General features: G+C 41.0%; 1 long non-coding RNA gene across 1 annotated transcript; it reads left to right on the top strand.

The window, feature by feature from the left end:
* Positions 1–25,152: 25,152 nt before the first annotated feature.
* On the top strand, positions 25,153–56,588 carry LOC131382180 (uncharacterized). Its single transcript, XR_009211432.1, has 3 exons — positions 25,153–25,467; positions 35,811–36,041; positions 56,456–56,588. It is a non-coding gene; the product is annotated as an uncharacterized LOC131382180 (long non-coding RNA).
* The last annotated feature ends 15,501 nt before the right edge of the window (positions 56,589–72,089 follow it).

Raw genomic sequence — 72,089 nt, forward strand, 5'->3', positions numbered from 1 at the left:
GTCAAGGTAAAGGAAACTAAAAGCAAAATCAAACAGAAACAAAGGTAGCAGTAAAGGAATGGTAAAGAGGATTAACGAGATGTGGGCATGGCACCTACAGTGTCTATAGAAAGTTGTGTAGAGCCCCATGTAACCCCTACCAAGTCAACTACCATTGCATCTAGGCCATGAGCATGTAGCTCAGTTTCTCCCCCCTTTCACTACCAATAATATCTGTCCCTTTCCTATGCAAATGGGTTCAATATAGCCAAATGTAACTCTTCTTCCTCATAAAGGAGCAAATGCTTTTAGTATAGTTGCATTGCTTTTACAGTTTCTTCTCTTTGAGTCTGGATATAATAACTTCTTTGCAACAATCCATCCTACATCTTATTTTTATCATATGATTATATGTTTGCATTGTGCAGAGACTGGGATGGACTTTTATGGAGAGGCCAGCTCACAGCACTGAACACACAGGTGCAAAACTAGCTGTCTGAGTGCCAATGGACTCTGTGCCACTTGCTTGCACCAAAGTGGATTTCTACAGGGATGAGTATTTCACTTTCCTCCAGTAGAAGTGCCATCTGTTAGTACTCCAAAAAAGTAGCATTGATATATGATTCATTAGCTTATGTATATTCTAATACAATTTGAGTGGTAAAATCACTTTTTTCAGACCTTTGTGGATCTTGTGACTCATTTTGGAATATTTTCCCCTTATTTCCATTTTATTATTTGACTCCAGAGTCAAAATTAAAATCTGCAATGAATATTTTATGGCCCACACTGTCTCTTGGTTCTCTCATGCATAATACGAAGTATTTGCAATTAAATGAAGGCAAATGAAAGATTTCAGAAAGTAATACTGTTGAAAACTAAAGAAGCTTGAAAAGGTTGAATTTCCAGTCCAGGACTTTTTATTCACATATAACTCATACTTTCCTTTAGAAGCAGGAATAGTATTCACTTCACTGGCTCTCATCCTGTCTAATATAGCAAGCCCTGCATAGAACAAGCCCCATACATATTTCTGGATGTGCCCCATGCTTGCTCGCAAACAAATATTGTTAGAAGTTAAGCGGCTGCCTCCATGTCCTTTTCCTTTCACTCCAAGCCTCCTCAGGGTAATTTCAAGTTTGAGGAGGCTCGAGAAAGATGTCGGTCTCATCTCTGGGATCCCCTTCATATACACTCCTGTTGTATATACTGTTGTGTCTTGGCTAATATTCAGGAATCCTCCCCAAAACCAAACTCAGGAGGCAGTGAGATAGTACCAGATATTCTGGGAGCCCTCAAGTAATATTAAATATTGGAGCTTTAGTATTCATCCCAGTGTGTGCTTATGAAACTTCTTTTTCCTAGGACAAAAACAGAGGCAAGAATCTGAATGTAAACCAGAAAAGATTTCATGAACGCGAAGAGACTTAGTGAAGATTTCACTAGGGAAGTAGGGAGTAAGTCTTCACTAAGTTCCAATACTTTTAGGGTTACTTTGGAGCCTTGATGGAGGAGACAAAGGAAGCAAAAGAGCATACTGCAATGTGCTACAGGGCACAAATAGGCCTCACAAAGAGAACCACACTATGTATGCACTTTCTGAGTAAGTGCATTAATGGAAATAAGAAAGCCTTCTTTGGCATATAGTATTAACACAGTTTTGGGGAAAAACAGCTATTGCAGTTTAGACTCAAGTGTTAAGTGCCATAAAAACTATAGATGCATCCCTTTGTGCAAAAATATATTGAAAATACCCCTTTCAATCAGCTTCTTCCCATCCACTGTGTGTTTCTCCAGCTCCCACACTGGCTTGGAGAATGTCAAAAGAAATTTATTTCAAACTGTCTGTCACAGTAATAAAATACTTTTGTTGCTGCTGGCTGTGTCATAATAAACTATGTTAATACAGGGTAAAAGGAGGCAGAAAACTTATTGAGGGATCATAAGATTGAATTAGCCAGGCGTGGTGGCTCACATCTGTAATCCCAGCACTTTGGGAGGCTGAGGCGGGTGGATCATGAGGTCAGGAGTTCAAGACCAGCCTGACCAACATGGTGAAACCCGTCTCTACTAAAAATACAAAAACTAGCCGGGCATGGTGGTGAGTGTCTGTAATCCCAGCTACTCAGAAGGCTGAGGCAGGAGAATCACTTGAACTTTGAACCTGGGAGGTGGAGGTTGCAGTGAGCCGAGATCGTGCCACTGCACTCCAGCCTGGGCAACAGAGTGAGACTCCATCTCAAAAAAAAAAAAAAAAAAAAAACGACAGAAACATTTGCTTCCATATTCAGTCAATGGCAAAGACAGAGTCTGACTCCTAGGAGGATAGAAAGAGAGATGAAGTCAAGGGAAGAAAAATGTTGAAAAGCCTTAGAATTCTTAAGTCAGGAAGAAAATCTTGGCAATCAGTCAGTGAGATAGTGTCAGAAAGTCTGAGACTATCATCAAAACAGAGGAAATGAAGTAGGAAACTAGATTAGTCAATGCCATAGCAGAAGCATCTCATGAATTTGACCATATTAGAAGTAGTAACAGCACTACCTAACATACCTCCTCAAAGCTCTGTCACTTAAAATAATAAGCATACGTTTAGTCCTTGAATCTGAGAGTTGAGAATTTGTGCTGGGCTCAGCTGGGTGGTTCTTCTGCTCTCAGCTTGGCTCTAAACGTGTGTGGGGGATGGCTTGCTGTGTAGAGGATGGCTTGCTGTTAGCTCATCAAAACTAGGTGACCTGGGTATGTTCCACATTTGCCATTCTCCAGCCAACTAATCCAGCTGTCTATGGCAATGATAGAGCTATAAGAGAGAATAAGACCATTTCATGCCTCTGCTTGCATCGTCTATGCCAACATCCTGTTGGGCAAACCAAGTCACATGGCTGAGCCTAGAGTCAAGGGGCAGAGCAGGTTTCCCACAATGGGAAATTATATTACAAAGTCATGTGGCAAAGGAGTGGGAACAAGGAGAGAAAAGTACTGGGTTATCTTTGTACTCTAGCCCATTAGTCATTCTGGGCTTATATTGATTTGTCATTTCTGTGTTATCAGAACTTCATGAGCAAAACCATTATCAGGTACAGTTTATGCTTAGAATAAAGCTGAGAAACCTATTGTATGAAAGGTATTTTTAACCAGCAGTGTACAGGAGAATAATAATTAAAGTGATGATAAATTCAAAACACGAATTCACCTCAATCTATTTTCTTGGGGGTACCCTTAAATAAAGCATTTCATGTTTGTTATTTAACAATTTCATATGTGCCATGAGTCTTACAGCAATATTTAGGAATTATCCTCACAACAGCATGGAGAGCGCAGTGCTATGATTATTTCAGTTTATTGTGGAGGTGGTTGAGATGGCAGATATGTACCAGCAATACCAAACTAACTAACTAAAATATGGAAAGTTTCAAGGGTCCCCTGAGTGTTCAGTTTATACAAGCAAATATATTTCTGGCTGAACTGACTGATTATTGGACTGAAGTAAATAAATTAAACAGATGTTTTAGCAACATGCTTTCACAGCTTCAAAGCATAGTAAGAATTTTTAAAACACCTATTTATTTGCTTCAGATTGCAACAGACGAGTCAGTATTACAACTCATGACTTATAGGCTGTAGACAAGGTGAATCACTTTGTGACCTAAAATATATAACCCCAGTGAGCTTGGGGTATTATACTGTTTTAAACCGAGTTCCTCCAAAAGCAGTCCTGAGACAGTAATTTCAGGAAATGTAATCCAATAGTACAAGCACAAAATGCAGCTACTGTCCAGGCTGAGGGAGAGAAGTGGCCAGTGAAGGAACCAAGAATTAGCAGAGGGATCCCTGTGTCCCCAAGGCAAAGATTGAGGCCACTTATAATACTGTAATTTTCAGTTATATATACATATACATGTACACACATATATACACACATACATGTGTTAGTCCACCTTTCCTGGTGTAGAGCTACTAAAACGCTTGGAATCTCTAGTGATAAGAGTGTCTTTTATATGTTAATGAAAAGACTGGTGGCTGGGGACCCCGAAGTAGATTTAGGATGGGGGCTGTTCACCGGAAAGACCTAGGCCAAATTAGAGGGTTGAGACTTCCGGGAGGGGAGGTTAAGTTTGAGTTTATCACCAGTGGCCACTGATTTAATTAGTCATGCATAGATAATGAAGCTTCCATAAAAACCTAAAAGGATTGATGTTGGGGAGCTCCTGGATAGCCGAGCACATGGAGATTCTTGGACAGTGGTGTGCCCAGGGAGGGCAGGGAAGCTCTGTGCCTCTTCCCACATAACCTCCCCCTATATATCTCTTCCTTCTGGCTGTTCATCTGTATTGTTTATTATACCGTTTATTTTTTTATTTTTATTTTTATTTATTTATTTTTTTGAGATGGAGTCTCGCTCTGTCGCCCAGGCTGGAGTGCAGTGGCACAATCTCGGCTCACTGCAAGCTCCGTCTCCCAGGTTCACGCCATTCTCCTGCCTCAGCCTCTCCGAGTAGCTGGGACTGCAGGCGCCCGACACCACGCCTGGCTAATTTTTTTTGTATTTTTAGTAGAGACGGGGTTTCACCATGGTCTCGATCTCCTGACCTCGTGATCTGCTCGCCTCGGCCTCCCAAAGTGCTGGGATTACAAGCGTGAGCCACCGCACTCGGCCTATACCATTTATTAATAAATGGGTAAATTTAAGTAAAGCGTTTCCCTGAGTTCAGTAAGTCACTATAGCAAATTAATCAAGCCTGAGCAGGGGGTTGTGGAAACCAAGTCACAGCCAGTCCACCAGAAGTTTAGGTAACAACCTATTACTTGCTATTATTAATAGTTACTGTGAGACACCTGCTCTGCCTCTTGACTCTGGGCTCAGCCATGTGACTTGGTTTGCCCAATAAGATGTTGACATACACGACGCAAGCAGAAGACTGAAATGGGCTTCTATATTGGAGCTTGCTCTCTCTTGCAGCTCCATCATTGCCATGGACATGTGGGTTAGTTGACTGAAGGATGGAAGATGTGGAGCACAGCCAGGTCACCCAGTTTTGATCAGCTAACAGCAAGCCATCCCCCACATGTGTTTAGGAATTATCCTCGCAACAATCATATGAAAAAAAAGCTCAACATCACTGATCATTAGGGTAATGCAAATCAAAACCACAATGAGATCTCATCTCACATCAGTCAGAATGGTTATTACTAAAAAGTAAAAAAAAACAGATGCTAGTGAGTGAGTTTGTGGAGGAAAAGGAACACTTATACACTGTTGATGGGAGTGTAAATTAGTTCACCCATTGTGAAAGACTGTGGTGATCCCTGAAAGATCTGAGGACAGAAATACCATTTAACCCAGCAATTCCATTACTGGGTATACACCCAAAGGAATATAAATCATTCCATTATAAAGACACACGCACACATATGTTCGTTGCAGCACTATTCACAATAGCAAAGATATGGAATCAACCTAAATGCCCATCAATAACAGACTGGATAAAGAAAATGTGGTACATATATGTTACGGGATCCTTGCGGTGTCACTTTTCTGGCTGGAAGCCTCTGTGGCCGGTGGCGCCTTTGCCTGAGTTTTGCTCGAGCCCACCTGGCCTGGCAGGCTGTGCTTGGCTCATGCCACTGGCCTGGATCCCACGCCTGCCAAGGGCCTGGATCCACACCTGCCAAGGGTGAGTCAGGTGTAGAGTGGTGAGCGGTGCGTGAGCAAGTGTGGGGTCCGACCACTGCACACAGTCAGCCATGCTGGCTGCTGCAGTGGGTCAGGCAGCTCCAGGTGCTGGCACAGACCCCAGCTCTCTGCGAGGCTGCGGCTGGACCAGGCACACTGCAAGCAGCTTCCACGGCTGGCACCTGGAAATGTGCGGCACGCGGAAGCTTGGAGACACCAGGAACCTTAGGGCCCCAAAGAGGGAGTCACAGCCCCGGCTCAGGGAGCTCCCAGGTCCAGGTTTCCCAAAGGTCCATAGAGCTTCTCTCCTTCTCTTTACCTGCAACGTAGTGAGCAATGAGCACGTCTCAGCCCCGTTCGTTTTACAGCTCTTTTAGCCTCGCCATTTAGTGGGTCTGGAGTTCTTGCCCTGCAACCAGGCAGAAGGAGGTGTGCAGACAAGTGATGGGCGAGCAAGATGAAGAAGAGCTTTGTTTAGCAATAGAACAACTCAGAGGAGACCCTCAGGGTGCAGCTCCTTTCTGCAGCCAGGGTGTCCCATCAAATGTTCAGCTCCTAGCAGAGAAGGTAGTTCCTGTCTGCAGGCAGGTTGTCCCGCCAAGTGTTTAGCACCCAGCAGAGAGGGTAGCTCCTCTCTGCAGCTAGTCATTCCATCTTCTGCTCAGCTCTGGCTGAGCCCTGGGCTTTTTATGGGCCTCAGAGGGGAGGACGTGTGTGAGGATTGGCCCATGGGCGGCCACGGGCGACCAGAAAAAGGCACCACAAGTTCCCACTCTGGTCTGCCGGACAGGCAGCCTGGCCCCCAGCCTTCAGGCCCTCCCTGGCTTGAAGGTGGGGGCTCACCGGGGACCCGCCCCTTTCCACCCAGGAGTCTTCCTGCCTCCTGCCGCTGTCCGTGGCGCCCAAGCTGCTAGCGCCAAGCGTCACCTGCAAGCCAGCAGGTAGCTGCCCTCAGTCCCACCTTGGCTTCCCCCTGTACTCATCAGCAACCAAAGTCTGGAGGGGGCCGAGGCGGCAGGGGGATGGTGTGTCAGCGCTGCCATGAACATGGGCAAACCCAGCCAGCCTGTGACAGCACCTGGGCTTGGCCCTAACCCTGCTCCAAGATTGAAGCGAGCGCCAGGAGCAGGAAGAGGCCAGGCAGCAGGAGCAGACACCTCCAAGCCTGCAGGGGTAGTGGGGGACTTCCTGGGCCCCCAGAGTGCATAGTGCAGAGACATCCAGGTCCTGCATTGGGAGGGTGGGGCACCTGCCCTCTCCCTGGAGTGTACAGGCAGCCCTGGCTGTGCTTCCTTGCAGCCTGGGGTAAGGGCTCCAGGTCCTCGCTGGGTTCCTCTCTGCCCGCCCATACCTGACCGCACTGCTCCCCAACTGGCTGATGGCTCGGCTGGGCTCCATCATGGCGGCCCCCAGGACAGCGGGATCTGGGAGAGTTCCCATTTGTCCCTGGCTCCCACCCGCTCCATGGAGCATGGCAGCGTCAGGGACCCAGCTCTGCCTTCCACCCTGCACCTTCCCCGAAGCAGCGGCGGGTGACAGTGATGACAGGGAGCCAGGGTCCAGAGTGGCAGAGGCTCCAGGCCTGGTGGCAGGTCCAACCTGGCTGTGTGAGGGTGATGGCGGTGTAGTCAGCTGCCTTGGGGATGCAAGGCTCAGGGGACCCATCGCTTCCACTGCTGCTCCCACAGCCGCTCCTGCCGCCACTGCTCACACCTCCCTGCTGCAGCCAGCACTGTTGCAGCAGCCACTCTGGACGCCGACCGCTGCCATTATATACACCATGGAATACTACGCAGTCATAAAAAGAGTGAAATCTTGTCCTTTGCAGGAACATGGGTGGAGCTAAAGAACATTATCCTTACAAAACTAACACAGGAACGGAAAACCAAATACTGCATGCTCTCACTTATAAGTGGGAGCTAAATGATGAGAACACATGGACACATAGAGAGGAACAACACACACTGGGGCCTATTGGAGAGTGGAGGGTGGGAGGAGGGAGAGGATCAGGAAAAATAACTAATGGGTGCTACGCTTAATACCTGGTTGATGAAATAATCGGTACAACAAATCTCCATGACACAAGTTTACCTATGTAACAAACATGAACTTGTACCCCTGAACTTAAAATAAAAGTTTATATATATTATATTAAAATCCAGCGCCTATTTCTTGTTACCTTTTCTTTAGTGTGGCTACTACAAAATTTAAAATTATATGGGTGACTCACATTTATAGCTCACACTGTATTTCTCCTGGATGGACGCTGCCTTAGAAAAGCCACATGTAACTGGATACTCAATAAATATTTGATGACTAAATTAATAAGGTGGGCATTTTTTTCTAGATTCTAAAATGTTTGAATTTCACTGTCTAGTATGTTGTTGTTTTTTTAATTTGGGGACTAATATGTGGTCATCAACTTTTTAATTTTACCTAAAGTAAATGTAAAACCAAAAAAGTCATCTACTATAAACATTATTTTGTAAAAAAGGAAACATTTCAACACTCAAAAGCAGGAAGTAAGTGACCACAAAGGTAACAGTGGTCAACATGCACAATTATTTTGAAACCAACAAAAGAGACAGACACATATTTAAATTTTCAGGTGCAGAACAAGTGCACAATAAAATTCTACTCTGAGTCATGACATTGTGTGTAATTGTTTTCTTGACACAGTTGTCAGTTTTAGGGTAGCTATGTTGTCAGTCAATTGGAAGTAAAACTGCTCTGTCCAGCTTGTTTTCGCTCTTTCTGTTAATTATTTTTGCTGAAAACTCACTTGGCAAAGGAACAGCAGTGAAAATGGAATGGACACAGTTAGTACTATTTCAGTCCCTTTGGAATATTCTGGGGTGACTGATTGCTGCCAGGGAATAACAAGATCAAATCTTCACACTCAAGCCACCCTCATTAGTCTTATCAAACATACTGATGTTTTCTCTACAGCCAGAAGAGACCACAGATACAAATTTTCAGGGCCACAGAAAGAGGCCACAGGACGGGCCAGTGAGTGGCACCTCAGATCAGACCGTGGTAGTTCAACATGGAAAAGGAGGAATTTATCTGAGAAGGATGATGTTCCCATGAACATCGCAGAGCTGGTGACTAACCTGATGAAAATCTTGCCTGGAGAGTCTTGGTGTTTCATCAATAAACTGACAAGATGACCCTTTTATCACCATCCATAAAAAGGAGATTTAGAACCTCACTTGTTTTCCTATCAATCCAAGGGTTAACATAATCACTGCCTTCGCAGCCCCTGAAGGTTTTTCTTTAATTTGGGAGCTAATTAAGTCGCCCCTCAGAGATATATGTACACCCCCGCCCCCACATTGTCATTTGCTCTTAGGGGCACCAGACGTGGAGAGAGGAAAGAAGAGACACAAGAGGCAGTTATTTGACTACAGCTCTTTGGGTTCCTCAGCTGTCAATTTCCATGAAGCATCATCACTAGCAAATTTAGAGGATCTCGAGCTGAGTTGAACAAACATTATCCTCCAGATGGGAAGCTGTGCTTTTTAATCAGAGTTTCTATTTGCTTCACATCTCTCCAGAACACAGAGACATTTTCTTAAAGCCTCATTCCAACGAAAGAAGACAAAAATAATGGAAAATTAAAAAATGTTTTAAAACCAATTTCCAGGAAAGTATTTGCAATTGATGCTGCCTTTTCTTACGAATTCTTCTGGAAATTTCCTTAATTATAAAGATCTGAAAATTAGAAAGTTGTTCTTCTTTAAGGGAGAAAAAAAAACGTATTTTTTTTTATCTCTGCACTGATCTTAGGAATCAGTGATGGAATCCAGTGATGGAATCTAGCAGTCTGACATTTGCAATCTATCGCAATGAGATCCATATTTACAACAATAGCCTCCCAAGCATTTGTCTCCTTTTATGCTCTGTGGGTGGACCTCCTGGAAAGGTAATGGTGGTGCCTGCCAGCTGCACTGGCCAACCCCAACCTGAAAGTATTTCGTAGGCAATAAAAGAGAAAACTGGAAGGAAGATGGCCTGCCATCTTGTCAACTTTGTATTTCCTTTAAGTATATAATTATTTATCAACATAATTAGCATCACATTTTAGTTATGTCTAATTGCTATGTATAAATACACAAATATAAACATTAGAATATAGTTAAGACCAACACTACAATTTGCTATCTTTCTCATACCAAACTTTACTTAGGTCCAATCACTCCAGGGCTCACCGTGATAAAAATTTTTGTACCATATTTGTTGTATACTAGAAGAATGAAGACCTAGAAACATGATTCCATTTCTCTATTGTCCCAGACAAACTCCAATTTAGCCTTCATCTGCTTTCACTTTCTTCATTAGAGAAGGGTTTCCTGCACACTTCCCATTAGCATTTTCTGCTGGCTATGCCAGAACTGTGTCTTTCTTCCTTTTCCGTCTTACTTTTATTTGTTTTTTAAAGAAAACCCCTTTGCCCCAAGTGATTTAGCCAGAGCCAAAAGAAAATCACCCCGGAATAAATAGGAGTCTTTGAGTTTTCTGTCCTTTGAAGCTTAAACAGATTAAATTTCTTTGCTCTGAATGCCAAAGATTAACCTTTAACCATGCCAGAATCCTACAGCCCATCCTAAACCTGTTCTGAAAAGATGTTTCTCTGGGATTTTTTTCTATTTTTAATATGTTCAAATGGTACAGGTTTCACACCGAGCTTGCTGGCTCTCTCACAAGCATTCATTCTGAGCTACTAAATGGGAGAAATTCACCTCTCTTTTGTAGATTTTTAAAACAGTCAACTTTCATGTCCTGCCTGATGGTAATCTGTTACACATTTGTGTAGCAGAATTCAGGCCAGACTTGGCTGTTTAGAAACCACTTTAATTTGCTACCATCCCTGAGAGTTTAAGTCTGTCAAAAATACTACAATTTTAGTTATGAGAAGGAAAAAGCAGACAGACGTCATGTGTGCCTCCCACAGTCTCTGGCTGAAAACCCACTCACACTCCAAAATAATTTTCTCCCACAGGATCTCACTGATTTGTACGAACACAAAGCAATCTACACCAAGTTATTACAAAGCTAAGAGTAGAATCAAGAAAATCATGAGTGCCCTTTACTCAAAATTCTGATATTTACCCAAAGAAGTACATCATACGGTACTTATAAAACAATGTATTAATACAAATGTCTGAGCTTCAGCTGATTGTTCCTCTTCTTTTGTGATTTTTTTTCCTCATCCCTACCCTTAATTCAAGGATTTTTTAAAAAGCCCTATGAACAGAAGGATGAATATCAACAAACATAGTATATACTTAGTCTTGAACAAAAGGCAGAAAAAATATTTTATAGTCCTAGACTTTATCTGCATAAGAGAAGAAAGAGATTAAAATACATAAATTTAGCTGAGTGAGGTGGCTCATGCCTGTAATCCCAGCACTTTGGGAGGCCAAAGCAGGTGGGTCACTTCAGGTCAGGGGTTCGAGATCAGCCTGGCCAACATGGTGAAACCCCATCTCTACTAAAACTACAAAACTAGCCGGGTGTGATGGCAGGCACCTGTAATCCCAGCTACTTGGGAAGCTGAGGCAGGAGAATCGCTGGAACCTCAGAGGTGAGGCTACAGTGAGCCAAGATTGCACCACTGTACTCCAGCCTGGGCGACGGAGCAAGACACTGTCTCAAAATAAATAAGTTAATTAAAATACATGAATTCCAAATTATATGTTTTAAAAAGAATGAATTGTTTTCACCCTATTAATGTATTCACCCAAATAATGATCTATATGGACAAACAGGCCACTTAAGAGGGTGATTTGGCATATGGATGGCTGACATATTAATAGTTAAATTTGAGAATGAGGAATTGACATGTAGGAGATAGCCAGAGACTCAAGTTGCAGTTTGAGGATGATAGCAGACTAGGTCAGTAGAGGTAGGCTAACAGGGTCAGGTGCTGAGGAAAATAATACAGTGAGAGATGTCAGAAATGACGGGGCATGGTGCATTCACAGATTTAGATAGCTGAAATACAAGAAACCATTCCTTCCTGGTTTGGCAAAAAGATGAGATGCTGGAGAGGAGAGTGAAGTGTCAAAGTTTTTGGTGACAATCAAATTTATCATCCAAACCAGGACACTTTAAAGTTTAAAGGTGGACTTTTGGTAATATTTCAGGGTATAGTGACTAAAATTATATCCTCCCAAAAGATATGTTCAAGTCCTAGTCCCCACTACCTGTGAATATGACCTTATTTGAAAATAGGGCCTTTGTAGGTGTATTCAAGTTAAAATGAGATCATACTGGGTTAGAGTGGGCCCCAAACCAAATAACCTTGTGTTCTTACAAGGAAAGGAAAGAGACAGAGATACACAGGGGGAGCACCATGTAAAGACAGAAGCAGAGATTAGAGTGATGTATCTGCAGGTGCCAAGGATTGCTTGCAACCACCAGAAGCCAGGAGGCAAACATGAAATAGACTCTGCCTTCGGACATCCAAAAGGAACAACCACATTGACACCTAGATTCCAAAGCTCCAAACTCCAGAACTCTAGGAATATAAATTTCGGATGTGGTATTTGGGAATCGTTGTAAACCAGCATAATGCTACCAATACTGGGCCATGGTCATCCAAGTTGAAAATAATTTTCATGTTTCAGGTCTGCATGACCAAGATGATAACAATATTAACCATGTTTTGAACCAACTAGAGTTACAGCTTCTGCAGAAAAAAAATGCTGAGTTGGATTTTGGACACTGGGGACTGAAGCACTAATGGATATTCACCTAATTAGAGTTGAAGGTGGAAGCTCAGAAAGGTTTTATACAAACCGGCAGTGCAGGAGAAAGGCCAACCCTTGAGGCTTTCTCATGCATGACTACATTGCTAAACTGGCTTAGTATAGAACTCTTATTTTTCAAGACATTTTCACATCAATTATCCCCATTTGATTTTAGCAGGAACCCTGGGAGGTATAACAATCTTCAATTTATGGATAAGTAAAGTGAGGTTTTGAGAGGCTTAGAAACTCATCCATAGTTACATAAAGAGCCGAGTTATCAGCAGAGTAAGAGGAACCCAGAATATTTCCTTCCTAATCAATTTTAATTTCTACTCTTGTCATGCTGCTCCCTTTAATGTTCAAATTCAGAATAATGTAAAATTTTGCTGATTTGGCCAATAGCCATTGAAAAAAAGAATAATGTGAAGTTCTTGAAGAACAAATTAAACAGTTATCTAAACTAATGTGCTTTCAAATAAAAAAAAAAGAACCCTTTATTAAACTATCAAAATTTTGTAGCAATTTCAAGTGGGTCACGAATTATAAAACCAGGACTTGAAGAAGAGGCCAAAATAAAGAGAAGCTTCACCAGGACTTTATGTATGACAAACACAATAACAGAAACTCAGATGCAGGTGAGTGAGGCAGGAGAGGGCTAGGGCTGGGTGGTGGCAGTGTTGGGAAGCAAAGTGGGAGGATCTATGAAAGAAGTTATGAAAGCATTAACTCTCTTAGAACACATGAAAGTTTTAGAGTAGATAGATATGAGCAGGGCAGGATACGACCCCAAGGAATGTCAGGTGACCATCAGGTGACTGTCATGCCATTGTGAGGTGGCCTCTTCAGGAATGATGGTCACAGCTGGTGCCAGGCAGGGGAAATTTTCCTAACAAATAGGAAACATCTTGAGCTTCTGGGCAATGACTTTCTAATAAGATCCTAGGAATTGAGCAAGTGTGTCCAGACATGCACAGTAAGGGGCAAGATGGCAGTTTGGCTGGTATATGACCTTCCTCTGGGGGCGCTAGACCAGTAAGGGAAAATTTCCCTAAGAGAGCATGTCTTTAATTTCAACTACCCAATGGCACATGCGGCCCCTCCCAGATACTGGGGAGTCACTGCACATGCGGCAGCTAGCCAACAGCCCGCCCAAGGGGAAGGAGGAAGGGAGAAGACCAAGAAAAATAAACAGGAAATAGTAAATCTATAAGATTCCTGAGCCAAAGATGGGGGGCATTCAACCTTCCTAGTTGCCCAGTGTACTTTTCTTTGCTTCAATAAACTCTCGTTTCTTCCTCAAATCTACATCTGTCTCTTGGTCGAATCCAAGAAGACAAGAACCAATGACTGAAGACACCTCCTAGACTTGCTGCTGGTAACAAAATGAGAATCACTGCAAAAGGTAAAAAGCATAATTCAATAAACCATTTACAGTTTCTGTAAATATACTCAATTCCACAGTAAGGTCTTCTAATTTTATGCTTAATTCAACAATTGAAATTCAATTTTAATGTGATTTAAAATACATATTAATCAGAACTCTTAGGCATTATGGGAATAGACAGGAGAGCATAAGACAGTGATTTTATTGTGCAGTCAAGTCCTCAAGCTGGTAACAGAGACTACATACAAAAACCATTGGTTTTCCCAGCACTGGTAGTTTGGAGGACAGGGAGAAAAAAACAAACAGCGTCTCTAAGTCCTCTTGAAGAGTCATTTTCCACAGGACCTGAGGTGTATTAACAAAGATGAATGGCTCACACCAGATGAACAATTTCATATCATTGAACTACGTCTATTAAAGTACATTTCATGCCTCTTAATTGTTGAATTAAAGAGGTCTCTTAGAATAGCGATAACGTACTCAAACTGGTCATAATTCCTGCTTCAACAGCCATTTTATTAGAGCAATAACTCATAAGGCTGAACTAATCGCTCATTAATTAATACTTAACTTTTTTTTGAGATAAAAGAAGCAAGGTGTTCTTAGAGTAATTGCAATGCAGTTTGTGGAATGTGTACCCCAAGCAGCACCCTGTTGGGACACTTCTCTCAAATCAGTTCAGCATTTGCTGTGTATTTATTCAATTGTGTTTGTCCTTACTGGTGGCCTTTTCCCCATGACTACTTGTCCATTATCAGAGATGTAGTGAAGAATTGCAGAGTGATGAATTCCTGGAAAAGAGATTTGTGGTCATAAATATATTCCTTCCTTTCCTGAGGCCCAGAAGGAGCAAGGGAAAAAACATCGGGGAAGCAAGCAGAGAGCACGGAAAAAAAAAAAAAAAAAAAAAAACGTTAAATAAAGACAGAGAAAGAGTTAGAAAGTTAAAAAACAAAGGCAAAAAACGAAGCTAAGGATGAAAAAAAAATGTGGCAAGAATCAGTAGTGTTTATTTCGTTCTACCAGCCCTGGACCTTGGTATACAAGGGCCAGGAACAGCTCCCAATGGTCCTGGGAGATGGTGGAAGTACAAGTACAAACACCAGGTTTTGAATCCTCTGTAAACAGAGGCTGTGCTATGCATGAATAGTTAAGGACAAGTACCAGTTAAGGAATTCTGCCTCTGCTATTCTTAAACTAGTCACAAGCTGAGAAATGATGTGTTTCCAGTGAGGCCGAGAGACTATATAACAGTATTTACTAAGATCCTCTAATGGAAGCCAATGTGGCAAGTATAACACAGAAGAATCCCTTGCATCTGTGGTTTGCAAACTATTTTCTGCTGAGCAGAGATGCCTCAGGGTACACTAGCTGAGAGAAAGAGGGAGAGAAGGAAAGAGTGAACCTCCTATTTCTCCTGCTTCTGCCTCCACCAAAGCAGCCAGCTCCTATCTGTGGGCCTTATGTCAGATTCTGTGCTGCTCAGAAAGAAAATAATTTGAAAAACACTTTAAAAAAATATCTGTAGAGAAGTGCACCTTCCACATACGTGGTATTATTATTACTGTGAATTTTTTTGATGTTATCACTGTAAGCAATCCAGACTGATGCTGGAAAAAACAAATTCTGAAAAACGTACTTTAAAAGGCTTATTCTGAGCCAATATAAGTGACTGCAGGGTGGATTACACAATCTCAAGAAATACTGAGAAACTGTGCTGTTTGGTTTTTGTTACAGTTTTTTAGTTGCAGTTTGGTTTTATACATTTCAGGTAAATCATAAATCAACACAAGGAAGATATACATTGGTTCAGCCCAAAATGGTGGGACATCTCGAAGCAAGAGCTTACAAGTCATAGGTGAGTTATAGAGATTCTTAAATTGACAATTGGTTGGGAGAGTTAAGCTATTGTCTAAAGACTTGAAATCAGAGAAAAGAATACCTGAGTTAAGATATGTGGGTTGTGGAGACCAAGGTTTTTATTATGTAGGTGAAGCCTCCTAGGTAACAGCCCTCAAAGAGAATAGATGGTAAATGTCTCTTTTCAGACTTTGAAGGTGTCAGACTCTTGGTTAATCTCTCCCAGACCCAAGAAAGGCCTAGAATGGGAGAGGTCTGGCTACATTAATGGAGATTTTCTACAGACCCAAATTTTCCCCACAAAAGAGCTTTGCAAGGCCATTTGAATCTGTTAACTCTGTGGCAGCCATTTCAAAACATGTCAAGGAAATGTATTTTGGAGTAAAATCTTCTTATTTCTTTCAGCATCTGCTGTCTGCCACGTGATGCTATACCAGAGTCAGGTTGAAAAATAAGTCACATTATATAGTGTTAATAAAACCCATCTGATGAGATTTTACAGTTTGTAGGGCATGACTTCCCATGTCCCTTTGACAGGAATTTGGAGAAGTGAAAAAAGGTCAAAGTTTGTTCTCAAGACAATTTGCAGAAATGAAGGTATGATAAAAACAATACAAAAGCAGAAGCTTCCAAATCCAATATTTTTCCCACTCTGGCTTTCTGAATCTTTAAAAGGATGCTTTCATTACCTTTTGGGCAGTTAGGAAGGAAAAGTAGAGTTTTTATTTAATTGAACTCTTTTCCGTGTTTATTGAAATGTCCAGACTTTAAGTGTACAGAGTAAGTTTGCAAAATACAAACACTTCTGGAACTATTACCCAATCAAAATATAGAACATTTCTGTCACCTCTGGTAATTTTCTCATGCCCATTTCTAGCCAGTGGTCCACAGAGTCAACCATTGTTCTGATCTGTATCACTATGAATTAGTTTTGTCCTTGACCATCACATAATCAGATTCACATTCTGTATACCCCTTAGATCTGACTTCTTTCATTCAGCATTTTGCAGATTCATCTGTATTGTTGTTCACATCAGTAATTCACTCATTTTTATTGCTGAGTAGATTTCCATTTATGAATATGGCACAGTTTGTCTATGCATTTACCTGTCGATGGACATTTGAGTTGGTTTCAGTTTGGGGCTACTACAAACCAAGCTGCCATTAATATTCTTGCAGTTTGTGCATATGAGTGTAGACGTGTTTTAATTTATCTTGTGTAAATGCTTAGAAATGGGATTTCTGGTTCACATGATTACTATATGAAAATTGCCAAATAACTCTCCAAGATAACTAGCATTTTACAACCTCCTCCACAGGATTAAATGAGAGCTCCAGTTGTTTTACAACCTTGACAAGATTTGGTGTGAATGGTCTCTTAAAACCTTTAGCCATTATAATGGGTGTAGTGGTATTTCAGTGAAGTTTAAGTATTTTATTTCAGTAGTGACTAATATATATTTAGCCCTTTTCCATGCACTTATTGGCCATTCTTACATCTTTTGCAAAGTGGCTATTTAAGCCTTTGACCACTTTTATGGGGTTGTTGTCTTTTTATTATTAATCTGTAGATGTTCTACAGCAAGTCCTTCGTCCTTTTCCATAGTTTATGGGTTGCCTGTTCACTTTCTTAATGACGTCTTTGTTGAGAAGTTTGTACAAGTACAAACTTGTTGACGTTAAATTTTACTTTTTTTTTTAACTTTTATACTTAGTACCTTTTACAAAAAAAAAAAAAATTGGGCTACTCCAAAACAGCAAAATATTCTCCTATTTTTCATTCTGGAAGCTTTATAGTTTTAGCATTTACATTTAGATCTATAAACAATCTCTAATTTGGAGGTATGTATGAGGTAGGGATCAAAGTATTTTCCATACAGATATCCAGTTGTACCATCACCATTTGTTGAAATGAGTTTCCTTTGTTTTTAAATCTCACTGGGTCTTCTGTTTAGAGCCTATTTCTAGGCTCTGTAATGTGTTTCATTTATTTACATGTCAATCTTTATTGTAGATTTATAATAAGTCTTGAAATCAAGGAGTGTTAAGTTCTCTAATTTTGTTCTTTTCCAAAATTGTAGGTTTTTTATTTTCATAAAAGTTTTGCATTAGTTTTTCAATTGCTGTAAAAATTCTGTTTGGATTTTTATTAGGATTACATCAAAGCTATTGATCAATTTAGAAATAATTGCCATTTTTAACAGCATTGAGTGTTCCAATTCATAAACAACACATATCACTTCATTTATTTAGGACTTCTTTAATTACTCACAGCAATATTTGTAGTTTTAAGCATAGTATAGTTTTGCACATGCTTTTTTTAGCTTTTATTTTAAATTGAGGGGTACATGTGAAGATTTGTTATATAAGTATACTTGTGTCAAGGGGGTTTGTTATGCAGATTATTTCATCAACCAGGTATTAAGCCTAGTACCCATTAGTTATGTTTCCTGATCCTCGCCCTCCTCACATCCTCCACCCTCTGATAGACCCCAGTGGGTGTTGTTCCCTTCTATGTGTCCATGTGTTCTCATCATTTATCTCCCAGTTATAAGTGAGAGCATGAAGTATTTGGTTTTCTGTTCCTGTATTTGTTTGCTAAGGATGATGACCTCCAGCTACATCCATGTTTCAGCAAAGGACATTATCTCATTCTGTTTTATGGCTGCATAGTATTCCATGGTGTATATGTATCATATTTTCCTCACCCAGTCTACCACTGATGGACATTTAAGTTGCAATAAACATACACATGCATGTGTCTTTATGATAGACCGATTTATATTCCTTTAGGTATATACTCAGTAATAGGATTGCTGGGTTAAATGGAAGTTCTGTTTTTAGATCTTTGAGGAATCGCCACACTGTCTTACACAAATAGTTGAACTAATTTGCACTCCCACCAACAGTGTATAAGTGTTCTTTTTCTTCACAACCTCACCAGCAACTGTTATTTTTTGGCTTTTTAATAGTAGCCATTCTGACTGGTGTGAGATGGTATCTCATTTGTGGTTTTGATTTGCATTTCTTTAATGACCAGTGTTGAGCTTTTTTTCATATGCTCATTGGCTGCATGTATGTCTTCTTTTGAAAACTGTTCATGTCCTTTGCCCACTTTTTAATGGGATCATTTGGGGCTTTTTTTTGGTAAATTTGGTAATTTTGGTAAAATTTGTTAAAGTCTCTTATAGACGCTGGATATATAGACCTTTGTCAGATGCATAGTGTGAAAAAATTTTCCCTCATTCTACAGGTTGTCTGTTCACTCTGTTGATAGTTTCTTTTGCTGTGCAGAAGCTCTTTAGTATTTTTATTAGATCTTGTCATTTTTTTTTTGCTTTTGTTGCAATTGCTATTGGTATATTAATTATAAAATCTCTGCCCATTCCTATGTTGATGTGATTTGGCTGTGTCTGTACCCAGATCTCATGTTGAATTACCATGTGTTTTGGGAAGGACCCGGTGGGACGTAATTGAATCATGGGGGCATGTCTTTCCCATGCTGGTCTCATGATAGTAAATAAGTCTCACTAGATCTGATGGCTTTAAAAAGAGGATTTGCCCTGCACAAGCTCTCTTTTCTTGTCCACTGCCATGTAAGACATGCCTTTCACCTTCCACCATGATTGTGAGGCCTCCCCAGCCACATGGAAATGTAAGTCCATTAAACCTCTTTCTTTTGTAAATTGCCCAGTCTCGAGTATGTCTTCATTAGCAGTGTGAAAGTGGACTAAAACAGTAAAGTGGTACCAGAAGAGTGGGACATTGCTAAAAAGATATCCGAAAATGTGGAAGTGACTTTGAAACTGGGTAACAGGTGGAGGCTGGAACAGTTTGGAGGGCTCAGAAGAACACAGGAAAATGTGGGAAGGTTTGGAACTCCCTAGAGACTTCTTGAATGGCTTTGACCAAAATACTGATAATTATATGGACAACGAAATCCAGGCTGAGGTGGTCTTAGATGGAGATGAGGAACTTGTTGGCAATTGAGCAAAGGTGACTCTTGTTATATTTTAGCAAAGAGACTGGCAAGATTTTGCCCTTGCCCTAGAGATTTGTGAAACTTTGAACTTGAGAGAGATGATTTAGGGTACCTGGTGGAAGAAATTTCTAAGCAACAAAGCATTCAAGAGGTGACTTGGGTGCTGTTAAAGATGCTCAGTTTTGTAAGGGAAGCAGAGTATAAAAGTTCAGTCTAACAATGCAATAGAAAATAAAATCCCATTTTCTAAGGAGAAATTCAAGCTGGCTACAGAAATTTGCATAAGTAACAAGGAACTGAATGTTAATCCCCAAGACAATGGGGAAAATGTCTCCAGGGCATGTCAGAGGTCTTCATCCCAGCCCCTTCCATCACAGGCCCAGAGGCTTAGGAGGAAAAAGTAGTTTTGTGGTCCAGATCCAGGGTCCCTGTGCTGCGTGCACCCCAAGGATTTGGTGCCCTGTGTCCCAGCCACTCCAGCCATGGCTGAAAGAGGCCAACTTAGAGCTTGGGCAGTGGATTCAGAGGGTGCAAGCCTCAAGGCTTGGCAGCTTCCAAGTGGTGTTGAGCCTGCCAGTGCACAGAAGTCAAAAATTGGGGTTTGGGAACCTCCACTTAGACTTCAGAGGATGTATGAAAACTCTAGGATATCTAGGCATAAGTTTGCTGCAGGGGTGCAGCCCTCATGGAGAACCTCTGCTGGGGCATTGTAGAGGCAAATGTGGGGTTGGAGCCCCCAGGCAGAGTCCCTAAGAGGGCACTGCCTTGTAGAGCTGTAAGAAGAGGGCCACTGTCCTCCACACCCCAGAATAGTAGATCCACTGAGTGCTTGTACTGTGTGCCTGGAAAAGCCACAGACACTCAACACCAGCCCATGAAAGCAGCCAGGAGGGAGGCTGTACCCTGCAAAGCCACAGTGGGGGGCACTGCCCAAGACCATGGAAACCCACCTTTGGCATCAGCATGACCTGGATGTGAGACATGGAGTCAAAGAAGGTCACTTTGGAGCTCTAAGATTTGAGTACCCCACTGGAATTCAGACTTGCATGGGGCCTGTAAGCCCTTGTTTTTGTCAATATCTCCCATTTGGAAGAGCTGTATTCCCCCAATGCCTGTACCCTCATTGTATGTAGGAAGTAACTAACTTGCTTTTGATTTTACAGGCTCATAGGCAAAGGGATTTGCCTTGTCTCAGATAAGACATTGGACTGTGGACTTTTGAGTTAATGCTGAAATGAGTTAAGACTTTGGGGGACTGTTGGGAAGGCATGATTGGTTTTGAAATGTGAGGACATGAGATTTGGGAGGGGACGGGGTGGAATGATGTGGTTTGGCTGTGTCCCCACTCAAATCTCATGTTGAAATTTCAAGTGTTGTGGGAGGAAACTGGTGGGAAGTAATTGAATCATGGGGCTAGGTCTTTCCCATACTGTTCTCGTGATAGTGAATAAGTCTTAAAAGATCTGATGGTTTTAAAAAGGGTAGCTTCTTTGCACAATCTTTCTTCTCTTGTCTGCTGCCATGTGAGACATGTCTCTCACCTTCCATCATGATTTTGAGGCCTCCCCAGCCATGTGGAACTGTAAGTTCAATAAATCTCTTTCTTTTGTTAATTGCCCAGTCTTGGGTATGTCTTTATCAGCATCATGAAAACGGACCAATGCAATGTCCAGAATGGTATTGCCTAGATTGTGGTCTGGAGTTTTTATAGTTTTGGGTCTTACATTTAAGTCTTTAATCCATTCTAAGTTGATTTTTGTATACAGTGTAAGGAAGGGGTCCAGTTTCAATCTTCAGCATATGGTTAGTTAGTTGTCCTAGCACCATTTATTGAACAGGGAATACTTTCCCCATTGCTTATTTTTGTCAGCTTTGTTGAAGATCAGATAGTTGTAGGTTTGTGGTCTTATTTCTGGGTTCTCTACTCTGTTCCATTGGCCTATGTGTCTATTTTTGTACCAGTACCATGCTGTTTGCTTACTGTAGCCATGTAGTATAGTTTGAAGTCAAGTAGGATGATACTTCCATCTTTGTTCTTTCTGTTTAGGATTGCCTTGGCTATTTGGGCTCTGTTTTGGTTCCATATGAATTTTAAAATAGGGTTTTCTATTTCTATGGAGAATGTCATTGGTAGTTTCATAAAAATTGCATTGAATCAATAAACTGCTTTGTACAGTATGGCCATTTTAACAACATAGATTCTTTATATCCATGAGCATGGAATGTTTTTCCATTTGTTTGTGTCGCCTCTGATTTCTTTGAGCAGTGGTTTGTACTTCTCCTTGTAGAGATCTTTCACCTCCCTAGTTAACTGTATTCTTAGGTATTTTATTATTTTTGTGGCATTTGGAAATGGGATTGTGCACCTGATTTGCCTCTTGGCTTGTTGGTGTATGGGAGGTTGAGTGATTTTTTTACATTGATTTTGTATCCTGAGACTTTGCTGAAGTTCTTTATCAGCTTGAGGAGCTTTTGGGCAGAGACTATGGGGTCTTCTAGATATAGAATTATGCCATCTGCAAACAGGGATAATTTGACTTCCTCTCTTCCTATTTGGATGCCCTTTATTTTTTTTCTCTTGTGTGATTGCTGTGACCAGAACATCCAATACTATGCTGAATAGGTGTGGTAAGAGGGGACATCCTTGTCTTGTGCTGGTTTTCAAGGGAAATGCTTCCAGCTTCTGCCCATTTAGAATGATGTTGGCTATGGGTTTGTCATAGATCGATCTTATTATTTTGATGTATGTTCCTTCAATGCCTAGTTTATTGAGAGTTTTTAACATGAAGGAATATTGCATTTTATCAAAAGCCTTTTCTGCACTACCGAGATAATCATGTGGTTTTTGGTCTTAGTTCTGTTTATGTGATGATCACATTAATTGATTTGTGTATGTTGAACCAACCTTGCATCTCAGGAATAAACCCTACTTGATCATGGTGGATAAGTTTTTTGATGTCTTGCAAATCTTTCCTTAGGTTTATTCCAATGTAATGATTTTTGATAATAATGTAAATAATACAGTTATTCTTACTGTCATTTTCAAAATTGACATTTCTGGCCTAGAAATACATTTGATATTTTTACATTAAACTTACATCCTGTGATCTTGATAACTTAACATATTTGTTCTGAGAGTTTATTAATTCTTTTAGATTTTCTACATATACAATATGCTGTCTCCAAATAAAAAATAGTCGTACTTCTTATTTTCCAATATCTTTAATTTTTATTTATTTTTTGTGCCTTAATATATTGGCTAGGACTTACAATACAATGTTAAATAGAAGAAGGAGGGACAACAAAGAGTGCCCCGGACACTTCTTTGCTGTCCTCCCAGAAGGAGGGAGGAGGTGAGCTGGAACACATCCTTTACTACTGTGTGTGGTCTGCTTGGCCACCGTTTCTACTCCTCCAGGCCCATTCACTTTCCAAAACACAGTCCCCTATAAGAATCTCTTTATCATCCTTGATATTTCAACTTAAATAACATCTTCACATAGATTCCTTACTTGACAACCTTATCTAAGTAGCATCCCGCTATATCCTGGTGCAATACACCACACCCCCGATACATTTTTAATCATAATTATCATTTTTATTTAGTTAATTGTTTATTATCTGCATCTAACACAAAATTTAAGCTCCCCACAGGAAAGAACTTTGCTTGTCTTCTTTACTAATGTATCTGGGGAACCCAGCAGAGAACCTGCTGTTTAAACAAATGTCTAGCAGATGAATAAATGTGTCTTTTACAAAATACTTGTCCTGCTCAGAGGAGAAATCATAGACACTCCCTTTGCTCCATACAGAGGAAGACAACAAGGAGAGGGGACACATTGCATAAGCCCTGAGCACATTGCTGACAAACCTCAGGTATGAAAAGTGTAGATTTATGCCACAACTTTCCTCTGAAATGTTGCAAGTCTCACATGAAGAACAGAAACAAGGATATGTGTTCTGCTTCGAGATTAGAATGGGGGGAAGAGAACTGGCTAGGTCATTATTAGTCAGGGTCCTCTAGAGGGACAGAATTAATAGGATAGTTGTATATATAAAATGAAGTTTATTAAGGAGTATTAGCTCACATGATCACAAGGTGAGGTCCAACAATAGGCCATCTGCAGAGCAAGGAAGCCAGTCCGAGTCCCAAACTGAAGAACTTGGAGTTGGATGTTTGAGGGGAGGAAGCATCCAGGAAAAAGGTGTAGACTTGGAGGCTAAGCCAGTCTAGTACTTTCATGTTCTTCTGCCTATTTTTATTCTGGCCAAGGTGACAGCTAATTAAATGGTGCTCATCCAGATTTAGGGTGGGTTTGCCTTTCCCAGTCCACTGACTCAAATGTTAATCTTCTTCAGCAACACCCTCACAGACACACCCAGGAAGAATACTTTGCATCCTTCAATTCAATCAAGTTGGCACTCAATATTAACCATCACAGTCATGAAGGGACTTGAGGGTCAAGATATCATAGGATTTTGAATGAGGGACTCATAGAATTATATCTTGCTTAAGAAGGTTGTGTTCAGGGGCCACATGGGCCAGTTGTAGAGAGTTGAGAGTGGAAGCAGCATGCCAGTAAGAAGTCAATGTCTTGGTCCACTCAGTCCATTTGTCCAGGCTATACTAAAATACCATATCTTGGGGGGCTTATCAACAACAGAAATTTATCTCTCACAGTTCTGGGGGCTAGGAAGTCTAAGATCAGGGTGGTGGAAATTTTGGAATCCAGGGAAGGCCTGCTTTCTGTTTCACAGATGGTGCCTTCTTACTCTCATCCCATGGTGGAAGGAGCTAGACAGCTCTCTGAGGCCTCTTCTGTAAGGGCACTAATCATGACCTAGTCACCCCCCAAGGGCTCCATCTCCTAACATCATTACATTGGTGATTAGGTTTTAACATACGAATTTGAGGGCACATAAACATTTAGACTATAGCAGCCAACAACAAGAGTAAAAGGCAAGGAATAGTGATAGAGTGACAGTGGATGTGGAATCAAAGGGAAATCATCAACAGAATCTGCGATCAATTCAGCATGGGGGCCAAGAGAGTAGAGTAGAGTTAAAGGTGTTGCTTAGTGTTAACTATTTAAAAAAAAAAAAAAGTGCAAGGCTCAAATCATCCTAATCTAAACTGCCCTCTTGACTTCCAGCACAATCTCTAAGCACAACTTGTTGGAAAATCAGGGCTGCCTTTTTGCAACTATCCCTTGCTTCCTCACTGTTGGAAGTTCTCAGAAGTCTAAATGAATCCCACATAATGTAAAGCAAAAGGAACAAATAGCTTACTTAAAACTCAGACTTTTTTTTTTTAAGATTCAGGGAGTACATGTACAAGTTTACCATGAGTGTATTGCATGATGCTGATGTTTGGGCTTCCAATAATTTCATCACCCAGTCAATAAACATATAACTCCATAGGTAAAAATTCAGACTTTTTTTTAATACGATGTTACTTTTCTTTCTTTCTACCATCCTTAGGAAAAGAGAAAACCTCAGTGGCTTTCTTTCTTCTTCACCACATTTGGGTTTTCTTTGGGGAAAAAGCTCAGGATAAAATCAGATCTGCATTAAGCACCTGTTTCTCTGCAAAGTCACAGACATAGCTCTCTGCTTTAGCAGCACTTTTTTTTTTTTTTTTTTGGTTCCCTCCTCAAGAGCATTTGGATAATAAAAGAAAAGGCCATTACCCTACACACACACCCACTACCAGCTGCATTGAGAACACGAATGTGGATTCTGTCAAGTAGTTGGCAGAGGAAGCCCAGCTCCCAGCTCCAAGCAGCCACACCACAAATGGTGTCACCTTCAGGCTGTATTTTGTGGCCTCTCTGAGGTGAGTAGTTTGTTTTCAAACTATGTAGATGACGCTAGTATTCAGGTTGGTTTTTCGCGCTGTCTGCAGGGACTGAAGTTTCAAAAATGAGACAAGAGGGACTGTCTGAGGGTAGAGGGGCCATGGGATGTTCAGAATCCTGGTGCCTGGTCTGGCACCAGTGGGCACAGCAAGGCTGGAGCATGGGGGGTCTCCCTGTCATGGATGCCCAAATAAAAGGATTCTGAGGGCAAAAAGTTGACTTCAAACTTTCCGACTTCGTCACCTTCCCACAGTATCTGGCAACATTGAGTCTCTTTCAGCTCACATTAAAATGACTCTGCTTCTTTAAAGAGATGTAAAAATGAAGGTTGAGTGATGGAACATTACTCCTCAAAGAGGTTCAAATGAATTCCAGATGTACAGAAGAGTGTAGTGGGGAATAGGGAGGAGACATCTAGTGTCTTTCTCCCAGTTCTGCCATGGATTTGCTGTGTGACCTAGGGGAATCCATATAACCTCGATGATTTTTTGTTTCCTTGTCTGTAAAATGTGGGGATCTGTATAAATGGTCTGTGCCATCCCTCTCAGAAAAATAGCAAAATAAAGACAAAACTAACTGTGTTATTCCTGCCATGCTGACATCTAGTTTCTACTTGAATGTTCTCAGTGACAGGGAGCTTGCTACATTTTAGAATGACTCAGTTTGAGTGCTGGAGGTTTCTTTCTTGTATCTCTTCCTTTCTGTGCGGTGTACAGAAAGTACAAAAGGAAACCCACTTCTGAAGGGACCATTTCTAGGATCCACATTAATATATTAAAGTTCTAAAAACACCACATCACTTTAGTAAGAGCTATCCAGCATTTATTCACTTGCTGCCAGTTTTCTTGGAATTTTCCTAGCTTGACTCAAAATATTCATGCAAACCAAGCCAAAAAGGAAGAGAAGGCAAAGGAAAACACAGTAGTTCTTTTTTTAATTTTTATCTTTTTCTACCTGAACAATGATAGTTTTTAAGGACAACATTTCTTACAGAATGGAAACAAATTAGAGCTAAAATTCCTGATTATCTTTATCCAACTCTTCTTTTGATCTAGCAGAGAAACTAAAGACAAGATAAGTGATGTGACCTACCCAAGGTCACACAGCTGAGATTAAGCCCACATTTCTGGACTCCTAGTTCTCAACATATAAGTCTATAGATGTTTTCCAAAGGGTGCACCATGAAACGAATTTTTCAAGATATCAGAAGGTGGTTTTGGGGAGAAGAGGAAATGGGGAGTCAGGTTCTACGGTCAAACATATTTGGGAAATGCTAGTTTATTTTGTTTTGTTTTGTTTTATAGCATGGGTTCTCAGAAATTTAACTATGCTATATTGTTGGGACACAGTCAGGAAAGCAGCAATCACTGTAGATTTCTGGCAGAAAAATATTTAATGCAGGAGATTGGGAGCTTGCAACTCTGTTGGAAGGGCCTGAAGTTGCAAAGATCAGGTAAAGCCACCATTAGATCCAAAGAGCACCACAGTTAGGAAGCTGCTGTTGCTATCACTACTGTCTCCAGACCTGAGGTGACTAATGTTCAGGGGAATGTCTGGAAAGGACTAGAAAACATTGCATCTCACAAATCTCAGATGTACTCCTGCCACTTGCTGGAGAAACAACAGTAGATCTCTCCCTTTTGCCTGTTACTTTTCATGTAAGTGCTTCTCCATTGGCAGCGTCTAGTCTGAACTCTGTTCCCTCTGGAATCTTATTAATGTAGTTATCAGGCTTCTAGCCCCTAGAATGTAGTAGAGATCACAGGAGGGAGTGCTCTATTTTGTTTATTGTTGCTTTTGGAAATGTTATCTTCACCCAATTTGAGGTACCCACCAGAAGCCTGTCAGTTCCCTTCCTTGAGCAACTGATTAAGCATTTTCCTTATTGGGCTCTTACACTGCAAACCACTATGCACTCACCCAATTAGCCTGGGGCCAGACCCCAGACAATTAGGGACAGTCTCTAAGTACTGAGTCCACAAAATTATTCAAATTAGTCAATTCACAGGAATCCTGTGAGACCCGGCTTGTCGTACACCAGACATAAATTGCTCTCTGCATCTCCAGTTTACTGTTATCCCATCCCCAGGTGCAACTCCCCGTGTGGCCCTGTGTGGCAGCCTTCTCTCCTTCAGAGATGTAAGTAACTAAGAATTCTGCCCTTCATTTAGTTGAGTATCTTTGTTTTCTGCCCACCATTAAAGAATTTTTGGATTTTATAAAGCAGGGGGCAGGAATGGAGCAGAGTTACTAAAATCAATCTAGTGCAGCTAATAATGTGCATTGAAGCTCTCCAGTGGAGATACGGTATTTAGTGTTTCCTAAACTTTTTTAAGCACATGTCTTCATTTTTAGAGGCGACACTTACTGATACATGTCAAAAGGTATCAAGGTTTCATGAAACTCATTTTAGGCATTATTGTTTTAAATTATAATTTCAATGGTTCATATACTTTGAAGGCCCTGTGACCCAAAAGGAAGCAGGATTGGTGATGTAGTGGCCTGGGCTATGTTATCAGGGCATTCATGATCACCACAGGATTATAGTGTAATCCACAGTAGAGTTGCCGTTGTACTATGGATTACACTGTACGTAAAGATTGTTATTCTTCCTAGATAGTTCCAGCTGGTGGACTTGTACAGGACTTCCTGAACTCATATTTCTGTAATCAAAGCCATCCTCATCTTTGTCTCCTATCCAAATCCTAGTTGATTATCAATATCCAACTCAAGTCCTTTCTTTTCAACAGGAAATTCAATGATTAGCTCAGCTTTCTCTCATCCTTCATTCTCTGAAATCTTGACATGCTGTCAGCACTTGTCACAAATCTGCCTGTGACATCTCTTGTACTACTTCCCTGCTCTATTTAACAGCTCTTTTGTGACATTCTCTTATTCCCTACTGCATTGTAATCTTCTCAAAGGAAGCTTGGATGCTGCTGGGCACCTCCTAAAACCTTTAGAGCAATGCTAAGCACATAATGGGTACACAGATAATTGTGGGCAGGATAAATTAATTAGTTGGCCACTTCAGTTTCTAATACAAGGATTTTCTGTTGTTGTTTTTTGTTGTTTTAGAATTTTAGTTGAAGCAGGACCTAGCTTGCATGTGGATATATTTGTTCATGCAGATGAGAGCAAAAGCAGAGTTCCATAAAAACTACTATTATCAAGTGGTAGAAGTGATTTTCCTTATGTAACATTTCTTAGCTATTTTGGTGTTCTTAAACCATGAAGAGCAATGTGACACTTATAAAGTCCTAAGTGACTTTCTTCCTTCCAAGAATTATTTCAGGCTTGGGTTCCCAGCAATTCAGAAGCAATTCTATTTCTGCCATGTTTAAACTTTGCATCTTTATAGCCTTTAAACTTTTTTTAAATGTATATGGTCGATTTGTCTTCCAACAATTATCTTATGATCAGGGTGAAGCTAACACAATATTATTGTCCTTATTTAACCATTGAAGAAACTGAGGAGCAGAGATCCCATCTAGTAGGTGGCAAAATCAGGACTTGAAACAAAATCTTCTGCCTCCCAATTTATAGCTCTTTCTAATGTGTTCCAAAGTAAAGAGAAGTGTAAGAATGTATGTATGCATATATGTATGTTATATATGCATGAAATGCATGTATGCATTATTTTATTAATCAGATAAAGGAAGGAATTTAAATTTTGAAATATCTGATTTTTTCTCCTCATAATAAATTTTCCAGTAGAAAGATAACCATACACACAATTCCCAAATTGATTTTTGTCCCCACATACAAAAATAATAAAATAAAAACGTCTGTCTACTATGTCCCCGAAATCACCTCTAGAACTTTTACAGCTTGCAGGCTGCCTTGGACTACTCATTTGCCATAACAAAATACCATAGATGGAGTGACTTAAATAATAGAAATGTATTGTTTCACAGTTCTAGATAGTAGAAGAACAAGATCAATGTGACAGCGTAGTTGGTTTCTGGTGAGGCCTCTCTTTCAGGTTTATAGCTGGCTGCCTTTTTCTGTGTCCTCACATGGTGGGAGGTAAGGGTTGAGGGAGAGAGAGCCAGCTCTCTGGTGTCTCTTCTTATAAGGACGGTAATCCTAACACAGTCACAAAGAGATTATGACCCACACACTCATGACCTCTTCTAAACTTAATTATCTCCCCAAGGCCCTGTCACCAAATACCATCACATTGGGGATTAGTGTTTCAACATACAAATTTTGGGGGGACACAAGTCAACCCATAGCATTTTAGCCCTGCCTCTCCAAAATTTATATGTTTCTCACATGTAAAATAAATTTCTTTTTTTAAAAATTATTTATTTGACAGAGTCTCACTCTGTTGCCAGGCTGGAGTGCAGTGGCATGATCTTGGCTTACTGCAACCTCCACCTCCTGGGTTCAAGCGATTCTTCTACCTTGGTCTCCCAAGTAGCTGGGACTACAGGCATGCACCACCAAGCCCAGCTAATTTTTCTGTTTTTAGTATAGGTGTGGTTTCACCATGTTGGCCAGGATGGTCTCGATCTCTTGATCTCGTGATCCACCCACCTTGGTCCCCCTAAGTGCCAGGATTACAGGCATGAGCCACCATGCCCGGCCTTCCATTTTGACAACCCCATACCAGGATTAACTCTAAAATCTAAAGTTTAAAGTCTTATCTAAATATCATCTAAATCAGATGGGGTGAGACTCAAGATACAATTCATCCTGAGGCCAAATTCCTCTCCAGCTGTGAACCTGTGAAACCTGACAAGTTATGTGCTTTTGAAATATAATCATGGGACAGGCATAGGATAAACTTTCACATTCAAAAAGGAAAGTAGCAGAAGTTCCCAAGCAAATCCAAAACTTGGCATGTCAAATTCCATTAGATCTTAAGGCTCAAGAATAATTCTCTTTGGCTCCATGTCTCACCTTCCAAGCTCACTGGCATGTCAATGCCACCCCATAGCTCTAGGTAGGGGTCCTGCCCCTTCAGCTCTGTCCCCAAGGCTCCAGGTAGAGGGCGTCTGCCTGTTGAAACTGAGGTGGTGGCCCTGATTAGCTCTGAATTGCCTTCAGGGTTATTTTCCACTTCTCTTGAAGAGTAGGGCATGTTCACAGGCAAATAACTCCATGACCCTGTCCTGTCAAAGCCCAAAAGTCCTGCAGCCTTTCTTCATTGAGTCTCCATCCCCACGTTGGCAGTGTTTCTGCATGTACCACACCATAAGCTCTTTACTAAGTGTTTGTTCAGCCACACACTCAGTATGGCTAAGCATGGCTTATGTGGCTCTTTGGAGCAAGCTTTCTCATTTTTCCAGTCCATTGCATGCACAGTGTTATATTTTTAGAAGTGGAAGTTATACTTAGAAGTCCTGTGCCACTGGCTGATGCAGGGAAAAGAATCCTGGAAAGTTGTTTTATCCACCAGCACCTGTTGTCAAAACCCTTCTTCAAATTCATTCCTTTCATGGGCACCAGAATGTAAAAATAAAAATTTAATCATGTTTCCCTGCCATTGACTCTCCAGCAGCAAGATAAAGCCCAGTCCCACCATTTAAGAAACTTCCTTGCTTGTGTCTCTCCAACCTCACCTACCACTTTCAACTTCCAAACTGAATTTTATACCAAATACAGTCAGTTATCATTATTTGCTGTATTTGTGTTCTATAAAGTCACTGTGAATGGTGAATTAGTAAATGCTGAACCACTGTTCCTAAGGGGAAATATAAGATTAAGTTCCTAAGAGCCTCTGGTCACATTTTTATCAACCGATTGACACATCCTTGTTTTATTTCTGTTTCTGCTTAAAAACCCCTTATTTAATATACATTGTGGATTCATTAACATTGAATTCACAGCCAGTGGCACTAGAACTCATGCCTGATCAAAGTTTATCAATCACATGTATTTCCCTGTAAGTCATGTCACAGCCTTTTTGCACCTGAGAATATTAGACAGCATGGCCAATGCTTGGGATCTGTTTTAAACAGCAGAATCACCAACAAAAAGTACAAAACTGTGGAAAATGTGGCACTACCTGGACCATGAGATGGACACTTGTTTACAGTATGAGAGCTAAAATGAGGAGACAGAGCACCATCTCTGCTGGGAACAGCAATGTCAGGTGGCTAAAATTTTTGCTGCTCTGTACATGTCTTTAAATGATGGTGCAAGTGCAGTATGTATTGATTTGGGGGTTACAAATAAATTTTGGCAAATAGGTGAATTTGCAAATACAGAATACACTAATAATGAGGACCCACTGAACTTGCAATCACCTGCTCTAGCTCACAGTGCTCTGCCTGTGTGTCTGTTTACATCCACATGGGGGTGAAAATGCTGGAAGGTGAGGAAGTACACTCTGTAGATCCACAAGTGGAAGGCACTTGTTAAATATCTGCTGAAATGAACCAAACTTCACATGTGTTGTATTCTCACAGTATGCCAGCCAGGATCCCATCAAGCCCGATTGAGGTATAACAGCCCCTGGCCCTTTGGACACACATGATGAAGCCCTTAAACTGTATGTGGAGTTCTCATGTCAGATCTAATGATGAGAATGAGTGAGAATCTCTTCTGATCACCTTGTTCTCAGTACTCATGACGTAAGTGGGGAGCAGAGGAGCAAGTTGTTTACCTAGCATGGTACAGGACAGTGTGTGGGCTCCTCAGACAGTGAGAGCTTCCTACAAAGATGGCTGGCCCAGCCAGCTGCCTCTAATGTTTAAAATTCTGTTAGAACCTTATTTCTTTAGGTTAAGCATTTTCAGATGAGTATAAAGGAGGGAAATTAACATTTCTGAGGGTCTAGTATGTGTAAGAACTTTGCAGATTTACTGTCTCTAACCCATATAATAATCCTATAGAGGAGATAGAAATATCCCCTTTAGAGGTAGCAAAGAGGCATTAAAGTCAAGGGACATGCAGAAAGACACTAAGTGGTGGTCTGGCCAACATTTGTAGCCAGATTTGTTTCATCACTAGCTGGTTATTTTCATTACCCCATTCTACCTTTTAAAATACACTTAAGCACAAATATTTCTTAGCAGGGGTTCATACAGCCATTAACACTCACATGTTATTTCTACTAGTTATTCAACTGATATTGGTGGAAAACTTCTAGTGTGCAAAGAAATATGTTGGGACCAGAAGAAATGCAAAGTTGAATCCAGCATGGCTCCTAGATACACAGAACATGTGCATAAATATTTAGAATGTGAGTGGAAATTATACATGTCATAGAAGAAATATCAAAGAGGGTTGTCTCAGCTGGGAGAATAAGAAAGTCTCCATGGAGAAGGGGGCCCATGCTTGAGATTGAGGGAAGAGTGATGTCAGCATGGGAACAGCACAGGCACAGGCCAAGGAATGAGAAAGTGTGGGTTAAAAACTGACGCTCAAGGGAGCTGAACTTAAAAGTAAGTAGGGCACTGTAAGGCAAGATGAAGGGGGATCATTATAAAAATGACTTCACTGCCAGGGCCAGACCTTTGCACTTTAATCATTAGGCAGCAGAAGGGCACTGTCAGAAGTGCATGGAGTGATTTGTGAGGTGGCAGTGTGTACTAGTTTGCCAGGGCTCTATAACAAACTATCACAGACTGGGGAGCTTAAACAACAGAATTTTATTTCTTGCAGTTCTGGAGGCTGGAAGTCTGAGATCAAGGTTGTGGGAGGGCTGGTTTCTTTCAGGCCTCTCTCCTTGGCTTGTAGACAGCCGCCTTCTCCCTGCATTTTCACGTGGCCTTCTCTCTGTGTGTCTGTGTCCTGATTTCCTCTCCTTATAAGGACACCCGTAATATTGCATTAAAGCCCACTGTAATGACCTCATTTTAACTTAGGTACCTCTTTAAAGACCCTATCCCTAACTACGGTCACATTCTGATGTACTGGAAGTTAAGACTTCAGTGTACGAAATTCAGCCCATAACACAGACATGAAGGATCATGAGAAGGAGAAAGTGGGGAGGCCGGTTAGGAGACATCACAGCAATTGCGAGCAGACGGTGGCAGTGGAAGAGATAAGGAGGCACACAGTGGACCTTAGTCTGATAGCTTTCCCCTCTGCAAGGAAGACAACAACAACAACAACAACAAATTTCTGTCAACGGTTCAGTAAGAGAAAAGGAAAGTCAGCTGGAATTAACTTGGCAAGCCTTCCTTAGCCCATAGAGACGTCCCCAAAGCCATCACTTCTCACTGCCTCCTGGTAGCAGGAGGGTTGCTTCTGATTCTCAACCCACACAGGACAAAATGTCTCATTACTCTAGTCTCAGAGTGTTTATATTACATTCTCCCAAGCCTAGAATCTGAATCAGGGCCAGGGCATTCCTGAGTGACAGCTCCCGTGAACTAATTATTAATGTTCCTGGCACAAAGTCTGGGTGGGCATTTATTCTTGTTCCCCAAGCCTGTGATGAATGGAGCTTTGCGCAGGCTGCATAATTTCTTCATTTCTCCATAAGTCTGTGCCTTCTGCTGGCATTTTAAGGAATGTATTTTTATGGAGTTTGGAGCTATTCAGTAATTTTCCAGGAGGGCATATTGCCCAGGCCAGATGGACAGATTTTTTTTTTCTGGTTCCAGTTAGTGAAGGCCTGTCTGATAAGATCTTATCGCATCCTACTTGAAAGGTGATGCACAATTTACTTGTGAGGTAGGTGGTGAAAAATGACTCTATCAGAAGCTTCTTATGATGGGCTGGGCTGGGGATGGCCACCCTGGTGTACCTAAAACCTCCCCGGTCTGGAAGGGAAGTAGAGTCAAGGGACTCTGCAATGATACATGCAAACAATGTCAAAGAAGGGCATTTTTGTCCTAAGATGTACCTATATTATAACACAGGACGTGATGGGACAGGATGTTACGAAGTCATTCTATCTTAGCAGAGCATTATTCAATTACTACCTTGAGAGCCCAGTGCTTCTCTCTGAATTCATTTGTCTTCAGAAAGAGAAGCCTGATGCAGTGAAGTATGATAAAGAAGAATAAATTTTGACTTTCCCAAGAGAGTCACATAGACTTTCAGTTATACTGTATTGTTGGATCACTTGTATTCTATTACATTCTGCAGTTATTGGACCAGAGCCTCCTAGCATGCTGAGTCCTCAGCAAGGTGGTGTAAACACCAAATAAGGTGGGCTGGGGGGCAGCATGTATAGTTCCTGACACAAATGCTGGCGCATAGCAGGCACTCCTTGTAAGAGACACTTGACTCCGTTGTATGGCATTCCCTTTCTTTTTTTTTTTTTTAAACTGACCTTCTAAAGGGAACCGAGGCCAGAAAATACTTCCAGAAAAAGGTACCTTTCCTCAGGAAGTGGTAATGACACCATCAATATATAGAAACATCTGGAGTTTTTTTTCTATTTCTTTCCAGTTTTTAGACAAAAACCTGAATAATAATTTTATATTGAATAATAAAAATTTGAATAATAATTTTTTTATCTGCTTCTAAAACTTTTACTTCCTGCTTGAGGGCATGTGTGTGTCAATGGAAAGGTGGTCCCTCTCCGAATTCCCTCTCCTGCTGCTTCTCCTTCTCTCCCTCCAGGCGAGGAGCCCCTGACATCACTTTATTCTGTCAGGTCTTTTGCCGTATATTCTCACTCCTTCTTGCCTCTTCCACCTGCTGCTGCTACTAACATAAAACTCTAAAAGCCCAATCACTTTCTCATTCTCACTGAAGGCAATTATCTTGACTTTTACCAGAGACAACACAAAAATTTCCCAAAAAGAAGAAACTTTTCTTCCCATTTAACCTATAAGAAAATGACGTCACTTGATGACTAAGTGACTTGACTTAAATATGGCCCTAGAAACCATGACTTGTATTGTTTTTCCAAAAAATCTTACCAAGGTGAAGAAAAGAATTCAGACAAGGAGGTTTAACCAACAACTAATCAACCAAAACAAATAAATGTTAGCACAAACCACAAAAGGAAAAAAATAATAAATTGGATTTCATCCAATTTTAAAAGTTCTGCTCTATATGGAACATATAAAGAGGTTTCAAAATTCAATAATAAAAAATGACAGAAAAAGAAATGGGCAAAATATCTGAATAGATACTTCAGCAGAGAAGATATACTTCCCTGGTAGTCTCAGGAATGAAAAAACAAATAAAAAGGCAAATAAGCCCATGAAAAGAGAGCTAACATAATTTGTCTAAAATAACGGGGGACACTCACCCGAGCTTTCAGTGTTCTGGTGAGAGTGAGGAGAAACTCCCACATAGTGCTGGTCAGAATGCAAAGAGCTGCAGCCACTTGGGAAAGTGGTTTGGCAGCATCTTCTGATGTCTGTCATATACTTACCATATGACCCAGCCTTTCTATTCCTAGGTATGTTCACATGAGAAATGAAGACATAAGTCTACACGCAAAGAAAAAAAGGGTTCATGAAGGCTTGTGGCAGCTTTAGTTGTCATCCTCAGAACTGGAAACAACCTAATGTCCAGTGTCTGGTGAATGGAGAAACCATAGGAAATCCATAAAATGGAATATTACTCAACAATAAAAAGGACTAAAGTACTGATAGAAACAGCAATATGGATGGATTTCACAAGAATTATGGTAAGTTAAAAAAAAGTCAAATTCTAAAGGCTCCATATTTTATAATTCCAGTTATATGACATTCAGAAAAAGGCAAAACTAAATTAATAGAGAATAGATCAGGGGTTTCCAGGGGTGAAAGTGGAGGTAAGGGTGAATGACCTTAAAGAGGACAAGAAAACTTTTTCAGGGTGGGGCAAGATTTCTGTATCTTAATGTGGTAATGATTACCTGACACTATACATTCATCAACATTCATAGAACTACACACCACAAAAGTGAATTTTTCTCTGTATGAATTATACCTTAATAAATATGTTGCAATGTTCAATGTAAAAAAGGGGGTTGTGACAAATACTCCATTTTACATTCATTCATTCTTCATCTAACCCTTCCCAGGGAGGTCCCGTAAGTCAGACATTGCCAGATAGCTCAGGAATCTAGAGATAATGTGATCTTACTCACAGTGTGGTCAGACTCGTAAAAGAAAATGTGGCTGTTTTGTGATAGCATATTTTTTGCTGTGACAGAGAGAGCACACAGAAGTGCTAAGGTTGTGGAGGAAGAAGCACAGGAAAGCTCCCTGCTAAGGATTTATAGGAGCAGAGGCCTGAAGAACAATTAGACGGTGGGGGGAAGGCATTCCGGTGTAAGGAACAGCAGGAGAAAAAACACAGGGGCAGCAAAGAGCCAAGGGGAGTGGATCCTCTCCTCCTCCCTCAGCAGCTGCTGTGGGGGGGATCAAACAGCCAGACAGAGCTTGTCTGACCAGCACTGACCCCCTAGAAGAACAGAAGGAAGGCTGGTCCCCTGACCCAGTGCCCTCACAGCATAGACATTTAGAAAATTCTTGCTAAATTCTGCCTCACAGTTGAATTCCAGTGATGAACATAGAAAACGTAGAAGTGATAAAAATAGAAAACTACTTTCAAGTAAACGCCACAGTGACAATTATTGAGAAGCAAAAATCTTTGATGGGTGATAAAATTAATGGGTAAAAGTATGATGAGAAGCAGGGTATTTGCATAGTCAAAAAGTATCTTTTTAAAACATTTTAGCACAGGGAAACAGGAAGGACCGTGCAGGAACCTCACCAACACCATGTTAATCAAGGGATCAAAATGAGTCATACCAGAAGTTAGACAGGTTGTTACCAGGTGCCCTCAACGTGATGCACTGAAAGGGCACGGTGGCCCTTCCGTGGTATCCCTGCCACAAATGCTAGCTTAGATCAGGCTGCTATAACAAATTGCCGTAGATGGAGTGGCTTAAATAACAAGTATTCATTTCTCACAGTTCCGGAGGCTGAAAAGTCCAAGACCAAGGTGCCAGTAGATCTGGTGTCTGGTGAGGACCTACTTCCTGGTTTGCACATGGCTGTCTTCCTGCTGTGTCCCTTCATGGTAGAAAGAAGACAGACGGAGGAAGCAAGCTCCCATGTCTCTTCTTCTTCTTTTTTTTTTTTTTTTTTGAGACAGAGTTTTACTCTGTTGCCCAGACTGGAGTGCAGTGGTGCGATCTCAGCTCACTGCAACCTCTGCCTCCCGGGTTCAAGTGATTCTCCTGCCTCAGCCTCATGAGTAGCTGGGATTACAAGTGTGCACCACCATGCCTGGCTAATTTTTGTATTTTTAGTAGAGACTGGGTTTCACCATGTTGGCCAGGCTGGTCTCAAACTCCTGACCTCAGGTGATCCATTCACCTCGGCCTCCCAAAGTGCTGGGATTACAGGCATGAGCCACAGCGCCTGGCAATCTCTTCTTATTAGAGCACTAGTTCCATTCTTGAGGCTCCGCTCTCATCACCTAATTACTTCCCAAAAGGCCTGGCCTTCTAACACCGTCATATTACAAGCCAGGATTTCAACACGTGAATTTGGGGGAGACTCAAACATTCAATCCATAACAAATGCATGGCCTCACTCTGATTCTGAGAGAAATATCAGACAAACCCAAATTAAAGAGTGTTCCACAAAACAACTGATTTGTATACTTCAAAAGTTCCCAGGCCGTGAGAGAAAAAGAAAAACTGCCATAGATTAGAAGAGACCAAGGAGACACAATAACTAATTGCAATGTGGAATCCTGGATTAGATCCTGGACCACAATAAGGACATTAATGGGAAAACAGGCGGAATTCAAATAACATCTGTAGATTAGTTAATAGTATTGCATTGATGTTAATTTCTTGACTTTGATAGTTGTACCAAATTACATAAGATGTTAGCCTTAAGGAAATCTGGGTAAAGGATATTCGGGAGCTCCCTGTAGTATATTTGCAACTTTTCTGTAAGTCTAAACTTAATTTTTCAAATACTTAGAAAATGTTGTCTGAAAAGGTGCAAGCGAATGTTAGAACTTTATACACCTGTGCACAAGGACATTCCTTCTACTGCTAGCTATTTTTATTTATTCAAGTCTTTCCTCAGACTGAACAAAGTGCAGTTAAGAGTTTCTGCAACTAGGAGCAACAAAGTTATCTCACAGGACAGAAACATGTTCTTACCTTATCTTTTTGTCTTTAAACATCATAGGATTATATATTTAACAGTCATCTCATCCATTTCCAGTTCTCAGGGGTCTCAAACCTAAACTCTTTCCTAGCATATGAGAACTTGTGCTATTGCATAACATTCCACATGCCATCAACATTGTGCAATTCTCACCAGTCTTAGTGCAGTCCCACATGCTGCAGAATAGAAGCTACCTGTGGTTTGCTTGAAAGTTGAAGGTTATTCTTCTTAGTCAAGAGTTTTTAACTGCAAATAAGGTACCTGCTGCTTGAGTCAGGACTCTGTACAACAGCCAATAGTCTGGTGCTACTGTCAATGCTGGCCTGCACAGGGTCAGTCTTCCATAAAAATGATAAGCCAGGATTTCTCATGTGTATCTGAGCTTTATTTAGCTCCCTCAGACACTGTGGTTTTGTTTTCTGTTTGAAGAAGTGAAGGTCAAGCAGAAAGAATACATTTGTCTTGATAACCATTAGATAGAAAGCTAAAGTGGGTTTTAAGATCTGATTGAACTTGAAGAGAATAGAATGCATCTTTTCTAACACCACTTGCCAGTATAAGGGGTTGTCAGCCTTTAGGCAGAGCAGCATTCATTTGCCTTTTCTGACAGCTTCAGTTTCCTGGGGAAGATGAACTCTTCTCCACTCTGTGCAGTCTTGGTGGGATGGCAAACCCAATTGCTTGCACAGGCATGCCAATAGTTAATGGTGAGTTTGAAGACTTCTTTTGTTAGACCCTTCCTTTTGCTATCCTGGTGCAACCACGTGCATAGCTCATGTTCTGATGTTGGTAGAGAGGTTGCTTCATTCTCAGACTTTGAAACTTGAGTTGAGAGATGCAAGGAGGAAAGAAACTGCTGCAGCTCAATTCCTTGAGTGCTGTAGCCCTGGGAGGCTGTGGAGATGCTCCTGGAGGAGGCATTCTGATTTCCTGGGTCTCACCTCTTTCAAACCCAGTTCTTCAACTTTCTTCATCCTGGGAGCTGAGTCACACCCTGACAATACATTTTCCTTTAAAAAGCTAGCCAGAGTTGCTACCGTTATTTATCACCAGACAATTAAAGAGAGCTGGTTGAATCCTTCAAAATAACGAGAAGACCCTTTAGTGGCTCCCAACTCAAAGAAAAGGATCCTCAATACCATGAAGCTTCAGAACCCGTGGTTGTATTCTGAGATTTTTGGAAATGTAAGACACAGACATCAACCTTTTAAGCTTTTTAATCACTGAAGTAACTTCTGAGAAGGAAGAGAATCCTTGAAACATATAATTACTTACAAAGTATCTTAAACTAGAATTAACTAATTTCAAAGTATCATTTGAAAATGACTGCAGTATGCACTCCGTGCCAGTTTATTTATATGTACATTATGTTTACTAATATAAATCATCAGAGTTCATGAATTTCTCTTGACTATAGGTATAATTTTCTATCTTGGGACTTAAAAACAATAAAAAGTTAATGAAACACAACCCTAAATGACAGAGGCTTCTGAATGTGAAGTCACTACAAACATTTTTAAAGACACACAGTACCATATGATCCAGACAGTTCACTTCTAGATATTCACTCAAGAAAAATAATAGCATATGTCCATATAATGTCTTGTACAATATGTTTATAGCAGCTTGATATGTAGTAACGTAAAACTGGAAACAACCCAAATGTCCATTAACAGGTGACTGAACAAATAAATTTTAGTATATTCCTGCAATGGAATACCACTCAGCAATAAAAAAGGAGACAGGTATAGCGGCCAAGGGAAAGCTTCCCCTTTGCCCTCTGGAGGTTTGCTGGAAAATCAACGTACAGAAGGCAGATTAATAGGAGGAATTGCATACAGATTTATTAACATGCATGAGTAGAACCATGGAATGTTTACCCCAACGCCCTAAATGAGTTGAAGAAGCTTATATACGCTTTTCATAAGGGAGGGAGGATATGAGGAATGTAGACAATTCTCTTGCAGGACAGTAAGTGTGTATTAGGGAGAAAGAATGAACCAGGGAGACAGGAATTAACTTGTAAATGATTCTCTTTTGAATTTGAATGAGGCTGAGAGGCAGGCATTATCTTGTGGAACAAAATATATAAGATCTTAAAGAAAGGTAAGATGGTTGAGCTTTTATACCATCTTGAGGTTACAGAAAGAATAGGGCTTGGATGGTGGCAAGTGAGTTACGGGAGTGGGAGAAGAGGAGACGTGGCTAGCAAAGGTGGTCTCGTTATGTAGATGAAACCTCTCAGGTGGCAGCCCTCAGAGAGAATAGATGGTATAGGTTTCTTTCAGACTTTAAAGGTGTCAGCCTCAGTTCATCTTCCCTAGATTGGACAAGGGAGGACCTCAGAGAAAGCTTGGCTGCACCAATGCAGATTTTCTCTACAGATGCAAATCTCCCCCACAAAAGACAGCTTTTCAGCCATTTTTATATTTCCAGACCTCCTGAATAGCCATCTTGAAATACATCAGAGAAGCATATTCTGGGGTGTTAATGAAAAAACAGGCTCTGTAAAATATCTTAAAGAGGTTTATTTTGAGCCTATATGAGTGACCACAGCCCAGAGAAAACACAAATCCAAGAAATCTTGACTGGTCCTAAGGCAGTCAGGTTATAGTTTGGTTTTTCACATTTTAGGAAGAGAGGAATTGTGGGTAAAATTATACATCGATACATGGATAGCATTCATTGGTTTAGCCCACAGATATGGGACATCTCAAAGCTTACAAGTCATGTTAGTGGTGGCAGGTAGTCTAGTTATTGGTGGCAAATTCATACAGGTCTTCAGCAACCTCAACTCTTGCCTCTTCAGAAGAAAGAACTCGACTGGTGGATATAAGGCAGAAAAAGAGACCAAGGCAAGTTTTAGGGCAGGAATGAAAATTTTTTAAAAAGCTTTACAGCAGGAATGAAAAGAAAGTAAAGCACAATTAGGAGAGGGCCACGTGGGCACCTTGGAGGGCAAGTGCGGGGTTTGACCTTTTGGCTTGGGGTTTTATATGTTGCCACACTTCCAGGGTCTTGTGTGCCTTCTCCCCTGATTCTTCCCTTGGGGTGGGTTGTCTGCATGTGCAGTGCTTGCCAGCACCTGGGAGGGGAGCACGCACAGTGTGTTTCCCGGAGTTGTATGAATGCTTACTAGAGATGTTCTTCTCTTACCAGCTGTATTTCTTTAGGAGGTCATATACCAGTTACACTCTGCCATTTTGCCTCTTAACGTGCATGTGTGAGCCCACTCACCCAACTCCTGAGATCTTATCAGGAAGCTGCTGATCACCAGTTTCGGGTTTTTCTTTTTATCTACAGGGAGACTGCCTTTCCCTGGCACTGGCTGCGACCAATTATTATTTTAGAGACAGTAAACAACTGCCTGACCATCACCTGATGATCGCCTGACATTCCTGGTTGGGGACAGGGGTGCTCTTCTGCCCTGCTTATGTCTGCCTACCTGCTATAACAGTCATGAGTGGATTTTAGGAAATCTTTAGTTAGCAATTGGTTGAAAGAGTTGTGCTTTGTCTAAAGACTTGAAGTCAATACAAAGAAATGCTTATGTTAAGATAAGGGGCCCTGCTGTCATGTGATGCTATACCGCAGTCAGGTTGGATATTAAGCTACATTGTATTGGGTTAATTTAAAAAAGTTCAACAAGATTTTTTGGTTTGTAGGGTGTGACTTAATCCTGGCCTTGCATTGCCTTAGGTCTTTTATACTTTGGTATCTTACTGCCACAAAGAATCCATTCTGTCAGTCTTGTGATCCCTACTGAAACATTAATGCTGGTCAGTTGTGTGTAAATTCCAAAAGAGAGGGGGTATAATGAAGTGTGTTTAACCTCCCTTCCCATCGTGACTGGGAATTCCATTTTTAAGGTTTTTCTGGGCTCCTCTCGGCCAAGAAAGGGTCTGTTCAGTTGGTTGCAGGTGGGGCTTAGGATTTTGAGAAATATTTTGGTTTCTTTCACATGCAGGAATGTGGATAATCTCAAAATAATTATGTTGAGTGGCAAAAGCCAAACAAAAGGAGAGTACATACTGTATATACTCCTTTTATATATCATTCTAATATATATATCAAACTAATCTATGGTAACTATAGCTGATCAACGGTTACTGGGGAGGGGGAAAGAGAAGACAAAGGGATGTAAGGAAACTTGTGGGTGACAGATTCATTCAATATCCTGATCATAGTGATGTTTTCACAGATGTATTAATAAGTCAGACTATTCAAGTTATTCACTTTAAATGTGTGCAACCTATTGTATGCCAGTTATTCCTCAATAAAGCTATTGTAAGAATCTAGGTACTTGCCTGCCAGATTTGGTGCTAGATAATCTGGCAGGAATATGCAAAATACAATGCCAGCACTCAGAGAGATATGAGACCATCTAATTCTGGGGTGGGGAGGGGGCAATTTTTTTTTTTATAAAGAGTAAATATTTCTGGCTTTGTGGACCATATGATTTCTGTTACAATACTGATCTCTGCTGACATGGTACAAAAAAAAAAAAGGTCACAGATAATATGTAAATAAATGAGAGTGGCTGTGTCCCAATAAAACTTTATTTATGAAAACAGGAAGTGGGCCAGATTTGGTCCATGGGCTTTAGTTTGGTGATTGTAATGTAGTTGAACACATTTATTATACAGAAACTAAGAGATGAATGCTATGTGGACAATAGCAACTTGTAAAAATCAGAAGTTACGTACTTCAATATTTTTTATCAACCTCTAGTTGTAAAAATGTACGTTAAAACTATATTAGGTCATATGACAAAATATCACTCCATAGATTGGCAGTGGCAATGGGAAATGCATCTTTATGTAGAGAAATCCATAAGCCACTACCTTAACCAATAACAGCATTTATCACAAATAGTGGGACCATCTGATTTTATATGCCTCCTGATGTAATGCGAAATGAATTAGGCAGCATCATTTATGGAGAATTATTACCAACAATGTTTAATATCTTTGTAATTTAATCAAGCCTTTGGATTTTCTTTCTAGCCTGTAAGACATACAAGGGAAATAGGAACAAATTAAATACCTTGAAGAGACAATGAGAGAAATCTAGAATAAGAGACATGCCACAAGATAGCTGGCTTGATCTCTTAAAGAAGTAAATGCTATGGGGAAAAAAACGTATGTGAGGAAGATCATGCTAGATTAAATATTTGTTGATTTCTGGTTTGAAAAAATATTTCTAGAAAAGATATTTTAGGTAATATTGTGGTTTGAATGTGTCTCCCAAATTTCATGTGTTAGAAATTTAATCCCCAGATCCACATATTAATGATATTTGGAGGTGGGGACTTTGAGAGTTAATTAGGATTAGATAAGGTCATCAGGGTGGGACCCCATGATGAGACTGGTGGCTTTATAAGAAGAAGACAAGAGATCTGAGCTGGCATACTCTTGCCCTCTCTACGTGTGATACCCTTCACCATGTTATGATATAGCAAGACAGCCCTCACCAGGTGCTGGTGCCATGCTCTTAGACTTCCCAGTCTCCAGAAATGTGGGCTAAATAAACTTCTACTCTTTATAAATGATCCAGTCTGTGATATTATGTTATAGCAACATAAAACAGACTAAGACATGTAAAAATGGAGAAATATGAGTATAGTCTAGTTATCTAATCAAGATAATATTAATATTACCTAGTTTAGATAATATTATTAAATGATTGCGGATTTTCTTACGTAGAATAATAATATTGTGGTTTTGTAGAAGAAAATTCTTATTTTAGAAAACAAATGACAAAATACTTAGAGAAAATGTTTCATGAAGTCAGCTACACAAGTATCTTTCTGTATAGATTTGTATATAAATATATATATATATATATATGAAGAAATAGGGGCTGGGCACAGTGGCTCATGCCTGTAATCCCAGCCTGTAATCCCAGCCTCATGCCTGTAATCCCAGCTTTGGGAGGCCAAGGCGGGCAGATCATGAGGTCAGGAGATCGAGACCATCCTGGCTAACATGGTGAAACTGCACCTCTACCAAAAATCCAAAAAATTAGTCAGGTGTGGTGGCAGGCACCTGTAGTCCCAGCTACTAGGGAGGCTGAGGCAGGAGAATGGTGTAAGCCTGGGAGGCGGAGCTTGCAGTGAGCTGAGATTGTGCCACTGCACTCTAACCTAGGTGACAGGGCGAGACTCCGTCTCAAAAAAAAAAAAGAAAAAAGAAATAAAACAAATATGGAAATAGGTTAATAATTGCTGAGTCCAGGTGGTGGGGTTATATGTGCTCATTGTATTTCCCTTTTGACTTTCTGTATATTTAAATGTTTTTATAAGAAAAAGTTGAGAAAATTGTTTTATTTGATGATATGCCTTGAGAGGAGAATATTCTTACATACACATATTTAAATTATGATAATTGTCCTTTTTAATCAAGACAATAAAAAGGTGAGAGAATATTCTATTACAGGATAAATTAAGAGCTTTATTTATTTATTTTTATTTTTATTTTTACTTTAACTTCCAGGATACATGAGCAGAACATGCATGATTGTTACATAGGTATACGTGTGCCGTGGTGGTTTGCTGCACCTATTGAGCCGTTCTCTAGGTTCCCTCCCCTTGCCTCTCACCACCCAACAGGGCCTGGTATGTATTGTTCCCCTCCCTGTGTCCATGTGTTCTCGTATTTCAACTCCCACTTATGAGTGAGGACATGTGGTGTTTGGTTTTCTGTTCCTGTGTTAGTTCGTTGAGAATGATGGCTTCTGGCTTTATCCATGACCTTGCAAAGGACATGATCTCATTAATTTTTGTGGCTGCATAGTATTCCATGGTGTACCACATTTTCTTTATCCAGTCTATCATTGATGGACATTTGGATTGGTTCCAGTGCTGCAATAAACATATGTATGCATGTGTCTTTATAGCAGAATGATTTATATTCCTTTGGGTAAATACCCAGTAATGGGATTGCTGGGTCAAATGGTATTTCTGGTTCTAGATCATTGAGGAATTGTCACACCATCTTCCACAATTGTTAAACTAATTTATGTTCCCACCAACAATGTAAAAGCATGCTATTTCTCCACAGCCTCACCAGCATCTATTGTTTCTTGACTTGTTAATAATCACCCTTCTGACTGGCATGAGATGGTATCTCATTGCAGTTTTCATTTGCATTTCTGTAATGATCAGTGATGTTGAGCTTTTTTACATAAGTTTCTTGGCTGCATAAATGTCTTCTTTGGAGAAGTGTCTGTTCATATCCTTTGCCCGGTTTTTGATGGGGTTGTTTGTTTTTCTCTTGTAAATTTGTTTAAGTTCCTTGTAGATTCTGGATGTTAGACCTTTGTCAGATGGATAGATTGCAAAAATTTTCTCCCATTCTGTACATTGCCTGTTTACTCTGATAATAGTTTATTTTGCTATGCAGAAGCTCTTTAGTTTAATTAGATCCCATTTGTCAATTTCAGCTTTTGTTGCAATTGCTTTTGGCATTTTCATTGTGAAGTCTTTGCCCATGCCTATGTCCTGAATGGTATTGCCTAGGTTTTCTTCTAGGGTTTTTATGGTTTTTGGTCTTACATGTAAGTCTTTAATCCATCTTGAGTTAATTTTTGTATAAGCTGCAAGTAGGGGGTCCAGTTTCAGTTTTCTGCATATGGCTAGCCAGTTTTCCCAACACCATTTATTAAATAGGGAATCCTTTCCCCATTGCTTGTTTTTGTCAGGTTTGTCAAAGATCAGATGGTTTTAGATGTGTGGCATTATTTCTGAGGCCTCTGTTCTGTTCCACTTGTCAATATATCTGTTTTGGTACCAGTACCATGCTGTTTTGGTTACTGTAGCCTTGTAGTATAATTTGAAGTCAGGTAGCATGATGCCTCCAGTTTTGTTCTTTTTGCTTAGGATTGTCTTGGCTGTACGGGCTCATTTTTGGTTCCATATGAAATTTAAAGTAGTTTTTTCTAATTCTGTGAAGAAAGTCAGTGGTAGCTTGATGGAGATAGCATTGAATCTATAAATTACTTTAGGCAGTATGGCCACTTTCATGATGTTGATTCTTCCTATCCATGAGCATAGAATGTTTTTTCCATTTGTTTGTGGACCCTCTTATTTCCTTGAGCAGTGGTTTGTAGTTCTCCTTGAAGAAGTCCTTCACATACCTTGTAAATTGTATTCCTAGGTATTTTATCCTCTTTGTAGCAATTGTGAATGGAAGTTCACTTGTGATTTGGCTCTCTGTTTGTCTATGGTGTATAGGAATGCTTGTGATTTTTGCACATTGATTTTGTATCCTGAGACTTTGCTGAAGTTGCTTATCAGCTTAAGGAGATTTGGGGCTGAGACGATGGGGTTTTCTAAATATACAATCATGTCATCTACAAACAGAAACAATTTGACTTCTCTCTTCCCATTTGAATATCCTTTGTTTCTCTTGACTGATTGCCCTGGCCAGAACTTCCAATACTATGTTGAATAGGAGTGGTGAGAGAGGGCATCCTGTCTTGTGCCAGTTTTCAAAGGGAATGCTTCCAGCTTTTGCCTATTCAATATGATATTGGCTGTGGGTTTGTCATAGATATACCTCATTATTTTGAGATATGTTCTATCAATACCTAGTTTATTGAGAGTTTTTAACATTAAGGGATGTTGAATTTTATTGAAGGCCTTTTCTGCATCTATTGAGATAATCATATAGTTTTTGTCTTTCATTCTGTTGATGTGATAGAGTATGTTTATTGATTTGTATATGTTGAACCAGCCTTGCATCCCAGGGATGAAGCTGACTTGATCTGATCGTGGTGGATAAGTTTTCTGATGTGCTGCTGGATTCGGTTTGCCAGTATTTTATTGAGAATTTTTGCATCGATGTTCATCAGGGATATTGGCCTGAAGTTTGTTTTGTTGTTGTTGTATCACTGCCAGGTTTTGGTGTCAGGTTGATGCTGGCTTCATAAAATGAGTTAGGGTGGAGTCCCTCCTTTTCAATTGTTTGGAATAGATTCAGAAGGAATGGAACCAGCTCCTCTTTATACCTCTAGTAGAATTCAGCTGTGAATCCATCTGGTCTTGGGCTTTATTTTTGGTTGGTAGGCTATTAATTACTGCCTCAACTTCAGAGCTTGTTATTGGTCTATTCAGGAGTTTCACTTCTTCCTGGTTTAGTCTTGGGAGGGTGTATGTGTCTAAGAATTTATTCATTTCATCTAGATTTTCCAGTTTATTTGCATAGAGGTATTTATAGTGTTCTCTGATGGTAGTTTGTATTTCTCTAGGGTCTGTGGTGCTATCCTCTTTATCGTTTTTTTTAATTGTGTCTATTTCATTCTTCTCTCTTTGCTTCATTATTATTCTAGCTAGTGGTCTGTCTATTTTGTTAATTTTTTCCAAAAACAGCTTCAGGTTTCATTTATTTTTTGGAGGGTTTTTCTTGTCTCTATCTCCTTTGATTCTGCTCTGATCTTAGTTATTTCTTGTGCTCTGGTAGCTTTTGGATTTGTTTACTCTTGCTTCTCTAGTTCTTTTAATTGTGATGTTAGGGTGTCGATTTGAGATCTTTCTAGCTTTCTGATGTGGGCATTTAGTGCTATAGATTTCCATGTTAACACTGCTTTAGCTGTTTCCCAGAGATTCTGTTACATTGTCTCTTTGTTCTCATTGGTTTCAAAGAACTTACTGATTTCTGCCTTGATTTCGTTGTTTACCCAGGAGTCATTCAGGAGCAGGTTGTTCAATTTCCAAGTAATTGTGTGGTTTTGAGTGAGTTTCTTAATCCTGTTCTAATTTGATTGCACTGTGATCTGAAAGATTGTTTGTTATGATTTCAGTTCTTTTGCATTTTCTGAGGAGCGTTTTGCTTCCAATTGTGTTGTTGATTTTAGAGTAAGTGCCATGTGGCACTGAAAAGAATGTATATTCTGTTGATTTGGGTGGAGAGTTTTGTAGGTATCTATTAGGTACACTTGATCAAGAGCTGAGTTCAAGTCCTGAATATCCTTGTGAATTTTCTGTCTCGTTGATCTCTCTAATATTGACAGTGGGGTGCTAACGTCTTCCACTATTATTGTATGGGAATCTAAGTCTCTTTGTAAGTCCCTAAGAACTTGTTTTATGAATCTGGGTGCTTCTGTATTAGGTGCATATGTATTTAGGATAGTTAGCTCTTCTTGTTGAATTGATCCCTTTACCATTATGTAGTGCCCTTCGTCTCTTTCAATCTTTGTTGGTTTAAAGTCTGTTTTGTCACAGACTAGCATTGCAACCCCTGATTTCTTTTGCTTTCCATTTGCTCAGTAAATTTTTCTCCATCCCTTTATTTTGAGTCTATGTGTGTCGTTGCATGTGAAATGGGTCTCCTGAATACAGCACACCAAAGGTTCTTGACTCGTTATCTAATTTGCCAGTCTGTATCTTTTAATTGGGGCATTTAGCCCATTTTCATTTAAGGTTAGTATTGTTATATGTAAATTTGATCCTGTCATCATGATGCTATCTAGTTATTTTGCACACTAGTTGATGCAGTTTCTTCATAGTGTCATTGGTCTTTATATTTTGGTGTGTTTTTGCAGTGGCTGGTACTTGCTTTTCCTTTCCATATTTAGCGCTTCCTTTAGGAGCTCTTGCAAGGCAGGCTTGGTGGTGATGAAATCCCTCAGCATTTGCTTGTCTGGAAAAGATTTTATTTCTTCTTTGCTTGTGAAGCTTAGTTTGGCTGGATATGAAATTTGTGTTGAAAATTCTTTTCTTTAAGAATGTTGAATATTGGCCCCTACTCTCTTCTGGCTTGTAGGGTTTCTGCAGAGAGGTCTGCTGTTAGTCTGATGGGCTTCCCTTTATAGATGACCTGGCCTTTCTCTTTGGCTGCCCTTAACATTTTTTCCTTCATTTCAACCTTGGAGTATCTGATGATTATGTATCTTGGGGTTGATATTCTTATGAAGTATCTTAGGGGTATTCCCTGTATTTCCTGAATTTGAATGTTGGCCTGTCTTGCTAGGTTGGGGAAGTTCTTCTGGATAATATCCTGAAGTGTGTTTTTGAGCTTGTTTCCATTCTCCCCGTCTCCTTCAGGTACTCCAATCAATCGTAGGTTCAGTGTTTTTACATAGTTCCATATTTCTTGAAGGCCTTATTTGTTCCTTTTCATTTTTTTTTCTCTATTCTTGTCTACATTCCTTATTTCAGCAAGATGGTCTTCAAACTCTGATATCCTTTTTTCTGCTAGGTCGATTCGGCTATTGATACTTGTGTATGCTTCACAAAGTTAACATGCTGTGTTTTTCAGCTCCATCAGGTCATTTATGTTCCTCTCTAAACTGGTTATTCTAGTTAGCAGCTCCTCTAACATTTTATCAAGGTTCTTAGCTTCTTTGCATTGGATTAGAACATGCTCCTTTAGCTCGGCAGAGTTTGCTATTACCCATCTTCTGTAGCCTACTTCTGTCAATTCATCCATCTCACCCTCTGTCCAATTCTGCCCCCTTCCTGGAGAGACATTGCAATCATTTGGAGGAGAAGAGGAGCTCTGGCCTTTTGGGTTTTCTGCATTTTTTCATTGATTCTTTCTCATCTCATGAGTTTGTCTGGTTTTGATCTTTGAAGCTGCTGACCCTTGGATGGGGTTTTGTGGGGACTTTTTTTTGTTGTTGATACTGTTGTTGCTTTCTGTTTGTTTGTTTTTCTTTCAATGGCCAAGTCCCTTTTCTGAAGGGCTGGTGTGGTTTGCTGGGGGTTTACTTTAGGCCCTATTCATTTGGTTTGCTCCTGTGCTTGGAGATATCACTCAAGGAGGCTAGAGAACAACAAAGGTGGGTGCCTGCTCTGGGATCTCTGACCTCCAGAGGCAGCAACCTGATGCCAGTAGGATCACTCCTGAATAGGGTGTCTGACAACCCCTATTGGGTGGCACGGGGAACAGGACTCATTTAACAAAGTACTTTGACGGTCCCTTGGTGGAGGGGGTGTGCTTTGCTGTGGGGAAACCCACTCATCTGGGCTGCCCAGATTCTTCAGAACTAGCAGGAGGAAAGGCTAAGTCTTCTGGTCTGCAGATAACTGCAACCACTCCTCCCACTAGGGCCTCAGAGTTCTGTCCCTGAGCCCCTGGCTGGAGTTGTTGGAGTTCCTGCAGGGAGGCCCTGCCCAGTGAGAAGGGATGAGTCAGGGTCAGGCCTGAAGAGGCACTCTGGCTGTAGTCTGCCACAGCTGGTGTGTTGGGCTATGGGGGACACCTCTTAGGACCAAGCTATCCAGCCTCCCTGGCTCCAGCAGAGGAAAAGTACAGCCTGGAGCTGTAGAGATGGATGATGACCTTCCTTTGCCTAGGGAGCTTAGTGTGTCAGGCAGCTCTCAGTCCTAGTGCTGGCTGCTGCCCTTCCCCTGAGGAGCTCAAATGGCTTAGACAGCAGGCAGCTGCAGCTGTGGTGCTGGTCATCTCTCCGGCAGAAACTCAGCAGGCTTAAGTGGATTCTAGCTGAGAGGCTGAGAGACTGTTGAGGATCTGCATGGCTCCAGGGTTGGGACCCTAGGCCCCGGTGGCACGGGTTCATGAGTGGGATCTTCCAATACATGGGTTGCACAGTTCCGTGGAAAAGGCACAGTTTCCCTGGCTTCCCTGGCTGGGTAGCATGCTCACTCACCACCTCCCTTGGCTGGGGAGTGGGGGCTCCCCTGCCCTGTGTGCCTCTCAGGTGGGCAGCTGCACCACACTGCTCTTCCTTCCTCTCCACAGGTAATGCCAGTCACCTAGTCTGTTCTGATGAGAGAACCTGGTTACCTCAGTTGCTGGTGCAAGATTCACATGCTATTATGGTTTTTTTCAATGGGAGCCTTTGATCTCCATTGCTTCTAGTTGGCCATCTTGGCCCTGCCCCCAGTTAAGAGCTTTTTTTTTTTTTTTTTTTTTGAGAAGGAATCTCGCTCTTTCACCCAGGCTGGAGTGCAATGGTGCGATCTCCGCTCACTGCAGGCTCTGCCCCCTGGGGTTCACGCCATTCTCCTGCCTCAGCCTCCCGCGTAGCTGGGACTACAGGCGCCCGCCACCTTGCTCGGCTAATTTTTTGTATTTTTAGTAGAGACGGGGTTTCACCGTATTAGCCAGGATGGTCTCGATCTCCTGACCTCGTGATCCGCCCGCCTCGACCTCCCAAAGTGCTGGGATTACAGGCGTGAGCCACTGCGCCCGGCCAGAACTTTTTAACATTAAACTCTCTATCATATATTTTCACATAGGCAATTAAAAGAAGAAAAATAATTTTTCAAAAGGAAAACAGTTGTCACAGACCTTTAGTGAAGATGCACATTTGAATGACCAGGGAAATTCTAAAAACATTTATTGCGGCTTTAATATTTGCTACAAGTACAGAATTCATTTTAAAAAACCCTTGTATTCTATAACTGTGGCACTTTTGTAGACTAGAAAAATAACTATAAAATCTCCAGGCACAGAAAAAGAATAAATTCTAATATTTTCAAATATCCCATGTAAGACATGATACAATGTTTGAAGAAGAAAAATGATCTCCCAGTATTAGGGAAGTAGAAAGGTGGTGGGTGGAACCAGCCACAGTCATGACTCAGGTGGCCTTGGCTGCTGCTTAGAATTTCTGGATATTTGTGCTCTGTGCCTAATGACCACAGTGTCTTAGGCTGCATACCTTTTACCTGTTTTTTCACTGTATATCAACTAATTATTGAGTAAGAAACAAGATAAATCTCTGTAAATTTTATCTATTAGAGCCTGACTCTAGGAAAGAAGCACCCCCTTCACAATCCCCTTCACAATCACAATTCCTGAGCATAGCACCTCTGTGTGCATGAGGGCTTTCTGTAGCCCTGAGAGTCCAAGCGTGGGGCTCACTGGGAATGCTGGAGAGCTAATGCTCCCTAGGAACAGCTTCTAAACAGTAACTGGCAGGAGTCAGTAGGTTAATACCCCAGATCCTTTGCACTTGGTTGGACAGCTCTCAGGCATGTTCTATATTGTCTCCCAGAGGTCACCATCAGGACTGATTCCTGGTTGCCCACAGCGACAATGTGCTGAATACAAACTCTTCCTTGGCCTCCTTCTCTTTCCTGTCTCACTCCCCACCTCTCTTACCAGTGCTGCCTGGGATCACCTGCTAAATAAGCTACTTGAATTCACTTTTATGTAGGCAAGTATTCTTTTTGGAGATCGATCCAAGATAAGACTTGCAGGCTCCAGAACCGCTGATGACATAGGCACCTACATGGACCAAATACACAGCCCTTTCATATGATGCAGCTACCATCAAGGTTAAATTTGGATTAAAGTGATGTATTAGTCCATTCTCACACACTGGAAAGATACTATGGGAGACTGGGTAATTTATAAAGGAAACAGGTTTAGTTGACTCAGTTCTACATGGCTGGGGAGGCCTCAGGAAACCCATGATCATGGTGGAAGAGGGAACAAGGACCTTCCTCACATGGCAGCAGGAGAGAGAGAAGAATGAAGGAGGAATTTCCAAACACTTATTAAACAATCAGATCTCATGAGAACTCACTCACTATCACAAGAACAGCATGGGAGAAACTGCCCCCCACCCCCGATCCAATCACCTCCCTTCCTTGACACATGGGGATTACAGGTCTCTTCCTAGACATGTGGGAATTACAATTCAAGATGAGATTTGGGTGGGGACACAGAGCCAAACCATATCAAGTGATAATCCACGTTTAGCCTCTATTAACAGGAGTGAATCTATTATCCCAGCACTTTGGGAGGCCAGAGCTGAAGGATCACCCGAGTCTAGGAGTTTGAGACCATTCTGGCCAATATAGTGAAACTAAAAAAAAAAAAAAAAAAAAAAAAAAAAGTGAAGAAGAAGAATTATTACCTGGGTGTGGCGGTGTGGACCTGTAGTCCCACCAACTTTGGAGGATCCCTTGAGCCCAGGAGTTCAAGGCTGTAATAAGCTATGTTTGTGCCACTGTACTCCAGGCTGAGTGAGAGAGCAAGACCCTCTCTCTATTAAAAAGAAAATAACAAAAGACTAGTTTGGTTCTGTTCCTACCTAATCACCATTTTCTTGTTGAGCTTTCTTACCTTCATCTTAATTAACATGTGCTTTACTGATGTCTTTTAACTGAATTTTTTTTTATAACTTTGAATTTAGGGTGACTATTGACTGTTCATAGTGAATTTTTTTAAGATATAAACTTCACAGGAATTTATGGTGAGTAGAGTAAAATATAGCCTGAACCCCCATGCCCTGGGCCTTTTATAAATGCATATTCATATAGCAAGTAGCAAGAGTAAGCACAGAGCAATCAAACACCATAGCAAGCACAAAACCAATAGCTGACTTAGAAAGAACCCTTGGATTTTTATGCTCTGGGTTTCATTCAATTCACAGTGATATTTTTTAGCCCTTAGTGATACAACCAAATTAACACATGTCTACAGTGTCTGGTAGAAACCAATGGTTGGACCAAGGTGAAAGAGAAGTCAGGAAGGAAGGAAGGAGGGAAGGAAGGAAGGAAGGAAGGAAGGAAGGAAGGGAAAGGGAGGAAAAATCCAAAGAACGCAAAGAAAAGCAAGTCTTGGGAAGTAAATAAGTTGCAAGTATTCGCTTACAGAATCCTTGCTACATTAGTATAAAATTATTATTATTATCATCCTATTTTATAGGTGAGGAAACCAAGGCACAAAAAAGTTTTTAAAAATGATCCAAGCTGTAAGACCTAATAAGAAGCAAAGCCAGGATTTGGACCAAAACAGCCTGAGGTCAAGGTTAGGTAAAATTTTCTTTCTACTTTCATGAAGAAAGTTTGGAAAGGAAATTAAGGATGCCATGTCAGAAAATAGATAAATCTGTTATTTTAAATTCTAAATTACATGAAGCCACCAAGTCCTGAAAATATTCAAGCAGTCCTAGGAAGCATACCCAATGTGAGGAAGAGCTAAGGACTCCTCCTAACAGCCATGGAGAAGCCATGATGGAAGCAGATTCTCCAGCCCCTGTTAAACCTTCCAATGACTGCACCCACAGGTGACAGTTTGAACTGCAACCTCCTGAGACCATGAGCCAGAACTGTCCATTTAAGCCACTCCCAAATTTCTGATTCACAGAGACTGTGAGGCAATAAATATTTATTGTTTTAAGCCACTAACAGTGTGGTAATCTCCTGTGCAGCATTAGTTAACTAATATAGATTTTGGTGCTGAGAGTGGAGTTTGAACCTGTGTTAATTTGCTATTGTTGGCATAGCAAAGTACCACAGAGTAGATGGTTTAAAGAAGAAAGATTTATTTTCTCACAATTCTGGAGGCTAGGAACCTGAGATCAAGGTGTCAGCAGATCGGTTCCCTCTGAGGCCTCCCTCCTTGGCTTGCAGATGGCCGCCCGCCCCCTGTGCCTTCCCAAGATCTGCCTTCTGTGTGTCTGTATCATAATCCCCTCTTCTCGTAAGGTCACCAGTCATATTAGATTAGTGTTGTCAAACGCCAGGGGTTTGGCCTAGGTCCGGTTGCTCACCACAAAGAAAGCCGATCACTGAGAAAATGAGCGTTGCCAAGGAAGAAAGGCTTTATTGCAGGTGACATCAGCCAGGAGATGGGGGGCAAGTCTCAAATCTGTTTCTCCAACCAATTAAAGTTAAGGGTTTATATAAGAGTCGGTCAACAGACAGCAGGTGCTCAGACAAGGGACCTGGTGTCTTATTGTCTGGACGCAGTGATCTAGGAAGTTTCAGTTTTTTGATACCATCTGGGAGGAAAATTGGATTGGTTTCTCTAGGACCCACCCTAATTACTTCATCTTAACTTAGTAATCTTTTTAAAGACTGATTCTCCAAATACAGTCATATTCTGAAGTACATGGAGTCAGGATTTCAACATATGAATTTTGAAAGAACAAAATCTAACCCCTAACAGAACCCATTCCATCTCTATCACTTACCAAATGTCAGATATTAAGGAAGTTTTGTGATTTTCTCTATAAAATGTAAATGATAATACCCAACTCGGAGGACTGTTTTGGATATTTATGTTTAAGTCACTCAATACTGCATCTCGCACATAATAGGTGAGCTATAAGTATTTGCTGACACTGACACTCAATGAAACAGCACTCTGTCAACCCATTTTAAAGCATTTGATTGTGAAGCCCACTGCAAACCTTGTTAAACCAATCTCTTCCTTTTAAACTAGACTAGTGAAATTTTACTGTGCATTTTTCCATGTGTTTAATTGCATAGAGGAAGGATTAATGGAAATAAACCTTACAGGTAGAAAATAATTAGAAAATTTTTGCCAAGAAAAAAATGTTGTTGCTTTAATTTAAACTTTAATTTAGCTCTGTGGAAAGGGCTTTTGCTTTCTCTTATTTGAATTTTATTTTAGTAATTCACAGGCGGTGCTGTTGACATGCTCTCATGACCAACCTCAAATTTAATTTATTTTCACCAGCCCAAAGCACAGATGCCAGCTATTATCATGGCTGCTGCTGTGCTCAATTGGTTCTTGCAATAGATGAACATAGAAATAAATTGGCTTCAGAGGGTTTTCTGTGCCATGTTTTACACCCTACTGTGACTCAAGAGATGATAACTTTTATAAAAATTTTGTACAATTTATATAGTTAATTAAAACAGAACTGAGCTGGGCACAGTGGCTTGCACCTGTAATCCCAGCACTTTGGGAGGCCGAGGCAGGAGAATCACTTAAGCCCTGGAGTTCAAGACCAGCCTGGGCAAACATAGTGAGACCTATCTCTACAAAAAATGTAAAAATATTAACTGGGTGTGGTGGCATGTGCCTGTAGTCCCAGCTACTTGGGAGCTGAAGTGGGAATATTGCTTGAGCCCAGGAGTTTGAGGCTGCAGTGAGCCATGATTGTGCCACAGCACTCCAGCCTGGGTGACAGAGTGAGACTTGATTTCAAAAGAAAAATAAAAAACCTAGATGCTTATCTCTCTCACTTCTAGGTTCCTGACTTCTTAGGTGTGACCACAATTGAAGTGACCTGGCCTGAGGGTCCATCTCTTCCAGAAGGAATCCATATGAAAGAAGTAACTGCCCTCAGCAACAACTTTTATAAATAAGACTGACACACACACACACACAAAGCTTGCTAATTATTTTTTAAAGGATTACAACAAAAGTCCTATGGTATTTTTTCTTACATATTTTGTACCATATAAAATGAAGTGAGGGAAAGTGCCCAGTGTGGAGTTCTGTGGTTTCTCCTGCATCCTACTAGGCTAACTGGGAGCACCAGAGAGAGCATAATTTTGAGTTAGCAGAAATGGGAAGACCTAGGTAAATTTAGTGTTGTGGAGAGGAAATAATGTAAAGAGCTCCCATCTTCCTTCACTTGAGAGTGTGGGGCTGGGCTGGGGGACAATGTGAGAGAAGGCGGAAGAATAGTAAAAGCTTGGAGCAGCTGCATTACAGAATGGAATGATAGGGAGCACTGAGGACAAGAGAAACGATTACTGAGCAGCATGGTAGCCCTGGTGAGGTTGGAAGGCTTATTTTTAGAAGGCCGCCAAGCAGTTGAGGAGGGGAGATTTCCCTCGACAACTTGGTGCAGGATTGGGCCCACATTAAAGGAGACAGGGCAGAAGCAGAGATTACAACGAGGGAGCAAGAATGGCCAGAGTTGAAGATCCTGGTTGCAGAGCTTTGACCCTCTCTCCTGTGTGGCACTTGGTGAAGTCGGGGATGGTTTTAATGGAGAACATGTGCTAACCTTTCTCATTCCCCAGGTGTGAGAGCCGTTATGCCACGAACAACAGCATCACACATTGGCTGAGCCAAGCCTCCCCGATTGGGCATCGGTGGTTTTCTGAACTAACATCACTGCTACTTTGCCTCACGCGTACAACTCTAAGTTCAAAACCTATCTTTCTTGTTCAGTGACTCCATTTTTAGCAACTTGATGCACTTACTTGAGAACTTGAGGAATGGAGAATCTTGAGGTCAAAGAAGGCTAAAGTGATCATGTGGAGCAGGCATCCCCCACCTCCTCTTTTCTCCACCAATCACAATAACACGCTAGGATAAAGAAAGAAAGAAATTAGAAAGTGATCTAATACAACCTTGAGTGAGGCACTCTTTGAGCCTCAGTTTTCTTTCCTATAAAATGCAAAATTTAGTTAATAGCAATAGCCTATTCCTAGAGAGGGTGATTATTCAATGGCATATAAAGCACTTGGCACTATTGCAGCACACTTAGTTGGTGCTCAATAAATGGTTGCTATGTACTAGGTAATGACCAGACAATGTGCACTGTATAACGTTTTGTGCAATTTATGTTATCTTTGCCTGTGTTCTGCAAAAGCAAATTGTGAGACAACAGCTTATCAACATAGCTGAAAACTCCTGCATTAGGGAGTACAATTCCAGGGAAGCAGAAGTGAGGGAAAGGACTAGGGCAGAGAAGACAACAGAGCGAGTATGAGTGAGGGCACCATAGAGATGGCCACTGCTTCATAATAAAACCAGCTAACTGTACTATTTCATGGACCCTGCTTCTGAGAGGCCTTAAGGGCTACTGAGTCTCAAGACCGTCTGTTGGCAGGGTGGCAAACGAATAACAGGAGAATTTATCCACTAGCTTTCATCTCCCACTGATCAGAAGTCTACTCCCTCAGGCATTCACTTTTCTGCACCTTGCCGTGCACCCCTGTGAGTGCCAGGCAGGTCTTGATGTATCTTAAGCCTCAGTGGCAAGATGGAAGACAGCTCTGTATTGAAGACAAGAGGCTCAAGCTGTGGGCTTGAGACAAGGTACTGCCAGGTATGCCAGGTAGCTCCTGCACAATGTCTGCTGTGGCACTGACAGTGATGAGAATCTACCTAAAGTTGCTCTCCAAAGTGAAGGCCAGGAAGCAAGAGTCCTGGAGACAGGTGAGCCTGGGATGATCTGAAGAGAAGCTAAAAGTTCCTGGCACACCTAGGGGAACCTCTTTTGAATATATTGAATTATATGTTTCTACTTAAATATCTGGGAAATGAACATATAGCTCCAACCTTCAGGAGTTCCTAACATTCAAGCTTTCTTTTACTTGGCAGGTGTCCTAAAGTGTATCAAAAAGCTGTTGGTAAAAACACCAAGATTTAAGTACTAGAGTGATGCTTAACAAATCAAATATTTTGTAAGAAAAAATCTCTACTATGAATAATTGCCCTTTAACCATTCTATTGCGATATGTTGGATTTTCTACTGAGAAATGCTCTTGCATAATATCTTTCTTTTTTAGACTATTTTGATTCAGTTGGCTATTAGATTCTGTTGCATTGGGAATTCTTAGCATTCTCTGCTGAAATCTGAAGCCTATTTGTTACACAATATGTCTGACTCACATATCCAGCCTCAAACTACTTGAGAGGAGAGGAATTTCCTTATATGGTTTGTACTCCTCCACGGCATCCCTAGAGGATAACAAACCCTCAATATTTGTTGAGTAGGAGACAACCTAAATGCCAGGCATTAGATGAATGTTAAATAAATGATGGGGCAACCATACAATGGAATTTCACATAGCACAGTTCTAAAAAAAATAAGAAGTTTTTTCTAATACAGATATGAGAAGAAGGAAGACAGCTATTTTAGGTAAAATAAACACATTGCAGAAAAATTTGTATAAAAATCCTATTTTCATTACACGTTCATACACACATGTAGGTGGATATGCATATTTAGAAATCTATAAGGTAAGATTACACAGTAAACTGACAAAGTCTATTATCTCCAGGGATGAGATGGGTAGAAGGGGAAAGAATTTTCTCCTTTTACTGGTACTGTTTGTGTTTTTTAAACAAATATTTATTACTTGTGTAATCTAAAAATGAACAAGTAACAGAAATAATGCTTTGAATTAATCATGTGTATTTGATGATACAGTAGAAAAACAGGCAACTGGATACAAATAAATACTTAGTTTTGACACTGAATTAGTCAGGTACCATCTCTCATTTCATTCTGCATGGAAAAATTGTTACTTCCATTTTTTTTAATCCCTATGAGAGCCATTGGAACCTCTGCATTCTCAACTTCCCCCAAAATAACAGTGCTCTTGGCTGACTTGCTTGGCTATATATCATTGTATTTACAGCGGCATCCTTTCTTTTGCAGAGAGTTCTGTTTACAATTCTAATGAAGAAATAAAAACTTTGTAACCAATATAGGTCACTCAGCTATGCATAACTGGGCTGATTGTCTTTGCTTTTTTTAATTCTCAGATTTTCACTTCCTAAATCTGCTCTAAATGGAAATATTTTTGTGCATTGCAAACATGTAATAATATAGTATTCAGATGTTCTTGTATAAATGGTCTCTACACCCTAATCAATCCCACATAGCAAAGCATGATAAATACATATTTAAAGTCCTTGGAAGTGGACAAGGTATTTCAGGCTGTGTTCATTTCTCGAATCTTTTTGTGACTTCTCTCATGATGCTTAGAGAATTACTCAAAAAGGAGAGAACCCAGCTTTTCCCAGGAAGGGCAGAGAAATGGGATAAAACATAGCTGTCTCCTGGGGTTGCATTACCAACCCTGTCACTCAGACACTCCGACATTTCCTAAGCACCAACAAAAAACCATCTTTGGATCTCAGCTCACCATTCTTCATTCCCCCTTATTTATTTACTTCCTACTAGCACTCCCTTTCACCTCACAATCTTCATTCTGAAACCACCAATTACATATAAAAAGTAAACGTGTTAGAATGTCAGAACATTTATCTTAGGTATCAGAGAATCCTTTGGAAAAATTTAAGAAATTGATGACATCAAGGAAGGCTACATGGGTCCTGTGGAAAGAAGAGAAGGCTTAAAGACAGCCCTCTGCTAGCAGAATGCCAAAGAGCCTGAGATCTGATTTAGGAGGAACATTTTTGTATACTAAACACGACTGAATAACACACAGGCCATAAAAATTCCCAAGTAATAAAAGCCGGCAACAATTTGAAGGAACAAATATTTATTACCATAGAACCACTATATCCTCAGATTTTTGACACTCACAACTTTGCTTTTCTAAAGGAAAACATAATGCAAAGAGTGTGGCCATAACCAATGAGCAGATTTACCCTTTAGATAGAGAAGACCTATAAAGCTATATGGAAAAAAATTGTTATTTTTGCTATCTTTTGAATGAGATTTAACATTTATTTTGATAATTAATTTAGGCAACAAATGACAATTATCTTATTAGAATCCATGACTTTGGAGCCAGTGGAAATAACAGATATTTTTATATCACATCACAGTTGTTGCAGGGATCTTGAAACACTATTCATATTTACCACAATTCAAAATTATGGTAGTTGATTGATTTGCCAGTAGACCTCATTAATTAATGTGCTAATAAGAAATCAATATATTGCAATACCAAAAATTTTATATTTTGATACTTGTATTTTAGTATAATTGGCTTCCTTTGCAATTCTACATGTTTTACTTTTACTGTAAAAATACTATTCTGAGAAGGGATCGACAGACTTCAACAGACTTCAGAGGCATAAGAGAACCAGTTAAGACCAGAAAAACCAGCCAACTAAGTTCGGCCAAAATTGTTCGCCCATGCAATAGTAATCTTAATACTGTTGTTTTGAGCCATTAACTTTGGGGGTGCTTGATTAAACCACAATAAATAACTGACACGTATCCCTACTATTATTTATTTAACATTTTTTCTCGAATCAACTTTTTCCTTTAAATAAATCAATGTTTAAACAGTCTTTATTGCACTACAGCAAATAGAAAAACATTTTTATTTGACTCAAATAGAAGCAAACTAAAAACAAATACAAAGAAAACATTAAGTATTGTTACTAAATTTTGCTAGATAGATATGTTGTCTGGGAAGGCTCTGTATTAAATAAAAAAAGAGATGAGTAAGTGCTGGAGAGTGATAAAGACACATTGCCTCCCAAGTGAGACCTTCACCTTGATAAAGGCAGAGGGACCAAGAAAGAAGTGTGTGATTCAACCTTATTTCATCTCCTGCTCCTTTTCCTCTTGTAAGCAGGAATCTCAGTGGGTGGTCTGGGCCCACATTTTGGAAAGCATTGATCTCATCAGACTTGCAGAAAAAATTGTATCTTTATGTAGATGTATTAATTCATCCTCACACTGCTATAAAGAACTGCCTGAGTCTCAGTAATTTATAAAGCAAAGAGGTTTAATTGACGTACAGTTTCTCATGGCTGGGGAGGCCTCAGGAAACTCATAATCATGGCGGGAGGGGAAGCTGGCACGTCTTACATGGCAGCAGGCAAGAGAGCGTGTGAAGGAGGAACTGTCGAACATTTATAAAACCATCAGATCTCCTGAAAACTCACTCACTATCATGAGAACAGCGTGGGGGAAACCACTCCTGTGATCCAATTACCTCCTACCAGGTGCTTCCCTCGACCCATGGGGATTACAGGGATTACAATTCAAGATGAGATTTTGATGGGGACACAGAGCCAGACCATATCATTAATGAGTGCTTTATGTCATAATATGAAAATGAAATGGCATAAATCTGAGAGTGCTTGGGCCACACTGTAGACATTCACCCAGACTGACTGTGAGGGCTCTGGGATACTGCAAACCAACAAGTTTATCACATGGATAAGAACACTGAGGCCCAATGAGATTAGACATTGGCCAGGGCCATTCAGTGAGTCAGAGGCAAAGCCTCAGGTGTAAAAAAATAATTTTGAATAATTTCACTCCTGCCACCAGAGGACAGAGAACACAGCTTTCAAAATTCTGTAGACATCCAGATCTCATGTGTTAATTAGGGAACTAGTATAAAAGGCCCAGAATCTACCCCACCCCAAGTTCTACCTTTCTATGAACCCATGAGTTTCAATGCTGTAGCACAAAGAACCCAAATAATTCACTAAGGAATAATAAAGGAAGAGGGCAAGGAATTAAAGAACATTGACTTGCACATGGAGAAAATTATTCAGTTTTCACTCTCTTCCATCCCCCTGCTTTGGTCAAGGTGAAGCGTTTTGCATTAAGCCCAGCACATATAACAATAAATGCCATCTATAGTTAGTATTGAAAATGATAATATCAAATAGTAGAGCAGGTTAAGAACTTGGGCTCTGAATGTGAATTTTGTCCCCCTGCCCATCCTGAATTTCCTAGTCTGACAACTGAATTTACTTCTCTATGCCTCAATTTCTTCAACTGTAAAATGTGCATTAAAAAGTATTTGCATCAAAGGAACATTAAAGGAGGTAACACATGAAAGTATTTAGAATGCTAGTAAATATATTGCATAGCAATAACAAAATTGCATAAGTAATCAACAAACATTAACCTATGCTTATGATAATAATGATGATAGATAAATCAGTGTATCAGCAGCAAAGCATTGTTTAGAAAGAGACTTTGAGTAAACTTCTCCCTCTGAAACAAATTCTCACTATTCTTTTATGTGTCAAACGTAGAACCATGACATTGTCTTTTGGATTCATATTATGATTAATTCCGGAAACATATGTCCAGAGAATACATGGCGTTTGCTATTTCTGATCATTTTTACTTTGTGACAACATTTTAATCTCTGATGATGTATATGATCCACCAGTGCAGAGAAAATGTATATGAGAATTTTTAGAGTGTGAAAATGTTTAAGATTTCCATCACCCTCACCACACTTCTCTCCCTGTTACTCAGCTCCTTTTCCCCTCTATATCGCTATGATAATCTGCAATGTATCTACATTCTAGCTCCAAGAGCAACCCTGGCATTTGAATAAGATTCATGCATGGCATGCTATTTTGGTAAAATTCATTTTCCAAAAACAGCATTATAAGAAAGTGAGGCCAAAAAGAACTCACTGTTCTCTCTCACATTGGCACATTGAGGTGTCTGCTTAACCTGCCTATGGGCTCAGGTATTTCAAACCATGGTACATTCTTTTCTCTTTTGCTTTAAATGGCATCACAACATTAGCCTGTTGCCAAGTTGGACTTAAATTAAAGTATGCAAAAAGATGATACTGTTTCTCTAGGTCCTAATGTGAAATTAGGTAGGTTAATGGGTTGCTATGGTGATCATTTTTAGCAATGAAAATGAATAATGATAAAGAGAACATGTTTTGGAGTCAGATTTTTTAAAGTCCAAAATCACATTATGTCACTTGTTATATGTTTAGCTGACTTTGAGCAATTTACTTGGCCTTTCCCAGTACATGTTCTCATGGGTAAAATGATCAAAATAATACCTACCTTGGGGAATTATTATCTTAATTAGTTCTCAGAATAACTCTGTCATGTGGGTATCACGAGGACCATTTTATAGACAAGTCATATAATTTGCCCAGAGTCACATGGCTAGTTAATGGCACAGCTGAGAGACCCAAGTCGTGATTTCTGGGGGCTAACCGGGCTCAGCTAGGTGGTTTTCACATAGGGGTACTCATGCAGCTGCAGTCAGATGCTAGCTGAGCTAGAGCAGTCTCAAAGGCTTCCATACACACATGCCTGGTTTTGATGCTGGCTCTTGGCTGGGACTTCAGTCTGGCACTATCAGCCAAAGGAGCCACGTATGATCTCATCATGTGGCCTGGGCCTCCTCATAGCATAGCGGGAAGTTTCCAGACCTCACAAGTAAAGCAGCATCACTTTCTATTCATTGAAAGGAAGTCACTAAAGCCGGTCTATATTCAAACATCTTGTATTCAAGACAACAGTAGATTAATATCTTCAAATTGCTGACAGAAAATATGCGAATCCTAGAATTACATATGTAGCTAAACTGATATCAAATCATAGTTTTCTTTTTTCTTTCTTTTTTTTTGAGACGGAGTTTTGCTCTTGTTGCCAAGGCTGGAGTGCAATGGCACGATCTCGGCTCACTGTAACCTCCGCCTCCCGGGTTCAAGCGATTCTCCTGCCTCAGCCCCCTGAGAAGCTGGGATTACAGGCACGCACCACCATGCCCGGCTAATTTTGTATTTTTAGTAGAGATGAGGTTTCTCCATGTTAGTCAGGCTGGTCTCGAACTCCCAACCTCAGGTGATCCGCCCACCTCGGCCTCCCAAAGTGCTGGGATTACAGGCGTGAGCCACTGCGCCCGGCCATAGTTTTCTTTTTTAAACAGATCCAATTTAGGATGTTTAAAATTGGTCATGTAATTTTTTCAGTAAAACATCAATATCTCTTAGTTTATTGGTTTTTGTTAGCAAGTTTTGTGACTTAGCATGAAATATTTTTTATCAACACAGGAAGTTAGAAAAAAAGAACAACAAAGAAACTAGAGGTATAAAATAATAAAGATATGTATACATGTGCCATGTTGGTGTGCCGCACGTAAAGTATAATAAAAAATAAAAATAAAATAATAAAGATAAAAGCAGAAAGTAGTAAGATAGAAAACATAACAAAAATGCAATATAGTTAAGATAACTAAAAATGTATATTTTGAAGAGTACTCAAACACTATGAACCTTTGGCAAGCATGAGCCCAGAAATGACACAAGGGGCAACCAGAGGACAACTCTGAAAGGCAGGAGGGCAAAGGAGTCTGGTTAGGAACCCCAGAACTGGGGGAAGAACACTGAAACAGGACATCTTAGGACCACCGCCACAACAGCAGAAGGCAACCCAACTTAGCAAGAGAATGAGATTGACGTGGTCTCATTCCTCCCCCAGGACACCTTGGAGAACTGCTGACAACACCAGGTGAGCCTGAGAGCATGTGCGAGGGTGATTGACTGGGAGCCCTGCTAAAGGAAGTGAGCAAATGAAGTGCTGCCTTTCCCCATTGAACCTGAGACTTATTTCCCTTACTGGGAGACATCCAGATAGCTTGCCAGCCCAGGCAAGAGATACACCACTATAACAACCACTTGACCCAGGACACCTATTTGTCCTCATGGGCCTGACACTCTCTTTCCCCACCTAGAAACACTGGGCAGCCAGTCACCACCAATGAGAAGATTCAAAAGAAGCACCCACTCCAGGAAGCACTCATCATCATCAATGTCAGCAGATATTTTATTTCCCCATTTAGAGCATAGGTGGCCTGGCCTAGGGAAACTCCTTCACCCCATCAAGTGGCACTAGTAGGGATTACTAGTGTCGCATTTTGGGGAGCCACCAAATCACCACACCACACAGACCAAAATAGCACTATACAGTCTCTGAAAATTAAATTGGCATTGAAACCAACAGCCCATAAAGATAAACCAGGACCTGCACACCGAACCTAAACAGAGTGTCTGCATGCATTCAGGCTGCTTGCTGTGGTTTGGATATGGTTTGTCTGGCCTTGTCAAGTCTCCTCTTGAAATCTGGTCCCCAATGTTGGAAGTAGGGCCTGGTGGCAGGTGTCTCGTTCCTGAAGGCAGATCCTTTAGGAATGGCTTGGTGCCATTCTTATGGCAATCAGTGAGTTCTTGCTCTATTAACTCTGAGGGAACTGATTGTTAAAAAGAACCTGACACCTCCTCCCCCTTCTGGTGCTTCCTTCCTCTTGACAAAAAAAAAAAAAAAAAAAAAAGTCAAGATAGATTTCGTAAATTGGGTTTGAACAGCCCATAGGAAAACAATAAAAAACAAAGAAAGGAATGAAAAAGAGGTGAAACAAATGGAAAACACATAATAAAATTGCTACGGGATCTTTGGGGTGCTGATTTTCTGGCCAGAAACCTCTGTGGCCAGCAGCACCTTTGCCCAAGTTGTTGTCCTGCATCCAAGAAGAATGAGGTACACAGACAAGTGAAGGGTAAACAAGACAAGCATGAGCTTTATCAAGTGTTATGACAGCTCAGAGGACCTGCAGTGGGTAGTGGGTAGCTCTTCTCTATAGCCAGGTTGTCCCATGGAGTGTTCAGCTCTCAGCAGAGAGGAGGCCCTGGAGAGAGTAGCTCCTCTCTGCTACTGGTCTTCCCAACATCTGCTGCTCTCAGCAGAGAGGAGGCCCTAGAGAGGATTGCTTCTCTCTGCAACTGGTAGTTCCCATGTCTCTGCAGATCTCTGAAGCTCTCAGCAGAGAGGGTAGCTCCTCTCTGTAGCTGGTTGTCCAGAGGTCTCTTCATCCTCTCCATCCTCTGCCCTGCTGTGCCTGAGCTTGGGGCTTTTATGAACCTCAGAAGGGAGAAAGTGTGTGCTGATTGGTACATGGGCAGCCACGGGTGGGGCTGGAAGAGGCACCACAAGTCCCCACTCCCATCTGCAGGACTGGGAGCCCAGCCTTCAGCCTTCAGACCTGAAGGTGAGGCCTTACTGGGACCCACCCCCTTCTGCCCAGGAGATTGTCTGTCTCCCACAGCCATCCATGGTGCCCAGGCTGCTGACACCAAAGGGCACCTGCAGGACAGCACCCAGTCACCCTCAGCTTCCCCTCTTGCGTTTCTAGGTGCCCAAAGTCCAGAGGGTACTGAGGTGGCAGGGGGTTGGCATGTCAACACTGCCCCCAAGTCTGGGCATACCTGGCCAGGCTATGACAGCACCTAGGCTTGGCCTTAACCCTGCTCAAAGATCAGAGCAGGTGCCAGGAGCCAGGAGAAGCCAGGAAGTGGGAGTAGGAACCTGCATGTCTGCAATGGTGTGGGGTGCCTTCCTAGGCCCCCCAAGCATGGAGAAATGCCTGAGTCTGCAGCCCTGGTCTGGGCAGCTGCAGCCGTACCTCAGGAGGCAGGGCTCCTGCCTACTGCATGGAGCTGGAGGCCCGAATCCATAGCTATGACTTGGGTGACAGCAGTGCCTCCCAGGAGGGTGGGGACCCTGCCTCCTCCTAACTCCCAACTGCACAAGGGTGCTGGGTTGCAGCCACAGGTGGGCAGCTGCAGTTATACCTGGGAAGCTCCCGCCCCACCAACTTGGAAGGGGCAGGGCTCCCGCTTTTCCCAAGCTCCCACTACCTCCGTGGAACACTGCACCCCTGGCCATGCCCCCTCACAGTCTGGGGTGGGGGCTCCAAGTCCTTGCTGGGCCTGGGCCAGCATCTGGGACAGGGGCGATGTTGCCATCAGCTCCCCCTGTGGCCCTGATGCTCCTGATGGCAGGGGTGGGTCGGGGCAGATGAAATGGTGACTTAAGTCCTAACATATCAGTAATTACACAAAGGTTCTCTACCTAGTGACTGGATCTGGTTTGATGAGGCAGACACTCACACAAGTCAGGCAAAGTGGATTAGATTTATTACTCACAGATAGGCAGCAAGGGTCAACTGGAGCCTAGGATCCATGACAAGCAGGTCCTCCACAGCCCAGGAAAGCTGCCCAGGGCAGATGGAGTCTTGACTGCATTTGCTCCACATTGCACTGCAGCTGAGGGACCCAAACCTGCTGTGCCCTGGGTTTACATTCTTTGGGTGACACTTGGTATCTCGAGCTCAAGCCTTGCAGGACACCTTGTTCTAGGAGTTAGGACACAGTCTGGGTTGTTCCAGACATGATCTCCTTATCTCAAGATACCTCATTCTTAATATAGACTACCTGAGGATTGCAAGCAAAAGTGGAAGAGCTGGGTCAGCCATTGTCATCCAGGGACCTGTCCTCCTGCAATTGCTTTAAATATAAATTATCTAAGTAAACTGATTAAAAGGCAGAGATTGGCAAAATGGATAAACAAAATGACCAACTTTATGCTGTTGATAAGGAACTGACTTCAAAATCAACAGCATAGATAAGTTGAAAGTAGAGGATGAGAAAAGGTGTGTATGCAAACATGAATCAACAAAAATGAGGTCAGCCTCCATGTATTACCATAGCTATTTTTGTAGAACATAAGTTTGTGTGAAATAAAATTAAATTGGAAAATAATACATGTTTGAATCCAAATATAATAACATGAATGTAAAATAGCACTCGTTTTCTTCAGGTACATTTTTACATGTTCAAGTGAACAGAAAAAGATTTGGGAGTTTATAATCCACACTGTTTTAAAAAAAGTGTTTGTTTTGGGGAGGGTTGAAGGGGTCGGGGATTGGGGAGGGCTGTGATGAAAGGGAAATGTTTTAACTTAATGTAAGGAGGGTATATTCACATATTTCTCAGGTGATTCTTTTTTTTATAATGAACACCTGGCAGCGGCAGTTTGGATGAGTGGTAACACCATCTCTCACTGCAGTCTCTGGCGTCATTGTTGCCTACATTAATATCCTCTTGAGCTAAGGTCAGCAAATGCCAGATCTGTATAAACACAAAAGATCTTTAAGAGTTTAATGAATGACGGGGGCGGTTCCAAGATGGCTGAATAGGAATAGCTCCAGTCTATGGCTCCCAGCGTGAGCAACACAGAAGAGGGGTGATTTCTGCATTTCCAACTGAGGTACCAGGTTCATCTCACTGGGGGCTTGTTAGACAGTGGGTGCAGTACAGTGGGTGCAGCCCACCGAGCATGAGCCAAAGCAGGGCGATGCATCGCCTCACCCGGGAGGCACAAGGGGTCAGGGAAGTCCCTTTCCTAGCCAAAGGAAGCTGTGACTGATGGTACCTGGAAAATCGGGTCACTCCCACCCTAATACTGCACTTTTCCAACTGTCTTAGCAAATGGCACACCAGGAGATTATATCCTGTGCCTGGCTTGGAGGCTCCCACGCCCATGGAACCTCACTCATTGCTAGCACAGCAGTCTGAGATTCAATAGAAAAAGAGGGAATCCTCCCTAACTCATTTTATGAAGCCAGCATCATCCTGATACCAAAGCCTGACAGAGACACAACAAAAAAAGATAATTTTAGGCCAATATCCCTGATGAACATCGATGCAAAAATCCTCAATAACATACTGGCAAACTGAATCCAGCAGCACATCAAAAAGCTTATCCACCACGATCAAGTGGGCTTCATCCCTGGGATGCAAGGCTGGTTCAACATACACAAATCAATAAACATAATGCAGCATATAAACACAACCAAAGACAAAAACCACATGATTATCTCAATAGATGCAGAAAAGGCCTTTGACAAAATTCAACAGCCCTTCATGCTAAAAACTCTCAATAAATTCAGTATTGATGGAACGTATCTCAAAATAATAAGAGCTATTTATGACAAACCCACAGCCAATATCATACTGAATGGGCAAAAATTGGAAGCATTGCCTTTGAAAACTGGCACAAGACAGGGATGCCCTCTCTCACCACTCCTATTCAACATAGTGCTGGAAGTTCTGGCCAGGGCAATCAGGCAGGAGAAAGAAATGAAGGGTATTCAATTAGGAAAAGAGGAAGTCAAATTGTCCCTGTTTATAGTTGATATGATTGTATATCTAGAAAACCCCATTGTCTCAGCCCAAAATCTCCTTAAGCTGATAAGCAACTTCAGCAAAGTCTCAGGATAGAAAATCAATGTGCAAAAATCACAAGCATTCCTATATACCAATAACAGACAGAGAGCCAAATCAGGAGTGAACTCCCATTCACAACTGCTTCAAAGAGAATAAAATACCTAGGAATCCAACTTACAAGGGATGTGAAGGACCTCTTCAAGGAGAACTACAAACCACTGCTCAACGAAATCAAAGAGGATACAAACAAATAGAACATTCTATGTTCATGGATAGGAAGAATCAATATCGTGAAAATGGCCATACTGCCCAAGGTAATTTATAGATTCAATGCCATCCCCATCAAGCTATGACTTTCTTCACAGAATTGGAAAAAACTACTTTAAAGTTCACATGGAACCAAAAAAAAGCTTGCATTGCCAAGACAATCCTAAGCCAAAGGAACAAAGCTGGAGGCATCACGCTACCTGACTTCAAACTGTACTACAAGTCTACAGTAACCAAAACAGCATGGTACTGGCACCAAAACAAAGATATAGACCAATGGAACAGAACAGAACCCTCAGAAATAATACCACCCATCTACAACCATCTGATCTTTGACAAACCTGACAAAAACAAGAAATGGGGAAAGGATTCCCTATTTAATAAATGATGCTGGGAAAACTGGCTAGCCATATGTAGAAAGCTGAAACGATCCCTTCCTTACACCTTATACAAAAATTAATTCAAGATGGATTAAAGACTTAAATGTTAGACCTAAAACCATAAAAACCCTAGAAGAAAACCTAGGCAATACCATTCAGGACATAGGCATGGGGAAGGACTTCATTTCTAAAACACCAAAAGCAGTGGCAACAAAAGCCAAAATTGACAAATGGGATCTAATTAAACTAAAGAGCTTCTGCACAGCAAAAGAAACTACCATCAGAGTGAACAGGCAACCTACAGAATGGGAGAAAATTTTTGCAATCTACTGATCTGACAAAGGGCTAATATCCAGAATCTACAAAGAACTCAAACAAATTTACAAGAAACAAACAAACAACCCCATCAAAATATGGGCAGAGGGTATGAACAGACACTTCTCAAAAGAAGACATTTATGCAGCCAACAGACACATGAAAAAGTGCTCATCATCACTGGCTATCAGAGAAATGCAAATCAAAACCACAATGAGATACCATCTCACACCAGTTAGAATGGCGATGATTAAAAAGTCAGGAAACAACAGGTGCTGGAGAGTATGTGGAGAAATAGAAACACTTTTACACTGTTCGTGGGACAGTAAACTAGTTCAACTATTGTGGAAGACAGTGTGGCGATTCCTCAAGGATCTAGAACTAGAAATGCCATTTGACCCAGTCATCCCATTACTGGATATATTCCCAAAGGATTATAAACCATGCTGCTATAAAGACACATGCACACATGTTTATTGCGGCACTATTCACAATAGCAAAGACTTGGAACCAACCCAAATGTCCAACAATGATAGACTGGATTAAGAAAATGTGGCACTTATACACCATGGAATACTATGCAGACATAAAAAAAGGATGAGTTCACCTCCTTTGTAGGGACATGGATGAAGCTGGAAACCATCATTCTCAGCAAACTATCGCAAGGACGGAAAACCAAACACTGCATATTCTCACTCATAGGTGGGAATTGAACAATGAGAACACTTGGACACAGGAAGGGGAACATCACACACCAGGGCCTGTCATGGGGTGAGGGGAGGGGGGAGGGATAGCATTGGGAGATATACCTAATGTAAATGATGAGTTAATGGGTGCAGCACACCAACATGGCACATGTATACAGATGTAAAAAACCTGCACGTTGTGCACATGTACCCTAGAACTTAAAGTATAACAAAAATAAAAATAAAAAATTAAATTAAAAAAAGAGTTTAATGAATGAATAATGAGATTTGCTGAGTGGCATGTGAAGAAATGACAAAGTTGGTTATAGACTATGGGGAAAGCCCCCAGCCATGAGGACTGCATACCTTTCACTGAGCAGATATTTATTCTAAATCTAGCTGCATTCCTGGAGCTGGAGCATCCACAGTGAACAAAACCCAGTCCCTGCCATATGGAGAGAATTCTTTAATGGAAGGAGGCAGTAAACAGCTAAATAGACAAAGAAATCACATTTTATGCAGTAGTATTTACTCTGAAGAAAGCTAAGGCAGGATGAGAACAGGAGAAGTCTTATTTGATGTGGTGATTGAAGAAGGCCTTTCTGGGTAGGTAACATCCAAGCCATGTTTTAGGAATGGGAGTGGGCCACTCAGGGATGTAGGCGAGAGCTTTTGAGGCAGAGGGAACAGCACATGCAAAGGTCCTGAGGTGGAATG

The sequence above is a fragment of the Hylobates moloch genome, unplaced genomic scaffold, assembly GCF_009828535.3.
Source record: "Hylobates moloch isolate HMO894 unplaced genomic scaffold, HMol_V3 SCAFFOLD_21, whole genome shotgun sequence".
NCBI lineage: Eukaryota > Metazoa > Chordata > Mammalia > Primates > Hylobatidae > Hylobates > Hylobates moloch.